Source organism: Medicago sativa, chromosome 1 (assembly GCF_051527215.1).
Source record: "Medicago sativa cultivar Bolivia chromosome 1, Bolivia_mono, whole genome shotgun sequence".
NCBI lineage: Eukaryota > Viridiplantae > Streptophyta > Magnoliopsida > Fabales > Fabaceae > Medicago > Medicago sativa.
In genome coordinates this window covers 31019436-31091196 of record NC_140749.1, presented here as the reverse complement: position 1 = coordinate 31091196, position 71761 = coordinate 31019436, and the positions used below count along the sequence as shown (strand labels likewise).

General features: G+C 33.9%; 6 protein-coding genes and 3 long non-coding RNA genes across 12 annotated transcripts; 4 read left to right on the top strand and 5 right to left on the bottom strand.

Moving 5' to 3' along the window:
- Positions 1–23387: 23387 nt before the first annotated feature.
- On the bottom strand, positions 23388–24470 carry LOC146954247 (uncharacterized). Its single transcript, XM_085744058.1, has 2 exons — positions 24198–24470; positions 23388–24149 (listed from the first exon to the last, which is right to left on the bottom strand). The coding sequence occupies exons 1-2, from the start codon at positions 24468–24470 to the stop codon at positions 23388–23390; spliced, it is 1035 nt and encodes a 344-aa protein (XP_085600184.1).
- Positions 24471–28048: 3578 nt separating this feature from the next.
- Positions 28049–30003, top strand: LOC146954246 (ammonium transporter 1 member 1-like). Its single transcript, XM_085715472.1, has 2 exons — positions 28049–28935; positions 29066–30003. The coding sequence occupies exons 1-2, from the start codon at positions 28104–28106 to the stop codon at positions 29743–29745; spliced, it is 1512 nt and encodes a 503-aa protein (XP_085571598.1). The 5' UTR covers positions 28049–28103; the 3' UTR covers positions 29746–30003.
- Positions 30004–32258: 2255 nt separating this feature from the next.
- LOC146954245 (uncharacterized) lies at positions 32259–35160 on the top strand. Its single transcript, XR_015031863.1, has 2 exons — positions 32259–33013; positions 34942–35160. It is a non-coding gene; the product is annotated as an uncharacterized LOC146954245 (long non-coding RNA).
- A 2360-nt stretch (positions 35161–37520) lies between these two features.
- LOC146954244 (uncharacterized) lies at positions 37521–39195 on the top strand. The gene has a single exon (XM_085741415.1). The coding sequence runs from the start codon at positions 37534–37536 to the stop codon at positions 39193–39195; it is 1662 nt and encodes a 553-aa protein (XP_085597541.1). The 5' UTR covers positions 37521–37533.
- Positions 39196–41401: 2206 nt separating this feature from the next.
- On the bottom strand, positions 41402–47312 carry LOC146954243 (uncharacterized). Of its 4 annotated transcripts, none has more exons than XR_015012517.1 (7): positions 46818–47312; positions 46182–46232; positions 45673–45773; positions 44621–44701; positions 43735–43841; positions 42285–42340; positions 41402–41718 (listed from the first exon to the last, which is right to left on the bottom strand). It is a non-coding gene; the product is annotated as an uncharacterized LOC146954243 (long non-coding RNA). The 4 variants fall into 4 exon arrangements; XR_015012530.1 differs by having other exon boundaries at positions 44621–44680; XR_015012536.1 differs by lacking the exons at positions 45673–45773; positions 46182–46232 and having other exon boundaries at positions 44621–44680.
- Positions 47313–48726: 1414 nt separating this feature from the next.
- On the bottom strand, positions 48727–51834 carry LOC146954242 (uncharacterized). Its single transcript, XR_015012539.1, has 5 exons — positions 51334–51834; positions 50612–50729; positions 50180–50298; positions 49640–49738; positions 48727–49026 (listed from the first exon to the last, which is right to left on the bottom strand). It is a non-coding gene; the product is annotated as an uncharacterized LOC146954242 (long non-coding RNA).
- Positions 51835–53075: 1241 nt separating this feature from the next.
- On the top strand, positions 53076–57655 carry LOC146954241 (uncharacterized). The gene is made up of 5 exons (XM_085715440.1): positions 53076–53604; positions 53691–53826; positions 56036–56311; positions 56397–56504; positions 57010–57655. The coding sequence occupies exons 1-5, from the start codon at positions 53372–53374 to the stop codon at positions 57274–57276; spliced, it is 1020 nt and encodes a 339-aa protein (XP_085571566.1). The 5' UTR covers positions 53076–53371; the 3' UTR covers positions 57277–57655.
- A 2410-nt stretch (positions 57656–60065) lies between these two features.
- LOC146954240 (uncharacterized) lies at positions 60066–64756 on the bottom strand. Its single transcript, XM_085715412.1, has 2 exons — positions 64364–64756; positions 60066–60886 (listed from the first exon to the last, which is right to left on the bottom strand). The coding sequence occupies exons 1-2, from the start codon at positions 64724–64726 to the stop codon at positions 60371–60373; spliced, it is 879 nt and encodes a 292-aa protein (XP_085571538.1). The 5' UTR covers positions 64727–64756; the 3' UTR covers positions 60066–60370.
- A 1364-nt stretch (positions 64757–66120) lies between these two features.
- LOC146954239 (RNA-binding (RRM/RBD/RNP motifs) family protein) lies at positions 66121–68766 on the bottom strand. The gene is made up of 4 exons (XM_085715403.1): positions 68307–68766; positions 67095–67196; positions 66738–67010; positions 66121–66458 (listed from the first exon to the last, which is right to left on the bottom strand). Exons 1-4 carry the CDS (start codon positions 68736–68738, stop codon positions 66405–66407), a joined length of 861 nt encoding a protein of 286 aa, XP_085571529.1. The 5' UTR covers positions 68739–68766; the 3' UTR covers positions 66121–66404.
- Between the last annotated feature and the right edge of the window lie 2995 nt (positions 68767–71761).

The window sequence follows — 71761 nt, the reverse complement described above, 5'->3', positions numbered from 1 at the left end:
TTTTATAATTAATTAATAAATCCTATTTATTAATTTAATCATGAATAAGTCTCACTTATTAATTTATAAATAATTCTTATTTATTTATTTATCTTTTATAATCTATTTATCCTATGTGTGTTACCCTCTAGGTTCTCGACACATTGATAATAATATTAAATCATACATTAATATCATAAACAATTATAAGCATCCAGCAATATGTTTATCTGTACAATTACCCATTTTCCCTTACATACGAGTTTGTGTGCGCGCGCGCATGTGTGTGTGTCTATATATATATATATATATATATATATATATATATATATATATATATATATATATATATATATATATATATATATATTGAACACAAGACATAGATTGTGTCACCCTTGTGTAGTCTAATATTTGCATTTCTTATTTCTGAAATATACCCAGTAACGAATAAGTCAAATATCTCATATTGACTTAGTTCGGCATGACCATGCATTTTACAATCATATTTCACCAAGAAGCCTAAAGATATTTATCCTGTTATGCAGGAGGGGCAAACCTCGTGCAGGTCACTCATGTCCCTCACCATGATTTGTCAAATGCATATTAACCAACTTTATAGATATCATGTTATAGACAACGTTTGAATGGCCTTAAAGTACTTGAGCCGCATCTATGGATCACAGTGGTTTTAGGTCTAAGAGTAAAATAAACCATTATCACTATGACAAAAACTTTTGACACCTTCATAACATACTATATAGTATTCTCATGGTAGGGTGCTCATCCTCGAGGTCTCAGGTTCGATTCTCCTCGGAACCAATTTAGGTGGGGTAATTTAGATTCTTCAAAAAAAAAAAGTATTCTCATGGTAGGTCAATCAAGTATAAATATTACACCTAATATTTATACCTATGTATAAACTTGATAAGTTATATCTATGATATGTGAGATCTGGTCATCATACTACATACCTAATAGTCTATATGTTTTGTTACTATCTCAAATTGTATTAAAGTTTGACTACGCATGTGATTTCACAATTAAGTCTCACTTAATGTTTCATTACTCAAATAATTAAGTCTCACTTTATTAATCTTATAGAAAATATAATAATGAATGTCTTATATTTTTAATTAAATAGTTAAAGTCAAGGTACACAACATAGGCATAGCATAAAATTATTTCCCTCTAGACGTTACACCAATAAAAAGAACCTATAGATCTAATGCCAGTCGTTGGGACCAAAGATAACAATAAAATATATAAATTCTTTAAATTAATTTCTTTCTTTTGGAATTTGAACAATCAAATTACCAAACACAATCAATATCAATAACAATAAATATACTCATACTCATGTAGCTCCTTAGTTTTACATGTTTTCTATATCATCTTTGTCACAATTATTAGTACACGAGTCTTTTTTATTGTACATACTACACGTGTGTTTTTTTTAGTCAAGTAGTTTAGTGACTACAAATTCACATTTGTAAGATGAATAAGTGGGATGTTTAAGTTTCGAACTCCGACCACTGTATATATCCAACGTTTTCTCCATTCCTAATCGATGTGGGACATAATCACTCACACATGAAACGTAACAATCTTCCCCTCAAGTGTGAGTCACCCACATCACTAGCTTGATCCACGCTAGGATTCCACTCCCACTCCCCCCATCAAGCTTAAACATGGCTCTGATACCACTTGTTGGGGAGTTCGGGGAGCGCCGGGACCGGCAATGGGTTAAACGTCTAGGAACACTAAGAGACTTAGACACCACATCTCCACCCAAAACCTTAAGGCATCAGGTATATGGGTTCCCTCTCTTATATATCCAATGTTTCCTCCATTTCTAGTCGATGAGGGACAAAATCACTCACACTTGAAATCCAACAGTTAGTCCAAATATTGTAGGAGCATTACAAAGGCTTTGGAAAAACGATATAGAAGGTGAGTATTTTTTTGTTGGAGTTTGTTGATGGAGAAACTAGCGACGTATCAAGATCTTGTTAGTAAAAGCGTCATTATACGTACCCATGGTGTTTCATGTGCTTTATGTTCTTTGAGTTAAAAGGATATCAACCATTTGTTTTTCAATTGTGGTGTGGTACAACTAGTTTGGAGGTGCATTCTCTTATGGTTGTGTTTTGATATTTATGATTTTTTTAACAAAACAAAATAGAATATATTACCAACAAAGAAGCATTCTTTGTTGATTGACCCACCATGAGAATACTACATCTAGATCTTTTGATCTAGATATGGTTGGCTGTCTAATTTCAACAAACGTTTGAGATAATTCTCGTTCGTCTTGGTTATTTGAAGATTCAGTTTCTTGAGATGGTGGAGGTGTGTCGCCGCTTGTGGTGGTGTCCAAAGTTGTTCCAGATTGGTTGAATCCAATTCGGGTTTGGCTCTCTCTGATCTGACCCAGATTTTCTTCATGTTAAAACAGTCGTCAGTGCCATCTCTTTGTCACCGACGTCTGTGTTTGAATACCCTCTCGCGGGTCTGGTTTATCAAAAATTGTTATTGTCGCGATGGTGCGGTGACTTCTTTGCGTGGTTGTTGTTGTCTGTGTTTGGTAACAGGTTCTCAAGGCTAGAAAGGGTCATTTACTTGTTTTATGGATGCGAGTTGTGGGTTTGGGAAATTGTTACCGTGCTGGCAGTCAATTTCAAATATCATTCCTCAAAGAGATGAGTTCAAGCTTGTCTCTCAGTTATTTTCAAAATGTTTGGGGACGTTTACGTATCTATTTCTTTTGAATTCGGTTTTGTGCCTTGCGTTGGGTTCGCTGGGCAATTCTGTTGGAACAAAATGTGTTTAACAATGAACCTTAAAGAGTTTTGATGATAACAAGGTATTAAAAATTGTAAATTGGACTAGCTAATATTTGTTCAAGTGTACAGGATAATAATTAAAAGGTTACATCATTTATTGGTTCTGAATGACCAAATAAAGAGCAAAAGGAATCAACAAGATTGAAGCTTAGTGCTCCTGAAGGCAACTCGCTCCTGAAGAGAAAAAGCGCTCCTGAAGAAAAGCCGCTCCTGAAGATTAATATAGTGCTTCTGAAGAATAGTGCTCCTGAAGACAAGAGGTCCAGAAGCCACATTATCAGAAGCTGCGTTATCAGAAGCCACGTTATCAGAAGCTGCATCATCAGAAGCTGCCTCATCAGAAGTCATTTCACCAGAAGCTGAAGATCAACTGGATTTGCAAAAGATTCAAAGATTGAAGAATCAACACTGCAAAAGCTGTCTATTGGATTCGAAAACATAGCAGAAAATTAGTGGAACATTGCAACGGTCATTTCAAAGGTGTTTGAAGGCATGTGCTTGCAATTTGGACGAAAGCGTTGACATTGTACTATTGTACGAACTGTACAACCACCTTCTCCACTACTCTGTTTTATGTCCACACTACAAGACAAGAAAACAGCTCCAGAATACGGCTTCGCCTGCATAGATGTTCCTTTGGATAAGGAATGGATTTCAAATTGGTTCTTCATAGGACAACAACCAAATCAGGCAAAAGATCATTGGTGAAAGATCAAGCTTCAACAACGACTCTTTGATGTGCTGGCAATTTCACAACGTCTCTTTCACACCTCTATATAAAGGAGTGAAGAGTTAGAGTTTTGGTAATGCTGAACGAAAGACTCACAACATTATTACAAGTGCCAAACCTCTGCTGAAATTGTTCTGCATTCACTTAGAATTTCTGTGTCTCAAAGTCATATCTTAGAAATTCTTAAGTCATTGAGTCTGTATCTGATTTGTATTGTGAGCACCTCTGATTGTATATCAAGTGTTTAACCTTAAACAATTTTCTGTGTAATTTTGTTTAGTTAGAAGTCTCTTGCAGTTGTGCTTGAGCTGGAAGTCTCTTGATTGTGTTCTTGAGCAAAGGAAGTCTCTTGCTTGTGTGCTTGAGCAAAGGAAGTCTCTTGCTTGTGTGCTTGAGCAATTGTAATCAGATATTACTCTTAGTGAAATCTCCTTGGAAGTGCAAGGGGGACTGGACTACTTTCGGATTGTGGAAGGAACCAGTATAATTGCTTTGTGTCGTTCGTTTTCTCTCTCTCTCTCTCTCTCTCTGTTTTATCCCGCTGCATTTAGATTCTGATTACCACTTCAGAAGCTGTCTCACTTAGCTTCTGATCAAGTGTGTTCAGTTTCAGGAGAAACGAAGAATTTTTCAAAACACAATTCAACCCCCCTTCTTGTGTTTTTCTCACCTTCAATTGGTATCTAGAGCCTTGGTCTGTTGTGTAACACTTAACCGTGCAACAGTCAAAGATCTGAGAAAAACATGTCTACTCCTCCTCCTACTGGTTCTGGTGATACTAGCTATAAAAATGTCTCACATGATTATAGTGATAGTAAGAAATCCAGTGTTGGAAAGATTCCAAAATTCAATGGAGATGCTGAAGAATTTTCGTGGTGGAAAACCAACTTCTATAGTTATATCATGAGCCTAGATGAAGAATTATGGGATATTCTAGAAGATGGTGTTGGTGACCTTGTCCTTGATGAAGAAGGAGCTGCTGTGGATAGAAAGAAACATACTCCTGAGTTGAGGAAACTCTACAAGAAGCATCACATTATCAGATGACCTCTTGTCACTGCCATACCTAAAGCTGAGTACATGAAGATGAGTGACAAATCCACTGCTAAAGCTATGTTTGCTTCTCTCTGTTCAAACTATGAAGGCATCAAGAAGGTCAAAGAAGCAAAGGCTCTCCTGCTTGTACATCAGTATGAGTTATTCAAGATGAAGGATGATGAAACTATTGAGGAGATGTACTCAAGGTTTCAAACCTTAGTCTCAGGGCTTCAGATTCTAAAGAAGGGCTATGTTGCTTCTGACCATGTGAGCAAGATACTCAGAAGCTTGCCTGCAAGATGGAGACCAAAGGTGACTGCCATAGAGGAAGCTAAAGATTTAAACACTTTAAGTGTCGAAGATCTTGTTAGTTCTCTCAAAGTTCATGAGTTAAGTCTTAATGAACATGAGTCTACTAAGAAGAGTAAATCAATAGCTCTTCCATCCAAAGGCAAGTCATCAAAAGCTCTCAAAGTGGTTGAATCTGAAGAGGAAGAACAATCAAGTTCAGATTCTGAACCAGATGCTGCTGAAATGGCCATGCTCTCCAACAGACTTCAGTATCTGGCCAAGAAGAACAGAAAGTTTCTAGCAAGAAGGAGTAACTCCAGAAAACTCAAGGAAAGAAGATCAGAATGGATGCTTCAACTGTAAGAAGCCTGAACACTTTATTGCTGAATGTCCTAATCTTCAGAAGGAGAAGTCAAAGGACAAGTCAAAGAAGTCAACGTTCAAACCAAGCAAATTCAAGAAATAGATCAAGCAGAGTTTAATGGCAACCTGGGATGATTTAGAAAAGTGAATCTGGATCTGATAAAGAAGTAGCTGATGAAGATGCAAAGGTAGCGGTTGGGTTAGTTGCCACAACAACTTCAGAAGCTGGATCAGAATCAGATTCTGAAGATGAAAATGAGGTATATTCTAAAATTCCCAGAGATGAACTTGTTGAGTCACTTAAAGAACTTCTTACACATTTTGAAGTAAGAACCAATGAGTTGAAGGATTTAAAAGAAAAATATACTGATTTGGTAAAACAACAAAAATCAACTCTATTGGATTTGAAAGCTTCTGAACAAGGACTTAGGGGCTATGACTTCATGTGTAAAACGTATGAAGATCAGCTCAGGTTCTTATGTTAGAAGCTACAAGAAAAGTGTAATGAAAAACCTTTAAGTAACCATGAAATTGCTCTTGAAGATTTTATTATATCTGGCATTGACAAAAGCAGAGTGGCTTCTATGATTTATAGCATTTACAAGAACAATGGCAGAGGAATTGGTTTTCCAGAAGTGAAACTTGAGAAAACCAATCTTAAATCTTGTTGTGAATGCATCAAGGAAGGTCTGAAAACATTCTTTGTACCTGAAGGTGTTGAGTTGGAAACTGTTGTTCAATCAGAACCTGAAGCTTCTAGTTCTAAGGCCAAGATTACTTCAAAGCCAAAGAACTCTAAGCCAAAGGCTATGATCAAATTTGAATCCAAGACTTCAAAGATCAGGATCCTGAAAAGATCAGAACCTGTTCCTCAGAGTCTGGTGAAACCAAAATCTGAGGTTCTGAAGTCTAAGTTTCAGAGGAAAACAGTTACTGCTTCTGAAGTACCAAAACCTAAGGTGATGGTTAATCAGAAGCAACCCAACTCACAGCACAAGGTACAGGAAGTGAAGAGTAAAACCTCAAGTACTAACCTTCCAGGACCCATAGGACAATGGGTACCTAAATCTAAAAACGTCAATAATGCAGGTATGTCTAAGAGCAGTGCCAAAGCAAAGATCATGGTACCTAGACATCGGTTGCTCAAGACACATGACAGGAGAGAAGTCCATTTTCCTCAGCCTAACAATGAAAGAGGGAGGAAATGTGAAATTTGGAGGCAACCAGTCAGGCAAGATCATAGGTACAGGAACTATTGGTAATTCCTCTACCTCAATTAATAATGTATGGTTGGTAGATGGTCTTAAACATAACCTTTTGAGCATTAGTCAATTTTGTGATAATGGTTATGATGTGCTTTTTGAGAAAACCAACTGTACTGTAATCAACAAGGAAGACAAATCCATTGTGTTCAAGGGAAAGAGAGTTGATAATGTCTACAAAATCAATTTTTCTGAACTGACTGATCAGAAGGTGATTTGCCTTCTATCAGTGAATGATAAGAAATGGATGTGGCACAGAAGGTTGGGACATGCTAACTGGAGATTAATCTCTAAACTTAGTAAGTTACAACTTGTCAAAGGGCTACCAGACATTGACTATCATTCAGATGCACTCTGTGGTGCATGTCAGAGAGGGAAAATTGTGAAATCATCTTTTAAAACCAAAGACATTGTTTCAACCTCCAGACCCTTGGAACTACTTCATATTGATCTATTTGGACCAGTTAGTACTGCATCCTTATATGGAAGTAGATATGGATTAGTCATTGTTGATGATTATAGCAGATGGACTTGGGTGAAATTCATAAAGAGTAAAGATGTTGCTTGCGATGTATTCAGTAGTTTCTGTACTCAAATTCAATCTGAAAAAGAATCTAAGATTTTGAAAGTCAGAAGTGATCATGGTGGAGAATTTGAAAATGAGCCATTTGAAGCTTTTTGTGAAAAACATGGAATTGTCCATGAATTCTCTTCTCCTAGAACTCCACAACAAAACGGGGTTGTAGAGAGAAAGAATAGAACTTTACAAGAAATGGCCAGAACCATGATCCATGAAAACAATTTACCAAAACATTTTTGGGCAGAAGCAGTGACTACAACGTGTTATGTCCAGAACATGATCTATATCAGACCTATTTTGGAGAAAACAACATATGAACTCTTTAAAGGAAGGAAACCCAATATCTCTTACTTTCATCAATTTGGATGTACATGTTACATTCTGAATAACAAGCTCTACCTAAAGAAATTTGATGCCAAGGCCCAAAGAGGAATCTTCTTAGGTTACTCTGAAAGGTCAAAGGCATACAGAGTGTATAATTCAGAAACACTTTGTGTTGAAGAATCTATGCGCGTTAAATTTGATGTCAAAGAGCTTGAAGATAAAACTTCAAAGCAAAGTGAAAGTTTTGCATAGATACAGGTTCCTGAAGTTACTCCAGAACCTGATCAGATAGCTGAATCTGAAGAAAGTCCAGAAGCTGAACCCACATCAGAAGCGCATGATGAAGCTGCTTCTGATGAAGCACAAGATGGCTCACATCAAGAAGATCCTCCCATAAACACTTTCAAGCACAAGTCTTCACATCCTGAGGAGCTAATCATTGGAAACAAAGATAGTCCAAGAAGAACAAGATCATACTTCAGACAATAAGAGTCAATGATTGGACTGATATCAATGATTGAACCTACAACAGTTGATGAAGCACTTTCAGATGATGGATGGATCTTAGCTATGCAAGAAGAGTTGAATCAATTTCAAAGAAATGATGTGTGGGATCTGGTACCCAAACCTCAGCACAAGAACATTATTGGAACAAAATGGGTATTCAGAAACAAGCTGAATGAGCAAGGAGAAGTAACAAGAAACAAAGCCAGACTTGTTGCACAAGGGTATAGTCAACAAGAAGGCATTGATTACACTGAAACATTTGCTCCAGTTGCAAGATTGGAAGCAATCAGGTTACTTCTTTCCTATGCAGTTAATCATGACATAATATTATATCAAATGGATGTCAAGAGTGCATTTCTTAATGGTGTCATAGAAGAAGAAGTGTATGTCAAGCAACCTCCTGGATTTGAGGATATCAAATATCCTGACCATGTTTTTAAACTGAAGAAATCACTATATGGCTTGAAACAAGCTCCCAGAGCTTGGTATGATAGGCTAAGTAATTTCTTAATCAAAAATGATTTTAAAAGAGGACAGGTTGATACAACACTCTTCAGAAGGACCCTTGGGAAAGATATTCTTGTTGTGCAAATATATATTGATGATATAATATTTGGTTCTACTAATGCATCTCTTTGCAAGGAATTTTCTAAGTTAATGCAGGATGAATTTGAAATGAGCATGATGGGAGAGCTGAAGTTCTTCCTGGGCATTCAAATTAATCAATGCAAAGATGGAGTCTATGTTCATCAATCAAAGTATACAAAGCAGCTTCTGAAGAAGTTCAAGCTTGAAGATTGTAAAGTGATGAACACTTCAATGCATCCTACGTGCACCTTAAGCAAAGAAGATGAAGGAGCTAAAGTAGATCAGAAGCTGTATAGAGGTATGATTGGTTCTTTGTTATACCTCACTGCATCTAGGCCAGATATTTTATTCAGTGTATGCTTGTGTGCAAGATTCCAATCAGATCCTAGAGAATCTCATATGACTGCTGTCAAGAGAATCTTCAGGTATTTGAAAGGAACAACTAATCTTGGACTCCTTTATAGGAAATCCTTAGATTATAAGCTAATTGGATTTTGTGATGCTGATTATGCTGGTGATAGGATTGAAAGAAAGTCAACCAGTGGCAATTGTCAATTTCTGGGTGATAATCTTATATCCTGGGCTAGCAAAAGACAAACAACTATTGCTATGTCTACAGCATAAGCAGAATACATTTCAGCTGCAAGTTGTTGTACACAACTACTTTGGATGAAACATCAGTTGGAAGACTATCAGATAACTGCTAACAGTATTCCCATTTATTGTGATAATACTGCTGCTATTTGTTTGTCTAAAAATCCAATTTTGCATTCAAGAGCTAAGCACATTGAAATCAAACACCATTTTATCAGAGACTATGTTCAAAAAGGAATTTTAGATATACAATTCATTGATACTGAAAATCAATGGGCTGATATATTTACTAAGCCTTTAACTGTTGAAAGATTTGATTTTATAAAGAAAAATTTGAACATGCACTTTGTGTCTGATTAAATGTTTGCTTGCTTCTGAATAGGATTTTAGGTTCTGAAGTTAGTTCAGAAGCAGTAGTCCATCAGAAGCTCTTTATTGAGGTTCTGAGGAAAACTCGCTTCTGATGATGACGTCAGCATCTGAAGTACAGAAGCTGGATTTTATGCTTCTGAATAGTAGAGTTAGTGGAAATGTTGGGAGTTACTTTTTGTGGTAACTTCTGGCCCACTAACTTGGTAGTTACTCTGAGAACTTCTGACGTGGCCTGTATGTATTGGTGTATAACTAAAAAGGGCAATGATGATTTAATAGCTTTGAAAGTACTTTTCACGCGCCCCCAATTTTTTCATTAATGTTATGTTTGTTTGTCTCTTTTGAATTGCAATCGTTTTACTTTTAACACTTTGTCAATTCACACACTACTCACTCACAACAAACACATTTGCTCTCAAACCTATTGCGAAGTAGATTCTCTCAACCCTAGAACCCTAAAATCATCATCTTCTTCAAATCTTCTTCAATCATCAAATGGCGTCATCAAGCTCACAACGAAAAGTTTCAGAATCTACTTCTAGCATGCAAGGCGCATCAGAATCTGGGTCCGTGTACAAAGAGAAGACTATGGATATTCCGTGGAAATCCTTAATAGTTCAAATAGAATCACCGGTGGATTTCGCTTCACTTAAGAAGTACGAAGTGGACATGGAAGGTTTGGTAGATACTCAGAAGCTATCTGAGTACTTCAAGATGTTGAATGGGCCAACTTATGTGAACTTGGTCAAGGACTTTTAGTTAAGGGCTGAGGTGTACAATGGAAAGCCTGCAAAGGTCGTAAGTAAACAAGCTGGGTCAAGGAAAGGAAAAATGACTGTGGATTTGAATCCTACCTCTTTTGATAGCTTAGAAATAAGGTCTGAAGTGATGGGCATTCCTATAACCATCACTAAGGATGTTATAGCTAAAGCTTGTAGAGTGGATGCAGAGGGAAGATTCCAAGAAATAGTCAAGAAGGGAGATGTCATGCTAAAGAGTTACTATAACACGCTTCTGGGTGGGAACAAAGATGCTAAGCCTTCTGAAATGGAGATTCACAACATGATGTTGGTGAAATTCAGTAATGATTGCTTCTTTCAAAGAGCAGGAGGGTCTGATCAACCCAACAACCAACAGAAGCTAGCAATTAACTTCATGACTATTTTTGATAAGATAAATTTCCCAAGATATGTCATGGATCATCTCTGCTGGGCCATAAATGAAGGCACTGTTAAAGGAAGGAAACAAGTGCCCTATGGAAGATTGCTATCTGAAATCTTTTATCAAGGAAGGGTGCTGGATTTCTTGAAAAAGACAAGGGGTGCTTCTGACAAGTGCTTCAAAGTTTCTACTGTTGAAAGGACTATCAGTAGCAGGAGCTTATTTTCTATGAACTTTATCAAGAAAACCCCTGAAGATGAGAAGTGGATATAGATGACTACTGCAGAAACTAAGATTATCAGGGACTTCCCTTCAATCTTTAAGGAAAGCAATCCTGAAATCTTAGCTAAATCAGTAGCTGAATATGTCATGGAAACAGATGCAAGCCCACAGGAGGAAGCTGCTCCTGTTAAGACCAAAGGGAAGAAAGTCAAGGGAGTTACTGCAGAAGCCACTGATGATAAGCCCAAGCAACAGAAGGATGCTAAGAGAAAAAGGGGTAAAGCTGAAAAGGAGACGGTGCAAGAAGCTCTTGAGAGGTTAGAACAAGAAGAAATGGAGCCTAAAAAGAAAAAGAAGAAGGCTGCTGAATCTGAAATTCTTCCTATGTTTGAAGCTACACCTGATATGAAAAAAGGGCTAAAGAACAAAGTGATCAGTTCTTAGCTGACAGGAAGAAAAAGAAAACTCGGCCAAGCAAATCTAAAGATTACTTTGTGGAGAAGATATCAGATGTTAAGAAAATTGCTGATGAAGCTGAACGAATAGTCATGAAGAAAGCTGATACTTCAGAAGCTGATGCTTCAAAGTCTACTTCAGAAGCTGTTGATAACACATCAAAGTTATCTCAGGTATCAAATGTCTCACACACATCTTGTACCACATCCTCTATTCCTTCTGAAGACACTTCTCTTTTAGATCACCTAGAAAGTCATTATCTAGGTGAACTAACCCAATCTAGCTTTAACACAACCTCAGAGAAAGCCTCTGAGACAACCCCAGAAGCATCCGCTTCTGATAAAGTTGTTTCAGAAGACCCCCCACAACAACAACCAGAACCCGAAAAAGCCTTTTCACCCCCTCAAACAGAACCTACAACTTCATCACCCCCAACTGTTCCTGAACCATCTGTTCCTGAACAAGTCACTCCTCAAAAGACCGTTCCTGAACATATTGTTCCTGAACAACCAGTTACTAAACCCATTCCCGAACCTGCATCTGAAACTGCTGCTCCTGAACACATTGTTCCTGAGCCAAACCCTGCTTCCATAACTCCTTCACCAGTACAAGCCATCAAGATCACCCACCATACTGGTGTATGTGATATGGACACAGACTCTGAGGATGATCAAGATGATCATGCCTCTGATATGGTAGTTAACCCCACTCCTGACCAACCATCAACTAGCCAATCCTTAACTACAAATGACCAATCATCATCAAACCTACCCATTGTAAACTTAGCCCCTCCAAAACCCTCTAAACAACCTTCACCTCCCACCATTTTCCTGGATTCTCAAGTGCTACAAGATGTGTGGGAAGATATTGCTTCTGAAGTTCTCAGACTGATAGCAGGAAGAAATGACTTGGGTCATCAAGTTAACTATCATAAGCAATGGAGAAGGATTAAGGAAAGGGTCATCAACCTGATTTCAGCACTGCATGATTCCTGCATTGAGGCTCAAGAGCAAGCCAAGCAGAAGCTGGAAGATTGGTTGAATGGAATTGAAGAGAATACTGGAGATGTAGAAATTCTTGGTACTTGGGTGAAGAACCCACTCAGTATCAGAGGCAGAGGACCTGGTGAAATCCTGCCTAAGGATTTGCATCTGATTATTCCTTCTGAGATCCTGGAGAAGAATGATGCACCTGACCTGGCTCTAGCTCAGGAAAACAAGGTGCTCAAAGAAGAAAATGAAAGACTTGAAACAGAGCTACTAGAGCAGAAGCTGAAGATATCAAAATTGGAAGCTGATATGCAAGAAGCCAAGATCAGAGAAGACAACTACAGAAAAGACATGGACAAGAAGTATGCTGATGTTCAAGAGCTTCTGAAGAAGATTTTAGAGAAATAAGCCAAACCCATAGATGCACACTTTTAGCTTATTTTTGTCTCTTTAGGCTTTTAATATTCTGATCATCTCTGCTTCTGATTCAGTTCTTTTCGCTTCTAATATTATATGCTTCTGAATTCTTCTTGCTTCTGAATATCATTAACTGTTTATATCATGTGTGTTGTTATTTGCTTTGATAATAATGCATGCTATGCCCTGTTTATTTAATTTTTGAAGATGGTTAATATGCTTTAAAATAATTTGAATTATGCTCTGAACCTTTAATCTTACGTTTTTCTCATCTCTTCTTTTTGTTTATGTCTTTTTGCTAATGACAAAAGGGGGAGTATATGTGATAGTATTTAAAGGCTATGAGTCCCATTAATAATATTTGAAATTTTTGAAAATTTCTATCCTTTTGTTTTACCTTAAAACGGTGTATCAAAAAGGGGGAGTATCAAATTTCAAATAAAATTAATTGAACCATTCTTCTTATCTATAAGTCAATTCTTTCAAATTTTTTTAAGCTCTGATATTATTGTGCGAAAAATGAATTTAATTAACCTGGATAGAACTTAGGGGGAGCTTACAAACCTCACCTTAAAAACTATCAGACTCAGGGGGAGTTAGAGCTAACAAACCTCAGACTTTGAGCTTACAAACTTCAGAAACCCCAAAGTCAACTCGTTAATTAGATTAACAACAATTGACCAATTTTAAATACTATTGTTTGTCATCAGCAAAAAGGGGGAGATTGTTGGAACAAAATGTGTTTAACAATGAACCTTAAAGAGTTTTGATGATAACAAGGTATTAAAAATTGTAAATTGGACTAGCTAATATTTGTTCAAGTGTACATGACAATAATTAAAAGGTTACATCATTTATTGGTTCTGAATGAGCAAATAAAGAGCAAAAGGAATCAACAAGATTGAAGCTTAGTGCTCCTGAAGGCAACTCGCTCCTGAAGAGAAAAAGCGCTCCTGAAGAAAAGCCGCTCCTGAAGATTAATATAGTGCTTCTGAAGAATAGTGCTCCTGAAGGCAAGAGGTCCAGAAGCCACATTATCAGAAGTTGCGTTATCAGAAGCCACATTATTATCAGAAGCTGCATCATCAGAAGCTGCCTCATCAGAAGTCATTTCACCAGAAGCTGAAGATCAACTGGATTTGCAAAAGATTCAAAGATTGAAGAATCAACACTGCAAAAGCTGTCTATTGGATTCGAAAACATAACAGAAAATTAGTGGAACATTGCAACGGTCATTTCAAAGGTGTTTGAAGGCATGTGCTTGCAATTTGGACGAAAGCGTTGACATTGTACTATTGTACGAACTGTACAACCACCTTCTCCACTACTCTGTTTTGTGTCCACACTACAAGACAAGAAAACAGCTCCAGAATATGGCTTCGCCTGCATAGATGTTCCTTTGGATAAGGAATGGATTTCAAATTGGTTCTTCATAGGACAACAACCAAATCAGGCAAAAGATCATTGGTGAAAGATCAAGCTTCAACAACGACTCTTTGATGTGCTGGCAATTTCACAATGTCTCTTTCACACCTCTATATAAAGGAGTGAAGACTTAAAGTTTTGGTAATGTTGAACGAAAGACTCACAACATTATTACAAGTGTCAAACCTCTGTTGAAATTGTTCTGCATTCATTTAGAATTTCTATGTCTCAAAGTCATATCTTAGAAATTCTTAAGTCATTGAGTCTATATCTGATTTGTATTGTGAGCACCTTTGATTGTATATCAAGTGTTCAACCTTAAACAATTTTCTGTGTAATTTTGTTTAGTTAGAAGTCTCTTGCAGTTGTGCTTGAGCTGGAAGTCTCTTGATTGTGTTCTTGAGCAAAGGAAGTCTCTTGCTTGTGTGCTTGAGCAAAGGAAGTCTCTTGCTTGTGTGCTTGAGCAATTGTAATCAGATATTACTCTTAGTGAAATCTCCTTGGAAGTGCAAGGGGGACTGGACTACTTCCGGATTGTGGAAGGAACCAGTATAATTGCTTTGTGTCGTTCTTCTTCTCTCTCTGTTTTATTCCGCTGCATTTAGATTCTGATTACCACTTCAGAAGCTGTCTCACTTAGCTTCTGATCAAGTGTGTTCAGTTTTAGGAGAAACGAAGAATTTTTCAAAACACAATTCAACCCCCCTTCTTGTGTTTTTCTCACCTTCAATTTCGTGTTTCTCCGTCTTGATTCAATAATGATTATTCACGACTGTGACGATGAGTCCTGAGACTTTCTTCTCATCTTCAAATTCATAACACCGCTCATGATAAGGTTCATCGACAATACACTAGCAGAAGCAGAATTAGGAAATAATATGCTAAAAAATTAGCACGAGTCAAACAAGAAATCGAGAGGAAATAACCCTTGAGTTTCATCATCAAACTTATTACCCATAGCAGATAGTTGATTCATAACTTTTTGAAAAGTATTCAAATGATTTGCACACGAAGTTCCTTCTTGGAGCTTCAAACTTAACATCTTCTTTGTTAAGTACAACTTATGTTTACATGTCTTCTTTGCATACAGCTACTAAAGTTTATCCCATAATTATACTGAGCTGCTAAAGCTTATCTCATAATAATTTTGCATTGTTATCCTTATTAATATGGCTCAAAATATTTTTATCAACTGACTCACATGTTTGTGTTATAGATTCCGTTCAACATCATTTTTATCAGTTGGATTTGCTGCAAGGAACACAAGTTGGTGATAACTCTTCATATAAAGAAGATCCTCCATCATACTTTTTCAAATGCACAATTTTCCCCATTAAGGTCTACAAGTTCTGTTGACTTACATTGTTCACCACAAATTAATTTCTAAAAAAGTGAAGGTAAATTGCGACATAAAACACGCATTGAAATTTAAAATTTTGCTTTTGCCTTCCTTGGATCAATAGGAATTCGACATGAATCAATTATAGTATTATTACCTTTTAAAGTGCATAAACGATTTTAATCAAAAACAAATCGAAGCTGTGATGCCTCTACTTATCCACACGAATAGATCTTCTATGGTTATCGGTGCTAGCAAAGTGATACAAGCTTCAGAGAGATTAATGTTTGCAGTTTAGGGTTTGTAAAAGTGGTATTTGAATATGCACAAATGAGTTCTATTTATAGATTCACTTGTGTGCATCATATAACTTATGGTGTACTGCATTTTATAATTAATTAATAAATCCTATTTATTAATTTAATCATGAATAAGTCTCACTTATTAATTTATAAATAATTCTTATTTATTTATTTATCTTTTATAATCTATTTATCCTATGTGTGTTACCCTCTAGGTTCTCGACACATTGATAATAATATTAAATCATACATTAATATCATAAACAATTATAAGCATCCAGCAATATGTTTATCTGTACAATTACCCATTTTCCCTTACATACGAGTTTGTGCGCGCGCGCGCATGTGTGTGTGTCTATATATATATATATATATATTGAACACAAGACATAGATTGTGTCACCCTTGTGTAGTCTAAGATTTGCATTTCTTATTTCTGAAATATACCCAGTAACGAATAAGTCAAATATCTCATATTGACTTAGTTCGGCATGACCATGCATTTTACAATCATACTTCACCAAGAAGCCTAAAGATATTTATCCTGTTATGCAGGAGGGGCAAACCTCGTGCAGGTCACTCATGTCCCTCACCATGATTTGTCAAATGCATATTAACCAACTTTATAGATATCATGTTATAGACAACGTTTGAATGGCCATAAAGTACTTGAGCCGCATCTATGGATCACAGTGGTTTTAGGTCTAAGAGTGAAATAAACCATTATCACTATGACAAAAACTTTTGACACCTTCATAACATACTATGTAGTATTCTCATGGTAGGGTGCTCATCCTCGAGGTCTCAGGTTCGATTCTCCTCGGTACCAATTTAGGTGGGGTAATTTAGATTCTTCAAAAAAAAAAGTATTCTCATGGTAAGTCAATCAAGTATAAATATTACACCTAATATTTATACCTATGTATAAACTTGATAAGTTATATCTATGATATGTGAGATCTGGTCATCATACTACATACCTAATAGTCTATATGTTTTGTTACTATCTCAAATTGTATTAAAGTTTGACTACGCATGTAATTTCACAATTAAGTCTCACTTAATGTTTCATTACTCAAATAATTAAGTCTCACTTTATTAATCTTATAGAAAATATAATAATGAATGTCTTATATTTTTAATTAAATAGTTAAAGTCAAGGTACACAACATAGGCATAGCATAAAATTATTTCCCTCTAGAGGTTACACCAATAAAAAGAACCTATAGATCTAATGCCAGTCGTTGGGACCAAAGATAACAATAAAATATATAAATTCTTTAAATTAATTTCTTTCTTTTGGAATTTGAACAATCAAATTACCAAACACAATCAATATCAATAACAATAAATATACTCATACTCATGTAGCTCCTTAATTTTACATGTTTTCTATATCATCTTTGTCACAATTATTAGTTAATTTTACATGTTTTCTATATCATCTTTGTCACAATTATTAGTACACGAGTCTTTTTTATTGTACATACTACACGTGTGTTTTTTTAGTCAAGTAGTTTAGTGACTACAAATTCACATTTGTAAGATGAATAAGTGGGATATTTAAGTTTCGAACTCCGACCACTGTATATATCCAACATTTTCTCCATTCCTAATCGATGTGGGACATAATCACTCACACATGAAACGTAACAATCTTCCCCTCAAGTGTGAGTCACCCACATCACTAGCTTGATCCACGCTAGGATTCCACTCCCACTCCCCCCATCAAGCTTAAACATGGCTCTGATACCACTTGTTGGGGAGTTCGGGGAGCGCCGGGACCGGCAATGGGTTAAACGTCTAGGAACACTAAGAGACTTAGACACCACATCTCCACCCAAAACCTTAAGGCATCAGGTATATGGGTTCCCTCTCTTATATATCCAATGTTTCCTCCATTTCTAGTCGATGAGGGACAAAATCACTCACACTTGAAATCCAACAGTTAGTCCAAATATTGTAGGAGCATTACAAAGGCTTTGGAAAAACGATATAGAAGGTGAGTATATTTTTGTTGGAGTTTGTTGATGGAGAAACTAGCGACGTATCAAGATCTTGTTAGTAAAAGCGTCATTATACGTACCCATGGTGTTTCATGTGCTTTATGTTCTTTGAGTTAAAAGGATATCAACCATTTGTTTTTCAATTGTGGTGTGGTTCAACTAGTTTGGAGGTGCATTCTCTTATGGTTGTGTTTTGATATTTATGATTTTTTTAACAAAACAAAATAGAATATATTACCAACAAAGAAGCATTCTTTGTTGATTGACCCACCATGAGAATACTACATCTAGATCTTTTGATCTAGATATGGTTGGCTGTCTAATTTCAACAAACGTTTGAGATAATTCTCGTTCGTCTTGGTTATTTGAAGATTCAGTTTCTTGAGATGGTGGAGGTGTGTCGCCGCTTGTGGTGGTGTCCAAAGTTGTTCCAGATTGGTTGAATCCAATTCGGGTTTGGCTCTCTCTGATCTGACCCAGATTTTCTTCACGTTAAAACAGTCGTCAGTGCCATCTCTTTGTTACCGACGTCTGTGTTTGAATACCCTCTCGCGGGTCTGGTTTATCAAAAATTGTTATTGTCGCGATGGTGCGGTGACTTCTTTGCGTGGTTGTTGTTGTCTGTGTTTGGTAACAGGTTCTCAAGGCTAGAAAGGGTCATTTACTTGTTTTATGGATGCGAGTTGTGGGTTTGGGAAATTGTTACCGTGCTGGCAGTCAATTTCAAATATCATTCCTCAAAGAGATGAGTTCAAACTTGTCTCTCAGTTATTTTCAAAATGTTTGGGGACGTTTACGTATCTATTTCTTTTGAATTCGGTTTTGTGCCTTGCGTTGGGTTCGCTGGGCAATTGGATGTGTATCCGTCCCTAGGCATTTGGTTTCTTTAAACTGGACTATTGTCCGGTATGTTTCACTTTAATACTTTTGTTATCGTTTGTTGTGATACCCTTTGAGGATTATTTAAGTGGTTCGTCGGTCATGTCGATGTCTCCCTAACAAATTGTACTTCTTTTTATTTAATATATTTTTCTTTGCCTAAAAAGTAAAATAAAATTATGTCGTGTGCAAACAAATGAATTTTTATGTTAATTCATAAATTGTCATTAACAAAATTTGTATCTTCATAGACAATTTTTTTCATAAATTACATTAATTAGCTTATAAATGATAAATATAATTCGAATAATAGATCTACATAAACAATTTTGCATATACTAAAAAATAAACCGAGCTTAACAATACCCATAATAGTTTGAATCTCTTGTCAAAAAAATACCCAATTATAGTTTGAATCTTCTTGGATTGCGGCTATAGGACAGCATAGCACTTGTTTGCTTGCTTGCGATACAAGTACGTTGGGTAAACAGTCCAGAGACCACCAATTCCGTGAGTGTGCCAATTCCGTAAAAAAAAAAAAAAATATATATATATGATTAAGTGAGTGTGCCAATCAAAAGATTCAATGAATATTGAATACTGACAATTTTTCATCCTTTTTAAATTCATTTTTGTTATAAAATATAGATTAATGAAGAGAAAGAGAGAAAAGTGAGAGAAGTTGTATTATTTTCTCTTCTCTGTTTCTATTACAAAGTACCCTATTTATAGGGAAAATAGAAGAGCATGGTAAGTATAGTGGGTGGACATCCACTATAATATATTTATAACACTCCCCCTTGGATGTCCACCGAAGATATGTCTCATTAAAACCTTACTAAAATAAAAACCCAGTGGAAAAAAAAATTCTAGTGAAAGAAAAAAAGTACAATATCCTTTTAAGTGTGAACTGCCTCATTAAAAACCTTACCAGGAAAACCCAATGGGATAAAACCTAGGTGAAGGAAAAAAGAGTGCAGAATACATTTATTTCTCCCCCTCATGAAGACAAATATCTCTTAGACGACGAAGACCAACTTTTAGTACAAGTTTCTCAAAAACTTTACTTGGGAGTGACTTTGTAAAAACATCTGCAAGATTATCACACGAACGAATTTGTTGAATGTTGACCTCACCATTCTTTTGAAGATCATGAGTGAAAAAGAATTTTGGAGAAATATGTTTTGTTCGGTCTCCTTTAATGTATCCTTCTTTCAACTGAGCGATGCATGCTGTATTATCTTCGTAAATTATTGTTGCATCCATTCTTCCAGAGGATAAACCACAATTCTTTTGGATGTGCTTAATCATGGATCTTAACCAAACACATTCTCTACTTGCCTCATGTAATGCTAAAAGTTCCGCATGATTTGATGATGTTGCTGTTATTGTCTGTTTCACAGATCTCCATGAAATTGCTGTATCTCCACTTGTAAACAAATAACCTGTTTGTGATCTACCATGGTGAGGATCTGACAAATAACCTGCATCTGCATAACCAATTAATTCTAGTTTGGGTACTTTAGGATAAAACAAACCCATATCCATTGTACCTCGAAGATAACGAAATACTTGCTTGACCCCTTTCCAATGTCTTTGTGTTGGTGAAGAACTATATCTTGCTAATAGATTGACAGAAAATGATATATCGGGACGTGTATTATTAGCAAGATACATCAATGCACCTATTGCACTGAGATATGGTACTTCAGGACCAAGTATTTCTTCATCTTCTTCTTGAGGTCTGAAAGGATCTTTCTTTACATCCAGTGATCTAACAATCATTGGAGTAGATAATGGATGAGATTTTTCCATGTAAAATCGCTTTAACACTCTTGTTGTGTAAGCTTCTTGATGCACAAGAATCCCGCCATTTAGGTACTCAATTTGTAATCCAAGACAAAACTTTGTCTTTCCTAAGTCTTTCATCTCGAATTCTTTCTTTAAGCAATCTATGGCTTTTGGAAGCTCTTCAGGAGTTCCGATAATGTTTATGTCATCAACATAGACAGCAATTATAGCAAATTCTTTTCCAGATCTTTTCATAAAAATACATGGACAAATGGAATCATTTTTATATCCTTCCTTCAGCAAATATTCACTGAGGCGATTGTACCACATGCGTCCTGATTGTTTTAGCCCATAGAGAGACTTATATAATTTTATGGAGTAGTCATCCCTAGATCCTGAATTATTTGTTTCAGGCAAATTAAATCCTTCAGGGAGTTTCATGTAAATGTCACTGTCAAGTGAGCCATACAAGTAGGCTGTAATAACATCCAACATGTGCAAATTGAGCCCTTCATGAGCTATAAGGCTCATTAAGTATCTAAAAGTAGTTGCATCAACTACAGGTGAGTATGTCTCATCAAAATCAATTCCGGGTCTTTGGGAAAACCCTTGAGCAACAAGTCTTGCTTTGTATCTTGCAATTTCACCATTCTCATTGCGTTTTCGGACAAACACCCATTTATATCCAACTGGCTTCACATCTTTAGGTGTTCGGACAACAGGTCCAAAAACTTTTCTCTTATTAAGAGAATTTAATTCTGCTTCAATTGCATCTTTCCATTTTGGCCAATTTTTGCCTTGTCTACATTCCTTAATAGACCTTGGTTCTTGATCATCATTATCATTTATCACATTTAACGCTATATGATATGCAAAAGCATCATCAAGGTTGACTTCATCTCGGTTCCATTGTATTCCATTGGTGACATAATTTATTGAGATCTCTTGATTTTCAGGTATTTCAGATATCTGATTAGGTTCTTCTGGAACTGAAATATTGATTATGTCAGAAGACTCTTTTAGAGTTTCTATATCCTCTTTTGGGTCATCTTCCCTTTTTGCTCCTTTTCTTGCTCGAGGATTTTTATCTTTGGAACCGATTGGTCTACCACGCTTCAAGCGTGGTTCAGACTCATTTGCAATTTTAGATTGTCCAACAGGGACATCCATTTTTATTGGAGCATTAGCAGCTGGTATATGTGATTTAGTCACACTTTTTGGATCAGTGAATGCATTTGGTAATTGATTTGATAAACTTTGCAAATGAATTATCTTTTGAACTTCGAGTTCACATTGTTTAGTTCGAGAATCAAGATGAGATAATGAAGATTCATTCCAACTGATCTCCCTTTTTAGCTGCATTTTCTCTCCCCCTAATATTGGGAAATTTGATTCATCAAAATGACAATCAGCAAATCGAGCTGTAAATAAATCTCCTGTTGTTGGTTCGAGATACTTTATAATGGATGAAGATTCATATCCAACATATATTCCCATCCTTCGTTGAGGACCCATCTTAGTGCGTTATGGTGAAGGAATTGGAACATACACCGCACATCCAAAAATTCTTAGATGGGAAATATTAGGTTCTCGACCAAGAACCATTTCTAAAGGGGAGGAGTTATGATAACTTGTTGGCCTGATGCGAATCAATGATGCAGCATGCAAAATTGCATGTCCCCAAGTGGAAATGGGTAATTTGCATCTCATGAGAAGTGGTCTTGCAATTAACTGTATACGCTTGATAAATGATTCCGCAAGTCCATTTTGTGTATGAACATGTGCTACAGGATGTTCAATGTCAATTCCAATGGACATACAATATTCATTAAATGATTGAGATGAGAACTCAGCGGCATTATCAAGTCGTATTTTCTTGACAGGATAATCAGGGAAATGAGCTCTTATTCGAATTAGTTGAGCTAGCAATCTCGCAAACGCCTGGTTGCGAGTTGATAATAAACAAACATGTGACCATCTAGTTGATGCATCAATTAAAACCATAAAGTATCTAAATGGTCCACATGGTGGGTGTATTGGCCCACAAATATCACCATGTATTCGCTCTAAAAAATTTAGAGATTCACTTCCAACTTTTGTTGGTGATGGCCTGATTATCAATTTCCCTTGTGAACAAGAGGTACATGAGAATTTATTAGATTGAAGAATCTCCTGGTTCTTCAATTGATGACCACAAGAATTATCAATTATTTTTCGCATCATTATATACCCGGGATGTCCCAACCGGTCATGCCAAGCAACAAATTTATTATGATTTGTAATCTTCTGGTTTACAATCACATGTGCTTCAATTGCACTTATATAAGTGTAGTACAAACCAGAGGAAAAGGAAGGTAACTTTTCCACTACACTTATTTTATCCAAATGATGTCTCGTTATATAAAGATATTCAATATTTCCTTCATTTCTTGTTTCAATATGATATCCATTTAGACGAATATCCTTGAAACTTAATAAATTCCTATGAGACTTGGGAGAATATAATGCATTCTCAATGTTTAAATTTGTTCCTCCACACAATATTACATTAGCTCTTCCGGAGCCTTCAATTATTTTTGAACTTCCAGATATGGTACTAACACCGGTTTGTTGCTTTAGAAAAGAAGAGAAATATTTTTTATCCTTGAAAATTGTATGAGTTGTTCCACTATCAGCGAGACACATATCTCCATTATTGGGGTTAATGTTAATACTCATTCTATCTAAAAATGAACAAATAAGAGATAAGTATGAATATAAGAATTACTATAAAAACATTTATTATTATCAGATAAAACATAACATAAAACAAATAGATACAACATAAGACTGTAAAACTTTTATTATCATTAGATAAAAACATATCATACAACACTTTTATTATAAGAAAATAAAAGGTACTCTTAAACATTTTATAGGTGGGGTTCTATTCCTGGATATTTTCATCTCTAATGAGATGGTCAATCTTTTCATCAGGATCAACAAAGAAATCCGCAGCATCTAAGTGGGTACTTTCCATATTACCATAATCATCTTCATCATTTTCGCATGCAAAGTGCGTTTCAGCCCTTTTATCCTTATTTTGAAGTGATTGTTGGTAAAGATCAACAAGATGTTTTGGCGTACGACAGGTACGACTCCAATGACCTTTTCCTCCACAACGATAGCAAATACTCTCATTACTTTTGCTGCTTTGACCAATATCATTCTTTACAACATTTTTCATCTTCTGGTGAGAAAATGTGTTTTTGTTTTGGTGAGAGTATGTGTTCTTGTAATCTCCATTGTGATTACGATTAAAACCAAAACCACGTCCCCTTCCATAACCACGACCACGTCCACGTCCACGTCCACGACCATGACCACGGCCACGACCACGATTTTGTCCATAGTGATCATGTGTTGCTACATTCACTTCTGGGAATGGAGCACTACCAGTGGGACGAGCCGAGTGATTTTTCATCAAAAGCTCGTTATTTTGTTCTGCCACAAGCAGGCATGATATTAAGTCACAATACCTTTTAAAACCCTTTTCACGGTATTGTTGCTGCAGGATTACATTAGATGCATGAAAAGTGGAGAATGTTTTTTCTAACATCTGCGCATCAGTCACCTTTTCTCCACACAGTGTTAATAGAGAAGTAATCTTAAATACAGCCGAGTTATATTCGATTACAGACTTAAAGTCCTGTAAACGCAAATATAATCATTCATTACGAGCATTAGGAAGGATGACAGTTTTCTGATGGTCAAACCTTTCTTTTAAATTGTCCCAAAGATCTTTTGGATCTTCTATGGTAAGGTATTCATTTTTTAGATCCTTATGAAGGTGGTGACGAAGGAATATCATGGCCTTAGCCTTTTGTTGTTCAGTTGTTTTGTTTCCTTCTTTAATTGTATCTTCATGCCCTTCGGCATTTAAATGAATTTTGGCATCTAGAGCCCAAGCCAGATAATTATTTCCAGAAATATTAAGAGCCTCAAAATCAAGTTTTGCAAGGTTCGACATGATTCAATCTATAATACAGAAGAGCATAATCATCATTAAATATACACATATATATATATATATATATATATATATATATATATATTATGACGAAAAAAAATACCATTTTATTTAATAGCAATGATTACAAAACATGATAATATAATATTTTAATCTAATCCTCCACGAAAATAAAAAGTAATAATACAAGCAAAGACTAATAGTGGTAAAACGAAAATTATAGCTAATAGTACAAAATCTTCTCCTAATTCTTCAATATGAGTGAAAAAGAAGAAGAACACAATAACCACAAATAGAGTGATGCATAGAAAAAGGATTTTAGCCATTTTGTAAGTATGGGTAAATATTTTGAGATGTAAAAAATATGAATGAAGGTGAGGTATTTATAGAGTGAATTTTATAAAAATGACCGTTATTGTTACCGTTAAATTCACTGTTCATAGCCGTTAAATCACCGTTCATGACCATTGAAAACACTGTTCATGACCGTTGATTAATGAGAAAAATATTTTAAGCGTTAAATATCATCTAAGTTAGGACATGATTTTTCAAATGGTCTGCAATACCATTTTTTTTAGTCCAGTCAAATGCTAAAAAAAAACTTCACGCGGACAAAAGAAAAGAAGTAACACATGAGTTTTTCAATAAGGAAAATTGCAACATCACATGGTGCATGCTCCAGTCAAAAAGAAAATTGCAACAAACAATTGTCAAGTTTTCTATATAGTGCATTAAATGCATGGCTTAGTTTTTCCTTTGAAATAGTTCAGCTATGTATAGATTGTTGCAGAGAACACACATAGCTTGCGGTGGAGCAGTTTGAAAACATGACATAAAATATAGTTTTCACACATTAAGGACATGACTTTGGTATGAAAGGATCGCATAACTTTGGTTAGTATCACTACTCGAAATTGTCTTTCGTGATAATATAGTATATATGGGGTTTTAGACCTCCATTAAATATAAAAGTTAGTATCACTACTCGAAATTATCTTTCGTGATAATATAGTATATATGGGGTTTTAGACCACCACTTTAAATAATAATATCCATACTTATTATAGATCACTTGACGAGTTGCCAGTTTTCTATAATAAGAAGTAAAGTAATAATAACAATAATAGCCACTCTAGTTATAAATCACTTGACGAATTGCCAGTTTTCTATAACCGGGGCAGATAATAATAATATTAAGATGATAAAGATAAATGATATACATAGCAATATTAAGTAGTGATATTAAAGTGATGAGTATAGGTAACATACGTAGCAGTAGTGTAAACTCCCGGTTAGAAACAATCGTGCTGATAACGTGTTATAAAATATAGATTAATGAAGAGAAAGAGAGAAAAGTGAGAGAAGTTGTATTATTTTCTCTTCTCTGTTTCTATTACAAAGTACCCTATTTATAGGGAAAATAGAAGAGCATGGTAAGTATAGTGGGTGGACATCCACTATAATATATTTATAACAATTTTTATATATTGATGACGATAATTTGCAACAGATATTTCAAGGACAAAGATAATCATTTCACAATTATTTTAGGCATATTTTAATTTGCATATTTTATTCCTATTTGCATATTTATATTATATTATATTTTAACATTAAAAAAAGACACATTAAATAATAATATCTCAAGAACAATCAAAACTATATTTTGAAATTTTTAAATTAAATTTTTAATTCTAGAACTTTTTCCAGAAATTGTAAAAGAAAATTGTGAGAATATATTTAACCTATATTATCTTATGTTTATTTGTTAAAGTGAAAATGAAACATGAAATGTATCCATCCCTCAGAGTCTTATGTCCTTCAAAGTCTAATGGTCTTCATAGTCTGATGCAGATCTTCAGCTTCTGAATGACTTCCTTTCTTCTGATATTCTACCAAGTCTTTTAGCTTCTCTTGTTCTTCTGATGCTTTTATACATGTTCAGAACTTGTTAAATTTTAATCTATGGTCCTGCATACTTGAACATATATTAGGATATTCAATTGCTCTTTAATACTTTGTTATCATCAAAACTTCAGAGGAATTGTACAAAACCATTTTTGTTCCAAAAAAAGGATCGTCTTATATGGAAAAGGAAGATCATGGGGAGTATTATGTGGGTAGTGCATACCGTTTATGCATGCAAAAGCTACTTGACACCATCCACTTTTAAGTGCAAGGAGCCTGGGATGTGATCTGGAAAATTAATATGACCCCAAAAGTGAAAAACTTTATCTGGCGTGTGTGTAGAAATTGTTTTCCGACTCGACTAAGGCTTAAAGATAAAGGGGTTAACTGCCCCATCAAATTGTGTTGTGAAGTTCAAACGAAGAGGAAACTTGCAGTATATTCAAGTAGCTACAATGTATGGAGTATGTAGGATGCAAATGCTATCATTAGTAACCTAATAAATCAAGGACATGACAATGTAAATACTATTTTCAAAATTTTACTAGTACTAACAGGTGAAGAAGAATCCATGTTTTGTTGAATTTTGTGGAGCATTTGGAAACAAAGGAATGACAAAAATTGGAATGATGTTGTTGATGCCCAATCCTTTGTTTTCGATCACGCAAAGACAATGTTGTATGATTGGCTGACAGCTGGCAAAATCCGGCCAACATCAGGTCTTACAACTATGAACGTGGAAAATACACAATAGAAGAAACCGGAGGCATGAATATTCAAGTGCAATATTGAGCATCCTTTTCTAAACAGTATAATAAAGTTGAGATAGATATGTGTATAAGAGATGAGACATGTACTTTTATGGTAGCCAAAAGTGAATGGTTTAGTCCAATGTGTGATGTTTATCTTGGTGAAGCTCGTGGTCTATTATCATTTTTAGGATGAGTTCATGAGCTATTGTTGGGACCCGTCAATTTTGAGCTTGATTCTAAAAGAGTTGGTGATAGATTTTTATCCCCAGACATGTTGCTACATAATTTGGGACTATAATAAAAATTGTAAAACTCTTTTAGACAATATTATGAAAACTCAAAGTTTGAGTTTTGCAAAGACATGCAAACGATATTGCTCATAAATTAGCCTCATTGTCAGTTAGTTTCTAAATTGTATTGAATACTTTGTCAAAAAAAAAAATTGTATTGAATACATTTCGATTAATAAAATGCAATAAGTGAATTGTGGACGATCTTAACCCTATTTAAAGGGAGAAAAAAGAATTAAATGTGAAGATTTACCATAATAGAAAAAAATGTTAGAAAATCTTTATCTATTAATACATCATCAATTGTTTTTTAACATGGGGTTAATGTTTTCATTCAATCTAACGGTTGCTGGTAATACCATTTGTTTTCATTAAAGAGATAAAGTAAAATAATGCATAAAAAAACTCAAATTTCAAAAAACATATACAAGAATTTTTAAAACAAAAATCTAATGTGAAACCGATACAAAGATTTTTTTATTGCTATTTGACATTCAATAATAACAAGCTTGACAATCTTTGAAAAGTCTTCTCCTACTCAAAAATCAAAAGACTAGGACAAATCGTAACACTTGCCACACTTCTCTCTCTCTTTCTATAAATTCACACTTATTACTAGTCCATCATTAAACAAAACGCGCTTTTCTTTCTAAGCAGCTTCGTCACCCACCTACCCACCAAACATGTCGCTGCCGGAATGCTCTGTTTCGCAGCTCGCGCAGTTCATCGGCCCCAACGCCACCAACGCCGAAGCCGCTGCAAATTTCATCTGCACCCAGTTCACAGCAGTGTCAAACAGATTCGTCGACACACAATTCGCTGTTGACAACACCTATCTTCTATTCTCAGCTTACCTTGTTTTCTCTATGCAACTTGGTTTTGCCATGCTTTGTGCTGGTTCAGTTCGTGCTAAGAACACCATGAACATCATGCTTACCAACGTCCTCGACGCCGCTGCTGGTGGCGTTTTCTACTATCTCTTCGGTTTTGCCTTTGCTTTTGGAGCACCTTCAAATGGTTTCATTGGAAAACATTTCTTCGGTCTGAAGGATGTTCCGACTGAAGCTTTTGATTACAGCTATTTTCTCTATCAATGGGCTTTTGCTATAGCAGCCGCTGGTATCACCAGCGGCTCTATAGCGGAACGAACTCAGTTCGTAGCGTATCTTATTTATTCTTCTTTTCTCACAGGGTTTGTTTACCCTGTGGTTTCTCATTGGTTTTGGTCCGGTGATGGTTGGGCTAGCGCAACCAACACCGGGGACCTTTTGTTTGGCACCGGAGTCATTGATTTTGCTGGCTCCGGTGTTGTTCATATGGTTGGTGGTATTGCTGGTCTTTGGGGAGCACTTATTGAAGGTCCGCGAATTGGACGGTTCGATCATTCTGGTCGAGCCGTGGCACTTCGCGGACATAGTGCTTCTCTTGTTGTTCTTGGTACCTTCATGCTTTGGTTTGGTTGGTATGGTTTCAACCCTGGTTCCTTCACCAAGATTCTCAGTCCTTATAATTCAGGTAGTTAACTATCTTACTTTTTGTACTAACTACTTTCATTGTTTGGATGCACCTAAATGGAAAGCTGTTGAAAAATCATGTTTAGTTTTTCTTCTCCTTTTTAAATTTTATTCTTTTTATGCAATTCTAGGTACTTATTATGGGCAATGGAGTGCGGTGGGGAGGACGGCGGTGACGACGACATTAGCAGGTTGCACGGCAGCTCTAACGACGCTTTTCGGGAAAAGAATTCTCTCCGGTCACTGGAACGTGACCGATGTCTGCAACGGATTACTCGGCGGTTTTGCTGCGATAACCGCCGGGTGTTCCGTTGTAGAACCATGGGCAGCAATAGTATGCGGCTTCGTAGCAGCAGTAGTTTTAATCGCGTGCAACAAACTCGCGGAGAAGGTGCGTTACGATGATCCATTAGAAGCAGCACAATTACACGGAGGGTGTGGCGCGTGGGGAATAATATTCACCGCTTTGTTTGCAAAAGAAGAGTATGTGAACCAGGTTTACCCGGGTAAACTGGGTCGACCCTATGGGTTATTTATGGGTGGTGGAGGGAAATTATTAGGGGCACATGTGATACAAATTTTGGTTATTATTGGGTGGGTAAGTGCAACTATGGGTCCACTTTTCTTTGTTTTGAATAAATTGAAGTTATTGAGGATTTCAACTGAAGATGAACTTGCGGGTATGGATTTGACCCGACATGGTGGGTTTGCTTATGCTTATGAAGATGAAGGATCACATAGAAATGGGACTCAATTGAGGAAAATTGATCATAATTCTTCTTCCACTCCTACTCCAACTACAGATTTGTGATTGTAATAATTTAAATTTGTTTTGGATTTTTCTCACTAGTACTAGTTTTTTATATTTTTATTTTCTAGATCTAGAAAGGTATTTTTAATTGTACGGACATTGTAATTTATATTTGATTGGTTGTACATTACTTTGTGGTAAGGAAGGATCCAACCGTTGGAGATAATGTGGAAAGTTTGGGTGGGTGGTTGTTTGTTGACTAATATAATGTTGGATTTGGAAATGACAAGTGGTAGTAAAAAATTGCTTCTTGGAAAATGTCTTGGTTGTGATGAGATGAGATTTGCTTCACATGTTTATGATTGGTTATGAGTTTTTGGTTTTATGGATATGTTTGTCATTTTTTTATGATTATGATGATGTAAATTGTAAGGAAGTTTTTTTTTTGAAAGGTAAATTGTAAGGAAGTGTTCCTCATTCTCAATCTAATCTAAGTTTTGAAAAGACTTTTTATATATTTTGAGTAGTCCTTTTTTCTTGGTAGAAAAAAGAGTTGAATCTTTGTAAAATACTAATTTATAAGAGTTGAGTTTTTGAAAAAACTTGTTAACATTTCTCTAATTTATATTTATTGGAACATCAAAATAATATTTCAATTCATGCATCTCTTAAGATAATTATATGATAAGAGGTTAGTGCTAGTTCAAACGTGTAACGAGATATAATTTTTCTCGTAGCACAATCAAACACACATTAACACATGAAGGCCTATGTTAGACAAGATTCATCACTTTGTAGATATCAATTTCTTTCGTTAAGTCCAATTATGGTTTGTTAAACAAATATACTCCCATCAATTATATGTTAAATTCTATTGTGATAGCACTGATTTTGACTAATCATGATGAACAAAATCCAATTAGTAGAAACATTATATCATGTCAGTGTCATGGTTTAAATCTCATATTCTACATTTTTATCTACTAAACTATTTTTTGTCAAAAAAAAAAAAATCTACTAAATTATTTGTCAAAAAAATGATTTTGACTATATTGATTTTGTTTAAAATGAATTTCTTGTATTTTATGTTTTTTATGTTTTTTAATAGTAACAGTAAGTTTATCTTAAATTCAATTATTGGAGCAAAAAGCTTCAAATTACTTCGAATCTAAAATTATTCTAAAATCAAAAATATTTTTCAACTTTTTTGAAAACAAAAAGTTATTTGTACTTTTTTTTTTGAAGGAAAAAGTTATTTGTACTTGACAACTTTCAAATACTTCAAAGTTTTATTTTTCTAGAATCATTTTTGTTTTAGTTAGAAAGGGGAATCTAAACCTATACTAATTTTTTTTGCAGTATCTTAGGTTTTAAATGTTAGGATCTGTAGGCATATGAAAAAAATGAGTTACGTACAATCACTGCAAGTTGAAAAGGTGATTGGGATTTAACAAAGGGGTTAAGCTCTTGTTGGCTGTAATCATTAAAGACTTTTGTTTGGATATAAAATTTATTTTGTACTTTAGGGATAATAGAGAATTGTATGGTCATGATTGTTTCCAAATATATTGTCTTCTATTTTTTTCTATGAGAAAAGGCCAAAGAGTGTGCAATTTTCTCGGGTAATTTGCCAGACAATGCAAGTTGAAGATAGGGTACTAGTATATGGCAAGAAATTAATTTGGAAATTAAAGCAACCAATTGTTGAGGTTTCTTAAATTACCAAATTTCCACCACCAATTACTACGTAGGCATGATACTCGTTTAGGCCTCATTTGTTAACGGTGATTTTTCATCAAAATTAAAGTCGATAATAAATACCTATTAAAAGTCAAACGAATTTTTGAATGTAAATTTCCCAACAAATAGGTCCTTTCTAGAACGAATATGGAAAAATATTCAAAATTGGAGCTCTCGATCAAGAAGTGCTCATAAAATCAATGGCTGAATCTATTCCCCCTTATTGCATGTGCGCTTTCCCACTTCCAACCTCTTTTGGAGAGGAAATAGAGTGTAGCGTTAAATATGTTTGTAGTCCTTACATTTTGTGCCCTTTGAAGAATAATCTCTAGATTGTATAATGAATTTTTTTACGGAGGCTCAGAAAAAAATGGTGGTCATAGTATCAATTGATTGAAGTGGGATAAGATGACAGCTTATAAGGATTATGGAGGGATTAATTTCTACGATCTTGAAGGTTTTAATCTAGGTAAGCATAGATGAAAGCTTCTCACGAACTCTTCCTCTCTCTTTACTAGAGTTCTCAAAGCTAAATATTTTTTTAGAAACGGTTTTTTGGAGCACTATTCATCTCTTATCCCTTTGTTATAGATGAAAAATTGGTGACGGTAACAATATCAATGTCTGGAATTGACCTACATGATCAGAAGGTGAATGTTGATGCGATGTTTTACGATGGTTTCGAGTTGTTTGTGTTGACTGGAACGACGAGGGTGTATACTTGCAGACACTCCATCGCTCAAGTCAGTATTGAGTCAGAAAGTGGTGGGGTGGGGGAGTGGGGGGGGGGGGGGGGGTGTGGGTGTGTGTGTTAAGGTATGAAAGGGAATGTACCTTTGGAAACTGCTAGGAGTCTCCTATTTATAGTGTGGAGGTGCAGGTTTGGTTGTTAGGGCACACGTGGGGTTTGACAGTTACAGATTCATGGGAATCGTAACCGTCGAGTGAGATTTGCGAGGAACGTTTTAAGAGACGTTGCCAGTTGTTTGAATCGGTCTCCCGTTGTGCTACGAGCACCTCCCTTGCAAAGAGGGGGTGCCGCGAGTAATAACTCAAATGCGAGATGTAATGACCCGATTTTTTTAGGATATTATTTATTTAATTGTTTTATTATTTATTTAATTGTTTGATGTGTTTGAATTGTTGGGTCAATTGGATTTTATTAGAGATAGAGGAATTAAGGGTATTTTGGGTTTTTTTTGCGTAAAGAGCATTTTAGTAATTTGGAAGTGGATAAATATTTATTGAGGTTGGTAGTAACTTTGTGGAGTTAATAGAATAAAGGTAAATAGTAAAAGAGGATATTAAGTGAATTAGAATGAGTAATGTTATTGGTTAGTAAGAATAATGACTAAGTCCAATCGGAGTAAGTGAACTAAGCCCAATTGATGAGAGTAAATAAGACAAGTAGTAGTCACAAATTAGGGTTGTGAAATCATTTGTCAAGTTTATAAATTGGAGGCTAGAAAGAGAATAGAGAAATGAAGAGAAGCAAGAAGAATTCAAGGGGAGAACAGAAGGAAAAGCTTAAGAGAATCAAAGTAGAGGGGAAGATTGGAGCTAGGAGACTTAGCTTGTGGAGTTAGAGGTAAGGGGAAAAAATGTTATGTTCTTCATATTGTATTATGAACAATTATAGGGTTTTAGCTTAGCTGTGTTATTGATGTTTTCATGAGTTTGTTGTGAATTTAAGTTAATTTCTTGCTCAATTGATGATGGTCGTTTGAATATAAGAAAAATGTTAGAAACTTGTTGTTGCTGCATGAGAACCTAGGGTTGATGTTAATAAGTTGATATACTTGAGTTTTTAGCTTAATTTCATAGAATTCATGAAGTTGTTGATGAATGATGTTGAAATTATGTTTAATCTTCTTGCTATGTTATTGGGTAAGTGAAAGTAGTGAAATTATGTTGTTGAATTATGTTTAAGGCATGTTTGCTTGAGTTAAGTTGTTATTGTTGAGGTTTTGTTGAATTAAGTGAAAACTATGATTAATTGAATATAAGTTGTTTTGTGTTATTGTGAAAAGGGCCTAAATGGTGTGTTTGAGTCTTGGGAAATGATTTTAACCACTTTGGGTGTATGGGGGTTTCAACTAAGCACTTTTAGGGTGATTTTGAAGGTAATTTGAAGGCGAAAACACCATTTGATTAGTTTTCGTAGCGCTGGTGCTGCAACTGGAGCGCTAGGTGCCCAGTTCCAAAGAGCCAGCTCTTGGACTGGCTATGTCTGGCGCCAAGCGCCCTGCTCAGAGCAAGGAATTCATTGCTTTGTGTTCTGGGTGCTTGGGGACGACGTGGCTAGCTCCTATGTGTTACTTTGATGATGTTAAATTGTTGTTTTGATGAATTATTGAATGATATCCAATGCTTGCTTGAGAATTAATTGATTATGTTGATTTTCAGACGGAATTGAATGAAACTTGAAGCATGAAAATGGACTAGAACAAAGTAGGGTTTTTACCAAGTGAAATGATGTTGTTTATGCTTGCACTACTGTGATTATAAACATGGAGATAACATGTAAGGATGTATGTGAATATGTAACTTGGTTTTGATGAAATATTTGAAAATAGACGAACTTTGGAAAATAGACGGACTTTGTGAAATAATGAATTATGCCATGTTGAAATATAATTGGTTATATGATAATGATTAGGTGATGAATATTGGTTGAATCGATTAATGATATGTGAAGGAAGTGTTGATTAATTAGGTGTAATTGGTGAATCGTCTAAGACGCAAATTGACTAAATGAAGCAATGTTGTTTGATTGATGTGAATGGTGATGTTGGTGTAATAATCATGATGAATATGATGTTATGATTACTTTGACGAGGATGAATTGTTTGATGTAGATGTATTGATTTGATGATGTAATTAGGTGTTGGTGTGATGATATATTATATAATGTTGTGAATTATATAATGATGAGTTTTTAGTGATGTCTTGTATGAACGTATGCATTTGGTGAGTCATATGTTCATCCATTCATGAGATGTAGGATATTTAAGTATCCAAAGTGGTGATAAGATGTTTTAGCATCTGAAGCGATGATATGATATTTTAGTATCCGAAGTGATGATGGGATCAACCGGTAACATAACTCCGATATTCAAAACTTGGTACCACATGCATATAGAGTCGTGTCTAGAACATAACATATACATGAGTCTATGTGAGAGTCATGATTGATTATGTGAATTATGTGAAGATGTGTGCATGCCTATGTATATCATGTGATATTTGGTGATGGTGAATGAAGTGTGAATGATATATGCTTGATTTGGTGATGAAGCGATATTATGATTACTTGTTTTATCTAGCGTTGATGATTGGAGAATTAACATGTTTGACGATTGAATAAGTATGTATGAATTGATAGTATTTGAGGAAATGAGTATGTATATCTATATGTGATGTTTTAATTCCTAAATTATATGCTTAAGTTCATTTAATCTTTATGTTGAATGTAATATTACCCTCCAATGATTGTTTGATCGCTACATCACTAAGTGGTGGTGTAGACGTGCAGGTTGAGGACGCTTGATCGGCATGAGTACTCGAGTATGGCTTGATGCCTATCCTCCTTCTTCGTTTATGCCTTTTGGAGTCTTAGTGGCTGAGCTCTGATTAGGGTGTCTGGAGTCTGTTTATATTTTATCGTATTCTGGATTTATGTTTTGAGGAACTCATGAGTTCTCATAGATGATGTATTTTAAAATGTTGAGACGATGGTTTTATGTTGTTTTACTTTATGAATTTGTTGCGACTGTTATATAATAATTTATTTTATCTTTTCAATAACACAAACAATAGAACATTCTTGCTCCCAATTATATACTGTGATAGATTATTATTATTATTATTATTATTATTATTATTATTATTATTATTATTATTATTATTATTATTATTATTATTATTATAACAAAACACCACTTTCTCCCTCACATCGTTCATCGTTCATTATTATTATAACAAACAGATACATAACAAAACTCGAAGTTTTTCCTCATTCATCCATCAATCAACAATCACTCATACCAAAATCCTTTCATCCTTCATCAATCTAACTCCCAAACAGGTCCCCCAATCTTCACTTCATCAATCTAATTCCCAAAACCTTCACTCATCAGTTCACTTCGATCAGCTTATCACTAATCTTACTTTGCTGCCGCAAACAGGTTCCTAAATCCTTCAGTTCGCTCGGCCTGTTGCTCACTTAGCTCATCTCACTTGGCTGCTGCAAACAGGTTCCAGACTCTTTTTCTCCTTCTCCTGTTTTTATGTATGCACAATTTGAATGCCTATCTGTTAAGGTTTTGATTTTTCTTTTTGGGATTTTGTCAATTTGTTTGTGATTTGGGTTGTTTTTATAGATTTATATGTTTTAGTTAGTGAAGATTTTTTGGCTGTCTTTTACAGTTGAATCCCCTTCTTTGTGTTGTTTGCTTCAAATTAGTGTATGGAATTTGGATGGTTAATTATTTTCTTTAATTAGTAATTAGGTAGAACAGATTCTGGATAGATAATTTTGTTTTTCTTTTTGTTTGTTTGCTTCAAACTAGTGTATGGAATTTGGATGCTTAATTTTATTTTTTTAATTATTAATTAGGGAGAACAGATTTTGGATAGATAATTTTGTTTTTGTTTTGAATTTAATTAGAATACTGACAGTGTAAAAAAAAATTCACCTTCAACCAATTAAAATCATTATTAAGACACATTAGCCTAATTGCTATAGAAAGGAAAAATCAAATAAAATCTAGACTAATAAATGCCAAATCCATGTTTCTTCATTTATATTTTTGATTAAATCTTTTTTCAACTTTTAGAACACTACTGCCCTCCTCAAATCTCAAAGCAAGAAAACGTTTTATTAATTCCTAAAATTGACATATTCATTATCGCATCTGAAATTGAAAAAGTTAAATTATATTTCCAACTCAGAATTGTATGTGCATAAAGTTTAAATCTAAATTCCAGACTTTCATTGTTTAAATCAGCATTATAATTACATCACATAGAGGATTTTGTAGAATAAAAGAGGTTAAAATGAAAATCGGGTGCCATGGAGCAAAATTGTTTGAACAGAGCCTCTATCACAACTTGACCATTATCAATTATTTTTGAACTTTCACCATACAACTATACCAGCTAAACGCAAGGTTTGTTTCTCGTTGATTTTGTTTACTGGGACATAGGGGTTTTAGGCTAATAAGAAAAGTGGGATATGACATTTATTAGTTTAGATTTTATTTGATTTTTCCTTTTTCAACACTTAAGCTTATGTATCTTAAAGAGTAATTTTTAATTGGTTGACAGTGTAAAATTTCTTTACACTGTCGGTGTATTCTAATTAAACTCTTTTGTTTTTATTTTTAATGAGTAATTAGGGAGAACCGTTGGTCTTGGGCTCGAGGTATTCCACATGTACTCTTTGGTGTTTTTTTTTCTTCATAGTATTCTTACGATGCTTTAGGTTATGTTCTTTGACATGGAACTCTGTTCATGATTACTTTTACAGAGACCAATTTATTTGGCCTTTCCATGATTAGTCTTTATAAGAAGGAGACATAAGCAAAATTTTAGTTTGCCATAAGTTCTTAACACTTAATATTAAATTATCAAGCGATATACTGTCCATGACTAATATTATAGTACTGTGTAAATAATGCATCAGCAATGGAAGTGTTTGATAATAGAAAGTGGATGGATAACCATACTGATCCTAATCAGGAAGTTACTGAAGAATTTAATATCGGAGTTCTTGAATTTATTGAGTCTGCTTTGGAACATGATAAAGATAACATTGGAGGTGGGAGTATTAGATGCCCTTGTAAGAAATGCAAGTGTACGAAATTTCAAATTCCAGACATGGTAAAGTTACATCTCTGTAAGATCAGATTTATGAGTAATTATTATCATTGGACGAGCCATGGTGAACCGAGTCCCCCAATTCCGCCGGTGGTTGCAAGTCACTCATATTATGGAAGTAGAGGCCAGAGAGAATTATTTGGAAATTATGAGCAATTAGTAATGGATGCTGCAGGACCAAAAATTGGTAATTACCTCGAGCAAGAAGGTCAAGACGAGGGAGACACAATGCTAGAAGATCCTAATGAAGAAGCAGAAAGATTCTTTGAAATGTTGAAGGCCGCGCAAACTCCATTGTGGGATGGTTGTAGTAAATATTCCACGTTGTCAGCTTCTTTAACATTATTAAGTCTAAAAGCAGAATATTGTTTTTCCGAGGGTTGCTTTAATGCATTGGCGCAATTTATCGGAAATGCATTGCCAGATAGAAACACTATGCCTAAAAACTTTTACCGAACGAAGAAATCAATTGATGAGCTAGGTTTGGGATGTTCGAAGATTGAATGTTGCCCAAATGGATGGATGCTGTGTTATAAGGAGGATGAAGTGCTCCAAAGTTGTAAAATATGCGGAGAGGAACGATATACAAATGTCAGAAGACGGGGAAAGGATGAATTAGTTCCACGAAAACATATGTGGTACTTCCCTCTTGTTCCGAGACTACAACGTTTGTATTCCTCGATACAAAAAGCTCACGAAATGAGATGGCATCGTGAGAAACCAAGGGAGAACGGATCTTTGTATCATCCATCAGATGCAGAAGCTTGGAAACACTTTGATGAAGCATGGCCTTGTTTCGCTGAAGAACCTCGAAATGTTAGATTAGGTTTGTGTGCGGATGGCTTTGCTCCATTTGATAAAACGGGAAGGCGTTATTCTTCATGGCCTGTCATTATTACTCCTTACAATTTGCCACCATGGATGTGTATGAGAAGGGAGTTTATGTTTTTGACCATTTTAATTCCTGGTCCTTTCGACCCAACGAGGAGAATTGACGTGTATTCGCGCCCCCTGATAGATGAATTGAAAATGTTGTGGGAGGATGGAGTCGTGACTTATGATGTGTCGTTGAAGCAAAATTTTTTGATGAAGGCGGCTGTAATGTGGACGATCAATGATTTTCCGGCATATGGGATGTTAAGTGGATGGATGACAATGGGAAAACGAGCTTGCCCAATTTGCATGGAGCGCTCTAAGGCATTTACCCTTGATACTAGTAAAAAGACCTCATGGTTTGATTGTCATAAACCGTTTTTACCACAGGATCATCCGTTTAGAAGGAATAAGACTGCATTTACAAAAGATAGATTTAAGACGTCATTTCCTCCGCGAAGGCTGAGCGGTGAAGAAATGTGGGAAAAAGTTAGACATTTACCAAGCGTTCAGGAATCTGTAGAACATTATCGTTCAGACTATAGGGTTAAGCATAATTGGACAAAGCGTAGTATATTTTGGGAACTACCATATTGGAAAACGCATCTTCTTCCACATAATCTTGATGTGATGCACATAGAGAGAAATGTGTTTCTTAATATTTTGTTCACAATAATGGACACCAAAGGTAAGATAAAAGATACTTACAAATCTATGAAGGACTTAGAAGCACATTGTAAGCGTAAGGGACTAGAGCTGCAGCTTGGTAAGAATGGTAACATTGTAAAACCAAAGGCACCATATACGTTAACCAAACAACAAAGAATAGCAATATGTGAATGGGTTAAAAATCTTAGGCTTCGGGATGGTTATGCTTCTAATTTGAGTAGATGCGTTGACTTGAAGGAAGCAAAGTTATCTGGTATGAAGAGTCATGATTGCCATGTATTCTTGCAACGTCTTCTACCATTAGCATTCAAAGCCTTGCCTAAACCTATATTGAACACACTTACTTAATTCAGCAACTTCTTTAGAGAAATTACTTCATCGTTATTGATGGAAGATAAATTGTGCGTCTAAGAGCAAAACATCCCAATCATTATGTGCAAATTAGAACAAATATTTCCTCCAAGCTTCTTTGACTCAATGGAACATCTTCCTATTCATTTAGCTTATGAAGCAAGAGTCGGCGGTCTCGTACAGTATAGATCGATGTATCCATTCAAAAGGTCAGAATATACAATCTCCTCGTTACTTTTCTTATTTATTTTCATTTCCCTAAGCTTAACCTTGTTTTTGTCAATAGGTTCATATGGTCTTTAAAACAAAAGGTAACAAATCAGGCCTATGTTGAAGGTTCAATGTGTAAAGAATACCTACTTGAGGAGAGGACAACATTTGCTTCGTATTATCATCCCCGGATATTCTATCAAGGAGAACAAGAGTGCTACGGAATGATGATGGATGAGAATCTTCTATGAATCCTCCACTGTCAATCTTTAACTATCGAGGTCGTCCTTATGGAAAATGTACCACTTCTTTCAGAAACGATAAGGAAATGAAAGCGGCACATTTGTATATTCTTTTAAATTGTCCCGAGCTGACGCTTTATATTACGTAAGTATATCCAAAACATAGCATGACTACTTTATCATATGTAAATTGAAGTCTGATCCGTTTATTATGTATGTAGCATGTACTCCAATATGTTACGGGAACTCGATCCTGAGCTTAACGAAGTAGATTTGGACAAACAAGTATCCACGACATTTCCAGCATGGTTTAAAAGATATGTATGTGAATCTCTATTCGTTAAAAGTATATTAACCTTTTTTCTTAGGTTGAAATTAACAAAACTTTTTCGCGCTTAGGTGCTTGATTTCAAAAATGCGATAGATGATGCGCTTTTAAGGAGTTTGGCATGGGGCCCAAGTTGATCGGTCACCAAGTGGCCTAATTATGTTATCAATGGATACAAGTTTGTGACAAAATCTCAAAATGAAGGGATGAGTACAACAAATTGCAATGTATTCGTTCGAGGAGGGCAATATAAATCTTTGGAAAATAATTACTATGGGGTTTTGACTGACATTGTTGAGTTACAGTACACAGGTCACCCATCAAAAAAGGTGGTTTTATTTCAATGTGATTGGTTTGATCCTAGTTCTCAAGGGACAAGAATAGATAACTATGGAAACGTTGAAATAAAAAAATCTAGGAGATATAACAATTATGATCCTTTTATATTAGCCCAACAAGCAGAGCAAGTGTATTTTACATCCTTTCCTGAAGGGAAACAAGGTTGGCTCGGTGTCATCAAAACCAAAGCACGCAGCACAATTCAATCTTTGGTAAAAAAAAATGTACCTGAAACAACTCATGTATACCAGGATGATGCTGAACAACAAATGCCTGTGTTTGTTTCAAATGATGATTTTCAACAATGCATTGTTGACACTAATGGTGTAGAAGAAGTAGTACCAATCTCTATCTTGGACCAACTTGATTTAGAGATAGAAGAACAATATGACGAGTTTGAGGAGGAGGAGGATTATGAAGAAGAAGAAGAAGAAGAAGTAGAAGTAGAAAAAGAAATAAAAGAAGAAGATGATGAATATACATATTCAAACTAGTCTTTTTTCTATTGTTAAGTTAAATTTTTTTAACAAATCCTTATGTGTGATTCTTATGCATATTAATGGAAAATGCTAATTGTGCTTATGTTTTAATTTTGTGTGCCTTTTAACTTGTTTGTGCTCATGTCTAATTTTGTGTTCCTTTTAACTTTTTTATGTACAGTAGTTAATTACCTAGTTGTATATGTGTATAGATAGATGGAAGACAACGATATTACAAGGGGCAGTGGAAGAGGTGTTGGTATAAGCATCAACAAAGTTAGGGGAAATGGGGGAGGTAAGCATAAAACTACTTTGTCACATTCTTCCAGATTTCAAGCACCTAGGCCTGCAGACACCCAACCACCTCAATATACAAGGCAACCTACAAATCAAAACACTTGTCTATCCACTTGTTGGTTTGGAACTGTTCACCTTCAATTGCATTATCTCAGATTTTTCATTTATTTTTGTGGTGGAAATAATTTTAATAGGGGATGGCCCAATGAAAACTATAGCCTGGCTATAATAATAGAGCTTAATTTAATAATCAACTGATTAGATGGTTTTAGTCTTTCAAGGTCATTCAGAATGGGGAAATGGTCCGCTAGCAGAATTTATTTTATTTTATATAGAGCCTGCTGCTGTATCTATAGCCTATGTTGTATTATAAATATGATATATTTAGTTCTACAAAATAAACAATTCAGATTTCTTTTGTACAATTGTTCCTGAAAAAAAAAATTATACACTATAAAGACTTATTTTGTTTTTATTGATTTGTCATATCTTCACTCGTCTCCCATAATCTTCATTGTGTTGGATTCAACATGTTTCCTTTTTTCCTTTCCATTTCTTTCCACTTGATTTTTATTGCTTTGTTGTATCTTACTCTTTTCCCATGATCCCATTGTGCTACCTTTTCCTGCACATTATTGTGAAGAAAGGGGAGATTATTAGAGAAAGAAGATGATTAAAAGTAACAACAAATGTGAACCAACTACACTATTCAACCACTTCATTCTATTATTTTTACATATGCCAAGGTATTCATCGAATTTCTGCTATAGATCATTTTATGGTATTCTTTAAATCATACATAAAGCTGGATTTTTTTTCTCTCTAAATCACTAAATTACACAAAACTTAAACTGAAATTCAAACTCCAGAAATTAAAATTTACAGTTGGATTTCTTTTCTATAAATCATACATAAGTTATATTTAAACTCAAACTAGAGAAAGTATCATGCAAAGCTGAATTTTTTCACTGGATCATACAACAGTTACACTCAAACTCAAGAAATTATCATGTTAATCTGGTTTTTTCCCATTAAAATCTTACAAAAGTTGAACTCAAACTAAAGATATTATCATACAAAGTTGGAATTTTTTCTTCAAATAATGACTAAATCACAACATCATAATTAATCAGCAAAGAGCTTAATCACAACATCATAAAGATATTAACAATAAGAAATACTACGACTTACCCAAGTTCAAAGAGCTTTTGATGAGCCTCAGTATAATCAGCAAAGAAATCTTCATCCTGCAACAAATGAGAATCATTAGATAAGCATATATCATGAAATCTCAAATGAGAATCCAACAACACATAACCAAAATCAGCAGGCACAAACTCAAAACCCTAGAAACTTTAAATCTTGAAATTTTCAGAATCACAACACCACCAAATCCGAATTCACCAACATTCTCAAAACCTCAAAAAAACAAAACACAGTAACACATCCAAACCGGCCAAATCATAAAACTGTGCCAACTCAACGCCAAAAACCGAATCAAAGCACCAAGTATTAAACCGGAACAGACAAAAAACAAAGTTAGTAGTCTCCTCGCAAATTTTTAATATTTGTCATACCAATTTAACCTTTTTATTAGAGTTAACCGGATGTCTAACATATTTAACCAACCAATATTACGGTATTGCAATTATAACCTATTAGTTTTGGCTTAATTGTAGTTTTGGTCACCCAATTTCAAAATCTTACTGTTTTGGTCCCTACATATTTTTGAACTAAAATTGATGATTTGATATGTTTTAAATGACATAGTATATGAGCTAATGATAAAAAAAATATCAATATTGATTTAATTGTAAGAAAATTTTCTTAAAAACATACTTTAAAACATGTCATATCACCATATTTTTTAGACAAAATAAGTTTGAGGAGTGACCAAAACTGCAATTAATAGTGTATCCTTGGTATCAGAAGATAGTTTTGATAGCAAGGACCATGAGATAACCAGATAATTTGATAGAAGTAATTTATAATTTGATGCACATATGAAAGTAGATATTACTGACCAGAACTTAGAATGAAAAGACTAAAGAATTAAAAATGAAAAATGAGCTGACAGACACTATAGGGTATGGAAATATTTCACGAATGAGGAGGACCAACAAAAACGCATATCATTATGAAGTATGAAACGGTATCAAATAGTGTGCAAGTAAAAAATGTAGACGTAAAATACAAGCTTTCATCTATGTTAATCGGTGCAATTATTTAACTTTGCAAGGGACTGAATGATCTATGCTAAAACCCTTCATACTCTTTGCTAGCTTAGTTATGGTTATTTTTGTTTATCCATTTCTCTTCCACAATCAACTCATGGGACTCTTGAAGAAATCACAACAGTAACATGAAGGTACAACAAAAGAATATAATTATTAGAATATCTCAAAAAAGTTCAAAATTTATTTTGAAAGGAAAGATGATTAAAGTGTGAAAGAATAATTAATTTTTTTACTTTTTATGCAATCTGTCCAAGGTGTAGATTAAGTTTAACAAAGAGTTCTACGGAATTGGAATTTGGAAGCATCTTTACTGCATTGTCTGATGCTTTGAAAACAATTTACAATAACATTCAATAAAATTGAACAAAAGGTTAACATATGATATGTTGGGTGGGTATGATTACCTTGATTATGTAGGAGTTGATCTCCAAACAGGAAGAGATGCTCCATTTACGGAAATAATAGGTGCCATCTTCTCTCCTTGTCATTCTTCTCTCCTTGACACGACCTCCTATATTGTTACATCAATTTTCAGCAATGTATCATTCAGAGAACACTTCTAAAAAGGATTTTCAAGTGCTAAAAATGTGAGCATTTTGCTTTGGAACTTAATCTACAAGTAAAAATATTATGTATCAAATGTTTTACGTGTTTTTCATTATGTTTTTTTTTTTTGAAAAAAGTAAAAGTATTATGTTCTTCGTTGTGTTGTTCAAATGTTTTACGTGTTTTTTCATTGTGTTTTTTTTTTTAAAAGTAAAAGTATTATGTTCTTCGTTGTGTTGTTCAAATGTGTTTCTTTTTCTCTTTTTTTTTTTTGATAAAATGTGTTTCTTTATTACTACTAATAAACAACTTCGACAATTTATCACAATTTTCTAATGATCAAGTGATCACAGATATAGTCGCTATTGTAAGGACATGCTAACCAATTTTGAACATGATTTCATCAATTAAAAGGTAGCTAATCCTATGATGAATTCCATATGGGACATGATTACTTGAATGTCCTAATTAGAAATATTATCTATAATTAGAACAATTTATTTTAGTGTTCTTCACAAGGTACAAAAGTTATCCAAATTACATTATTCTTACTACTATGCTAATTAGCATTTTGTTCCATCATATCTATTAGAACTGCTTAGAGGCTACAAATACTAAAAAATAAACAGTAGATTGATTGGAGAAGCAAAAATCGTTTGGTGTGTTAACAAAATATCTTATCAATTATATGAAAATAGTAGAAGCAACCTATAACTTCTATAATTAAAATGGTTTGCCACTAACCTTCATTGATAAACTTCTCCATTAGCTCTTTCTCATCAATGGTTAGTTGCGTCATTGTTGCTAAAGGGGTATTTGACATGTATGTAACACACGAAAAGAAACCAATTAGAAAATTGATCTTTCAAACAATGGAGATACATTTTTGTTCTGTTATATCAAAAGTATTTTATATTGCTTTATATGGTAACATATAAATCAAATCTGTTACTAACATAAAACCACTAATTCTAATATACACCTCTTTGCATTTTTCCAAATTCATGGGGTCAATAAAATTTCAAGCAAAAACAATTCTCTCTTATAAGTACATTTATGTGTTCAACACAGTACAGACAACTTTATAGATAAAAGCTAAATTTTGAGTTCAGTGATTCATGCTTATATTTCAGTTCAGTGATTCATGCTTATATTCTTTAATGACAAATCATGTGGTCAAAGCACTTCAAATACACCAATTTCAAATGGGTTCTGCTAAAGATTCAAGATTTATGTAGCATGAGGTAAAATTAATCACGCAATATTCACATAAATTTGTTCTACCAGAGTCAGTGAAATGGTAATGATGATTCAAACAAAGCTTTGCCTTCACACTATAATCGGAGTACTGAAGGTAAAGATAACGAGACATCAATCAAAAAAGACATGTAGATTGAACTAGAGAAATATAGTACATATTCAAATATTAAAAATTAAAAAATAAGCCAAACTATCCTTAGTTTTGATGATAAGGAAAGACAGAAATTAAGTGCTTAAACACTTCAACAGTATAAAAAGGTATTGGTGATTTTTTTTTATTGAGCAGTGCTTATATGTTATATTCAAGTTGGTGATTTACATACTGAGCACCTTAAAGCAACCCCGCCAGCAAAACATTTTATTCAAGATTAAATTGTCTTTTTAATTACAAAATTCAATCTATCTAACCACATTTAAAAAGAAAACAAATCACATGATTCCAAGCCATAGAACATATGCACACTTTCTCACACAAATGAATGCCATAAAAAAAAAACATAAATTAATATCTATAATTTGTATATTTTGGAGAGTGCCTCTTAAAAAAGCCATTACAGATGACCAAAAGTCAAAAAGCCTGCTTTTATTGAAAAAGTCAAAAAGCTTCTTCTTTTAACAAAGGATGATGCATGCTAACCTGCAAATAAGAGATATTCATATTTATTAATGTGCAAATTAACTATAACCAGGACTAAATCTTCTAACAAATATAATTAATTTAATTTACAAAATGGCACCAGTTGAAAAAGGAATAGAGAAAGTAATTGTTTGGAATGCAATAAACACTGGTATAAAGTTTAGCTCATTCATCAACAATAGCATTGATCAAATGCATTTTATATCATATTTCAAAACAACTAACTAAATTTTACTCTATCATGGACATTTGAAATAAAATCATTTAAATGAATTGAGGAAAATTACTGTTTCTAGATCCTATAACTCAGATTGGTAGCAATTTCATATATTAAAAGGCTTAAGATATTCAAATTTACGATTAATTAAAATAAAAAAAAAAATCGCACACATAAATAAAATGGCTTACAATTATAGTTGATAGTATTGCCTGTTAATGGAGTAGTGCAGCAAGATCTACCTGAAATAGGAATATTGAGAATGAGGACAACAAAAGGATGGCACAACAAAGCACCAAACTGCAGAAATATAAGAACCACTATTTTCTCTGTTTTGATTGTGTACATACAGTCATCATGAATACAGTCATCATGAATAAGAACAAAACATACATGTAGGCATGACCTCCAAAAGAAATGCAAAAATTCGATTCATTCACTACTACAGTAATTTAAAATCATGTAGCTAAATTAAATTCATTACAAATTGTCATAGCCTCATTGTGTGTTCTAAGCAAGTCTTCCCTAAACTCAATTAAAATTAAATTAACTATGACGATCAAACAAGCAGAATTACACATTGTGTGTTCTAAACAAGTCTTCCCTAAACTCAATTCAAATTAAATTAACCATGACGCATAAACAATTACAGCAATTTCATTCATATCTCGGTAGCAAAAACCTTTAATCGATCATTCATGTTGTTACATCATATTATGTAACCTTGAATTAAATTCAAATTGGACTGGATATGAAAATGATCTTACAGTGGCCAGAGTATACATTTTAATACAAGACGTACAACAGGGTCAACATTTAGGCATTACCTTATATCGCGTAAACGACAGAAAGAATGAAGAAGCGGGAAAATGAATCATCAAGTGTCGTACGAAGATGACGATGATATACCAAAAACTTTTACTCAGCACAGTTCCATTTATTGTTTTCTATCAAAAACAAACCGTAGAAGAAGTTGAAGAAACGACACGGCAGCAGCAGCAACCATGTCTGAGCCAAAGGAGCAGATTCAAAACATCTGGATCTCTGGTCTCCTTGATCCTTCCAAGGTGAGGGTAACTGAGAGATACAGGTTATACATATGTGATCTCGAACAGATGGAGGAAGTTTCAAGGAGAACACCCATTTTTTCGATCTCCTATTTTTGTGATTCTATTTGAATGAAAAGATAGAGAAGGTTGAGAGGATAAAGATGGTAGGTTTCTTTTGCCCAAACGTGGCCGATCGCGGCGGTGATTGTGGGGAAAAGAGTTGCCGGCGGCGGTAGAGGGAGAGGAGAAGGGATAAGCTTCAGTTAGTGTAATGAGGGAAAGAGGAGAGAGGCCGCGGGTTTGATTAGAGAGATTGGGCTTAGCCCAATTTTGATTAGTGTATGCAGAGTGTATGCTGAAAATAGTGGTGTAAATAGTCATATGTTTCAAATAAAACAATTTCTAATCTTTTTTTTTTAATGGATAAACAATTTCTTATCTAGAATTTATATCATATAATTTTTAAAATATCTGCACCCTCAAATATATCGCCATGAATTCATTTTAAAAAATTGTAACATGATTACATATAAACACCGGTGTAGAGCATTTCGTTGTATTTAACGTGCTTGATATAAGGGCATTAATCGTTAATAAATAATATTACTCATGTGATGTTATAATGAAGTTTCAATTAGATTATATTTAACAGACTTTTAATTTACTGTGCTTACCATTGGAGAAATAGTATATCCAAGACCAGGAGCAATAATTGGAGAAAATTATAGGGGGTGTTATTTTATTTTTTTTGAAATATTTAGATAAATAATTTTTTTTGGTTAAATGTATTTTTTATTCCTATAAATATGTCAACTTGAGCGTTTTAGTTCCTCTAAAAAAATTTAACTTTTAGTTCTTCAAAAAAAAAATCATCTTCACTTTTGGTCTCTCTTTTAAAGTAAATTCATATGTAGAATTCATATTTTTGAACAAAATTTTACAGAAAAATTTATAATATTATAAGGATCTCTCCCAAAAAAATTAGAATTTTTTACCAAAACATTAATTAAATGTGAATTTTTTTAATTTTTACGGTAATAAATTCATATTTTATTTATGTTTTGTTAAAAAAATTAACTTTTTTTGAGTGATTTTCACAATATTATATACATTTATGTACAATTTTATTAAAAAATACAAAAATTTACTTTAAAATAGAGACCAAAAGTAGTAATTGAAAATTTTAGAGGGACTACAACGAAAAGTTAGTATATTTATGGGGATCAAAAACATATTTAACCTTAATTTTTTTCTAAACAAACAAATGAAATAGTTTAAAAGGCATATGTAGCACAATACACGGAACTATTATGTACTGAATTATACAAGTTAAACTTTAACTCAAACCCAAATATCAAAACACTTGCCTTTCCCATTATTGGTTCGGAACTGTTCACTGTTAAAGGGATTTTCTTAAAGTTTTGATTTATTTTGGATGGGAATATAATTTTAATAGGGGGTGGCCCAATGAAATTACTAGGAATGTTAGCTAATTATAGGTTAATTTTAATAAAGGTCCAATCGCAGGTTTGCTTTTTGACAATGTGTGATGTATCTTGGACTAGATGGTTGTGATATAATGGATTTGGTCTATACTTCATATAGCCTTTTTGATATTAGAACTTCTTTATAATTATTTTTTACTATGAAACATCATTAAATTATAATTTAGTTGAGGCTATAATAGTAGATGTTAAACTATCTATGCTATAAAATTACAATGAGCTGCTATATGAATAGCTGTTATTTGGCATTTATTGCATAACCACATAATTTTATAGCAATATATCTTCTTTTATTTGGCATTGAATGAAGATATATTACTAAAGAAAACATCTATTTAAACCCTGTATTGCGCACTTATTTGAAACATTCATCAAATCTCTCATATTCTCTTTCAGGCAAGTTATTTCATAGTTTTCTTGAATAAATTGTGAAGAAGCTGCTCCAAATGACATGACAATGCTCAGTTTAGCCATCATTCCTCCTACAAAGATAACCGTATATCACAACCAGAGACAATTAACAGGAAAGAGGAAAGTAAATATTAGCTGTATTGCATATAGTTAACAGATAAACCAAACCATAAGTATTCTACTGAAGATAAGCAGATAAGCAACTCCACAACATATAAAACACATCACATGTAAGTATTTATCTTCATCCTACGTTGTTTGATACACAATACATATTGTACAATGTTTTATTTGTTCACCTTATAGAGCGTACACAAGGGACCCTAATGACTCCTAATATCATTTTTAGAATTGAAATAATATACATTAATTCAAATATAAATAATAATAATTTATAACAAACTATTATTTAAAATAAAATAAAGAAGTGGCATTACATCTTTTTGAAGAGGCAAGTGTAAGCTTTTTTTAAAAACAGAATATTATTTTATTGGAAGTTCTTTCTTTATTCACCATTTATATGCTCACAAGTCACATCTGCAACAAGCTTTTTTAAACTTCCAAGTTAGATAGCATATATATCGAAATAAGGTTTTATTAGGAAAATGTACAACCGATTCTGGGAACATAATCATTCAAACCCCTAACAGAAAAAGAGGTATTAGACAGAAAAGGAAAACTTACATGCTTTTGTTTCATTATGTTCACTCTTAACTGCTTGCATAACTATTTGAAAGACCTAAATTGAGGAAGCTACCGTTTGAAACAAAACAACAATCAAATCTGCCACCAAAAAACGACAAATATTTTAGACAATATTTTGTGGAGGGACCAAAACTGTCAAATTTAAAATAGGGTTAACATCTCTGCAAAATGATGAAAAAAGGGAGACCAAAACTGCAATTAAGAGTGTATATCCTTGGTATCAGGAGATAGTTTGATAGCAAGGACCATGAGAAAACCAAATAATTTGACAGAGAAGAAATTTGTAATTTAATGCACATATGAAACTAGATATTAATGATCAGAACTTATAATGAAAATACCAAAGAATTAAAAATAAAAAATGAACCGATAGAATCTATAGGGTATGGAAATATTTCATGAATGAGGAGGACAACTAACAGAAATGCATATCATTATAAAGTATGAAACGGTATCAAACAGTGTGCAAGTAAAAATGTAGAAGTAAAATTCAAGCATGAATCATATGCAATTATTTACCTTTGCAAGAGACTGAATCGTCTAAGCTAAAACCCCTCATACTTTTTGCTAGCTTAGTTATGATTGTTTTTCCTTCATGTTGTTTATGCATTTCTCTTCCAAAATCAACTCGTGTGACTCTTGAAGAAACCACAACAGTAAAATGAAGGTACAACAAAAGAATACAATTATTAGAATATTTCAAAAAAGTTCAAAAATTATTTTGAAAGGAAAGATGATTATAGTGTGAAAGAAAAATTGAATCTTTTGCTTTTTATGCAATTTGTCCAAGGTGTAAATATAGTTTAATAAAGAGTTATACGGAATTGGAATTTGGAAGCATCTTTATTGCATTATCTAATGCTTTGAAAACAATTTACAATAGCATTTAATAGAATTGGACAAAGATTGGACAAAAGGTCGACAAATGATATCTTGGGTGGATATGATTACCTTGATTATGTAGGAGTTGATCTGCAAAGTGCAAACAGGAAGAGCTGCTCCATTTTCAGAAATAATAGGTGCCATCTTCTCTCCTTTATGTCATCCTTCATCATCTTCAAATGACCTCCTGTATTGTTGTAAATTTTCAGCAATGTATCATTCAGAAGACACTTTTAAAGAGTATTTTCAAGTGCTAAAAATGTGAGTATTTTGCTTTGGAATTTAGACTACTGTTAAAGGACATGTTAACCAATTTGGAGCATTTACAGTTTAGAATTGATGCTCAACGAAATAAGTAAAAAAGGCTTGAGTAAGAGGCAAATATTGATAAAAGGGTTTGGGAGGTGTTAATGGTTTAAATATAAGCATCCAATTAACATTCATACATCACCTACAGACCAGAATTTTCTGCAAACTAATGCAATCACTATATAGTTCAGCATAAAACACAATCATGGCAAAAAAAAATTGCAGAACAAATATCAAACTATTAGTACTTGTTAACTAACTACAAAAAGAATGAAACTTTTATTTATTTATTAGTACTTAGTAGTACTAAATTGACAAAAAAAACCAAGGAATTTTGTTATCAATAGTATAAAAAAAAGGTTTTTTTTATCAATAGTATCAGATCTGAGAAGGACAAAAAAGGATTCATAAAGAAATTTTTACATCTCTTGAAAATAAAATAAAACAAATTCACATCCAATTTCATATGTAAACAACTTGACCTTGATGAAGACAACAACCCAGGTTTGAGACCATGACATCAGTGTTTGTGTAAAAAAACCTGACCCAGATTGGACCAAAACATACAAGATTGGGATGAAAACACGTAAGCTCTTTTCCGGCGCGGTGGTTGCAAGCTCCGGCGCGGTGGTAACCAGCGAAGGTAGTCCGGTCCTGATTTTTTTAATGAGTTTTGTAGAGAAGATGTAGGGGACTCTTTTTATGGTGATGGTTTTTCAAAAGCTTGTATGTGGTTGTCTAGATCTAGCCGAAAAGATGGGCGTAGGGAAATTTAAAATCATCTTTGACATGAAAATAAATTTGATAGTAAAATTACTGATGAAAAGGAGAGGATGAAGATGGTGGAACAATGATACGCAGCCGCCGGAGACACGCTAAAGGAGGGAGGAGGCGGCTAGGGTTTGTTAGAGAATGAGAGAGTTTTCCAGAATTTCTTTGATGAAGAGAGAGAAAAATAACTATGAAATGAATTTACCGTGTGTGGGACAAAGTTAAATGAAAAAATAATAATAAAAAGAAAATTATAAAAAAAAAAAGACTCCTATACGAGATTGAAAGGGGTATATGCTTTTTTGATTGCAAGATTGACAAAGTAGTGTAACATAGTAACAATACTTTTTCCATTCAGGATTAACCGAGTCATTTTCACTAATAAAATATCATAATGAACTCAAATGTATTAGATAAGTTGGCATTGACTAAAGTAACTTTAATATACTGGACAAGTTATTTATAAAAATTGTTTCTACTAAAATGTTTCTACTATTTAGAATATCACCTCCCTCTTCAATTCTACAATGATATTGAACCTTCATCGATTAATATACACGGGATATGTGAACATTGACTAAAATTTTAGAAATATCCAAAATGAAAGTTGAGAAATTGACATTGATTAAATGAACAATCGTGCACGAGATAAGTTATCCATAATAAAATGCACAAGTAAAGAAGACATTGATTAAATTACAATATCATTTGACAATTTTTCAGTAATAAATTTTCAGAATTAACTAAAATAAACACGATAAGTTACCACTGACTAAACTAACTTTGATACACATGACAAGTTGTCATTTATAAAAAATTGTTCATGACAAAGAGTTTATACTATTTAAAACATCACCTCACTTCAATTCTTCAAAGGTATTGAATCTTCATCAACTAGAATGTACGAGATATGAAAGCATTGTTTAAAATTTTCTAAATAACTAAAATGCATGGGTAAAGTGTGCATTGACAAAAATTTCAAAAGTAAATCAACTGCACGGTAACTTTGGTATATGGGACAAGTTGTTATTTATAAAAAAAAATGTTCCTGCAAAAACGATTATACTATTTAGAATATCACAAAACTTTAATTCTACAACTATGTTGGACTCTCATCGACTAAAATGAACACGATAAGTGGTCATTGTCTAAAAATTCGTAAATATATAAAATGCTTGAGAAAAGTGGACATCAACTAAAATTTCAGAATTCATTTTCCCTTGATGCTTAATTTAATGTGTTTGTGTGCTTTGGTGGTTTTTGTATTTTTGCTGTTGTTGCTGAGTGATAACATTTATTCTTAACCGAAGATATCAGTTAGCCTACAGCTGTGTGGAATTGGTCTGTTCACGTTGTTTTCGACCTTAAATAAAAATTAATCAGTCAAGGCTCCAAACTAAGGTGTTGTGTGCAGGATATTCCAGCCGTGCGTTGCACGGGTTCGTACACTAGTACCCAACAATCCCAATCTACAAGGAAACCTACACATGATCCCATATCTCAAACACATACAAATTTCCCACCTTTCCTCTCTACTCCAAGTCCACAAATGTCTACTGTCCATGCTCCCACTTCTCAAATACCTACAAATACCCAACAACCCCACTCTACAAGGAAACCTACACATCATCTTACATTAAAATACCTTCAAATATCCAACCTCCCAAACCTACAAGGCAACCGACACATCATCTTATATCTCAAACACGTACAAATTTCCCACCTTTCCTCTCTACTCCAAGTCCACAAATGTCTACAATTCATGCTCCCACTTCTCAAATACCTACAAATATCCAATCTCCCCACTCTACTCCAAGTCCACATCTTTCTAATACACATAGCCTGCCACATTTACCATCTGATGTTGTATCTGGTGGTGATCCACTTGCATCATCATCATCATGTGATGATTCGTATCCGATAGCTGGGAGTACAGATCCTACTGATAGGCGTATATGGATCCGTCCGGGACCACAGTTAACGTAAGATTTTTTATAATATTTTCCGTTTAATTCTATAATAACTTGTATCCTTGTATTTTACTACTTGTTTAATTTTGTTTTTATAGGTTTGAGCCTGATGTTCAGCCCCCACGTGCCATTACAAAGATTATGAAACGTCTGTTTCAAGGGACTTGGGCAACTTATACAGAGTTAAGGAAAAATGACAAGGATCTTGCGGACTTGTGGTATAACGAGTTTCAGGTACTGTCCTTCTCTTCCTCCAACTTATGTTTAACGTCCTCGTTGTTAGATTTGTCGCTCAGTCCATTTTTTATTTGGAATTGTCGGTTGAAGTTATCTCTAGTCCATTTTTTATTTGGAATTGTTGGTATATGTTATATTCCACCGCACTGCCTACCATCATTTTTGGCTCCCTCCCAACTTTGGAGGGTATGGAATGGAATTTGTTACTAGTCTCTTACGAAAATTATAAAATGAAAAGTTACACCAATTAACATATATACAGCCCTTAGGTGGTGATGTTTTAGGATTGGCACTAACTATAGCTTCTCAAGTGGAGCATCACCCTTTTCTTAATCTCTTTTTGCATGAAATCAAGGAAATTATATGCACTTAACTACCATCCTTAATAGGTGTGAAAAAAAGTACTTCTGCTTATACTTGAGTATGAAGTGAGTACATGATTCCCTTGTTATAGAATTCTAATGCATCAATCCTGCGACAAACTCCCCATAGAATCGTACCTACTAACTTCTTGAGTCAAACTTCTTTTAAACTTTGAAATAGTAGGCATATCTTATTGAATCCTATTGTGTTTGAAGGTTCGCAGACATCTAGTTGTAATTTATGATTTTTTTTTATTTACTTTTTTAGATTTTTTATACCAGTACAGATGAGAATACTGCAAATTTACATACACAATAACATTTTAATATGTCTAAAATAATTGATGCGTACTGTTCAAATGCTATATTATAGCCATGTCATGTGCTATAATTTTTTTGAATTCAGTTTATCAATGTGTCCATGTGTCTTTTTGCACCCATGTCCCATGTTGTATACATGCGTTCAAGGTGTATGGCCACTGGCACCACACTCCACTATTAACTATTACTACCTCCGTTCCTTTTTAATTGTCACTTTTTCACATTTTACACAAACCAAGACAATCAATAATTGTTTCTACTTTTGATGCAATAAGTTATACTTTTATTATAATGACCTTATTAATTTAACATCTCATTTCATATATTTCTCTCTCCTCAATAAATAACAAAGGATAATATTGGTAAAACAACATTTAATGATGCATTGAACTTTGAAAGTGACAGTTAAATATGAACAAATTTTTTCTCCAAAAGAGACTTAAAAAGGAACAGAGGGAGTATGTTTTATACAAATCTTTGGTGTTTTCTTTCTGATTGGGTTATCAAGAACTTACAATGCCTTTTTCTGATCTTTGAAGTAGCGAGTACCATTTTAAATTTGTAAAATCTACTTCTTTTGAGATTACTAGATGATCATGATGGTATTAACGTGAAAGTTCTTGATTTCACAATTTCTTTGGCTCCCATTTTTTCATCAATATAGGAGTTATTGTTAATCTAGTCCAAAATTTGTTAAGCTCTTACGTGTCATCTACTTGTGTCTCTGTATGATAGGTATTAAAATTGTATTTGCTTCTTGGCTTTATTTGTTTGTTTGTGCTGGTCTATTGGAGAATAATGCATTTACCTTTCAATGTTTTATCCTTGATGGTAATCTGATTATGATTGTAATGCAATTGTTGAATCTATAAACAGTAGACATTTTTCATTCTAATGTATACGTTGAAGAACTCTTTTGGTCTGATGTTCTTGTATAGAATTTTATATGTATACGTTTGAAAATGTATAACATCTTCAAACGAGCACCATCCTATGATTTTTTTTGGCAGTGAAGTAGAAAATACATAGTTGATGTAGTGTCCTGCAGTAGCCATAGTAAATATGCAAGTTATAATTTAGGCTACCAATGGAAATATAATTCCAAGAACATGGAAACACAACTTCTGATAGGTATGTATAGCAGCCGTTTCGATTTTTTGGAAGGCATGTGAACAATGTGGAGGCCTAAAGAACACGACAATTGCTCATTTCGTTTTTGAAATTGATCTTTTTTTTAACTGTCGTCGGTACTTTTTTAATTGTTCAACTGACTTTAATAGTGTCCGGGGGTGGTTAACTGTTGCTGGGTCAACGGCGGTTGGAGAAAAAATAATTTCAAAAGTGAAGAGCAATTTTTAAAGAACATCTCTGATAGAGCAGAGCTAATAAAACATAATAAATCAATAGAAACAAGAGAATAGTGGTGAATATTAATAACTCGCAAAAGAGTTACAAGTTCCAGAGCAAAGCTCCTAGTTTGATGTCAAGTTTATCCTATATTATTTACATTGCTTGTATTGCAGAGGATATATAAGTGGCTTCCTGAGCTTGAGCAAGACATAGAGAAGACTTATCATCATAAGGCATCTGATGGGTACCAAAATACAATGTATCGGGTACGAAAAGGAATAGACAAAGGCGAATGGATGCCTGTTCAATTGCGTGAAAAATTGGAACAAAATTGGGAAGATAGTAATTGGAAGGACAAGGCAGACGTTAATAAGCAAAATAGAAGATCCTCTAATGGTTCATTGCACACTTGTGGGTCAATTCCAACAATCGAGTATTCTAAAAGATTAGTAAGTAAACAAATTTTATTTGCAGTAAAACATAGTGATTTAAATTAACCATAATACTAATCTATTTATTTATTTTGTACTATAGAAAACTGACTCAAACATGACTCCAAGCTGCTGGGAGGTGTATATAAAGACACACAAAATGAAAGGCGATCCATCAAAGTGGGTATCCTCCAAATCTCAAATGGTTGCGGTAAGTTACAATTCGATGAGATTTTCATTTCCAGCCTTTTGTCAAATAAACATAAAACAATTGAAAATTTTCTAGAATTAGTTATATCCTTTGGTGGACTTGTAATGCTGGTGGAAAGTCAAGGTAATTGGAAAAACTTTAAAATTAGTATTTATAACTGTCCTCATGTGTATTGATGCATGCTGCTACACTATAACTATGCCATCATGTGCTATAATTGTTTTTGGTTATCTAATCATGTTTATTGTTGTATGTTACCTGCTTTCGTGCCATAGTTTTTAACGTTATGCATGCTTATTATTGTTCATCAGGTTCTGACATCTGAACATGATGATCTTATGTTTCTTCACTTGGAAAGAAGTAATGATAACTTAGTTATTAACTAAAAGCTGGTTTTAATTTGTTTAAGTTGTTATTGGTTGGTTTATATATGAATGTAATTGTAGTAATTAATTTAATTTCATATTTTTGTATGTAAGAATTAAGACGAACTCTAATTTTGTAGGATGAATATGAAAGACGGATTTTTGAAAGGAACTCACAACAAACAGAGGGGGATGATGTGTCTAATGACCATCAGTCAGATAACTTCATCTTCTTGGACGTAGTTGGAGGAGTCGACAAGAAAGGACGCATATATGGTTTGGGGACAGAGGCAGGAAAATACAAGCATTCTTCATCCAAATCATCTGACGGCATCTCACCATCTGAATATGAGCATATGAGGACTACAATATCTAAAATGACAGTTGAAAACATGGAACTCAAGTAGCGGTTGAAGACTAATGAGGAATTAATTCGTGCATCACAGGAGGAGTCACGTTTAACTCGAGAGCAGTCACAACAATCACAAGAGGATTCGCGATTGCTCCGAGAGCAGTTCCAGAAATTCATGGAGTCTTTTCAACAAGGTCATTCACATCTACCTCCTTATCGACCTCATCGTTCGAGTTAGGATCAACATCTGTGTCCACTTACTTGATTATTTATCATATTATTGAGAATTTTATTATAACTTTTAATTTAAAGTAAATGTTCTAATACTATTTAGTAAATATTTCGATATATTTTCATGCAAAATATAAGTAGTGTGATTTTTGTGAACGCAACCAAAAAGGTTTTTTTATCAAATATTAATGTGATTTTTATCATATCTTATCATATTAATGTATTTTATATTGTAATTTTTCATTACCTTTTTGTATATTCCAAAAGTGTTTTGAGAAGAAATTGAGAAATTTCCTAATCTAATTTTTGGGGGAAAAACAAAAAAAGCTTCCTATTTGCGACGGAATTTTAACGAGTCACAAAAGTTGTCTTGCAGAGTAGCGTCCGCTGGAGCTGCGACGCTAGTGAAATTCCCAGAAATTTTACGACGGAAGTATTCTCTCAGAAATTTGCAACGGTTTTATCCCTCAGAATTTTGTGACGGATAACTAAAACGTCGGTATTTTGTGACGGAAAACTGGGTGACACACATCCATATTATGAGAGGTTTAGCGACGGATTTTTGGGGTTTGCAACCGGTTGTCATCCGCAGAATGATTGACGCAATTGATTTTCCCTCGCTAATGATTTCCGACCCCCATTATTACGACGGATTTCTGCCGCGTCGCAAAATCCGTCAGAAAAACGTTTGCTACGTATTTTTGCCTATTTTGCGACGGCAAACTGCCGTCGCTAAATCCGAGTTTTCTAGTAGTGATATTGCGCTAAGCAAAGCATCACCATCAAATTTGTTTGCAGTCTTTTACCATTTAAGTTGCATTTATGTGACCAGACTATTATTTTTATGCATTGATGTGTTAGTCGTTGTCATGTGGTATATCGATTTAGAAGTGATACATACTATATTAATTTTATAATAAAAATAATAATAACACATGTTTTATAACATCTTTTAATTAAACTACACTTTTTTTAAAAGAAAAATTGGGGGAATGGAGTTTGATTAATTAAAGGGAAATGGATACTTATTACCATTTTACAAACCATCATCGAAGATATTTGATCTTTGTATCTTAAGATTATAATATTATGCTCTTACCACCAAACTATCTCGATCTCTCCCCATCTCTCTTCTACCTTAATGCATATTTTATTTAATCTAATAGTAATTTTAAGGTATTTTTCATAAAAGAAAGACAAGTGAAAGAGTTTTTATTTGTCAAACACATATAACAAAATACAATTTAATCGCCTCCTTTTGTAAATATGTTTTTTGCGCTTAAAAGTTCATATTTAATTCATATGTAGTCATAAAAGCCTAATTTTGGAATACTAAAAGTATGACCGAAAGGGTAAAAATAAAACTTTTGGAAGACTAAAATGCAAAGGAAAATTTTAGGGAGACTGAAACAAAAAGTTAAAATATTTATAGAGACTGAAAAAAATTAATCCAATAAAATAAGTACTCCCACCGTCACCCAATTTAAGTTGTTTTTATTAAAAAGAAATTGTTTTGTATATGTCGTTTTATAATATGAAAAAAATGTTAATTCTATTTTTCATATTGTAATGCTAACTTAACTATCTATTCTTTTAGGAACAATCTTTTACTCTTTAATTTTTCCTGTTTTTCTAAAAAGAAAAAAAAGTTCATGTCATCAATAAAACTTTTTTTTTAAGGATGTTATGAATAAAGCTTAGTTTTGTAAAAATTCATGAATAACGAAAGGAATATTCATGAGTCATGATCATGACCCTCTCATGAGTCCGTCAATGTTGGCGGCCATGTTGCTTTCGCTTTCATTGTCCATAAATAAACTAGTGGAATCCAATGAGTTGACTTGACACATAAAAACCAGCTAGGGACATAAAATTAAAGGCAAATGTTAACTTTCCCTCTAGGGCACATGTTAAGGAGCTCTTTATAAAAATATATGTTTCAAAAGTCGTGTAATCAACTTTTAAAAAGTTAAAATATCATGTTTTTTAATACACCCTCCGGTCACTAATATAAACAAAAATCTACATTTTAGGTTTATTCATTTAATGATGTATGTGGTCTATAATAAAGACCATGCGCATCATTAAATGAATGAATCTAAAATGTAGATTTTTGCTTATATTAGTGACCGGAGGGTGTACAAAGTTGTTTTTTTTAGGTTCCTTAACATGTGGGCAAATGCACCACATACCACATACAACCAAAGAGGCATATAACTTGTGGGCAATCTTGCAAAGCATGCAACATTTCTTCACCAATGTTACTATAGTACTCACACATTGAGCTTCCCAGACCCATTATGTTTTATTATAATTTGTCAACAACTTGTCATAACCTGCTCAACGATATAACGGTAATCTTCTTTGTATTATATATCAAAGTATATAAGAGACTTTCAACAAATTGCCAACTCAGTTTATTAGCAACTAATTCAGATACCAACAATTCACTGATATTGAATTATACTTTAACTAACTATATATATGCCTATTGCACTTGGGTACATTCCCAGCTATGCACAATTGTAGTCATTTTTAGTTGAAACAAAGTTGTCACAAACACTTGAAATTTGCAATTAGACTTGTATATGCACCTAACATTATATTCACAAGTTATGATCACAAAAAGCTGTCTAAAACCATTATCTGATACATAAATTTAAAGTTCATCATCTTGTTCAATCACATGTTGGGCACCTTAATACAAGGAAGATGTAAAAAAATTGAAATTTGCTTATAGGGAGTATGGATCCTACAACAATGACAGGTACACATCTCTAATTTATTCCTACAACATCATGTGATTATATGCTATACATTGTATCTATTGTGGATTTCACATTACAAATCTATTCAAATTCTATAAAAAAAATCATAATCCAACACATCAAAGCTCAAGTTCACTATGGAGGAAACTTTTACAGCATCTTTGTCCATGTGCCCAAAAATGGAAAAATAGCAATAAGCAATCGAACCAAGAGGGGAGTATCGCTTTTTCTTTCTCTCCTACTCAACCTACCACCTTCCATATTCATCCTTTGTGACCCTTTCCTTGCTTGTGATCTCCTTTTTGTTGGCCTAGCTCGCTCCAAGTCATCCCATCCACCAAAACTTGGTGCATCTCGGCTGCCACTATCAACCGAACCGTTGTTCTCAACTACCCACGACTGCATCCCCGTCTTCCTCGTATTAGTTTTCTGGGTTTCTTCTGGCTCTTCCTCAACCTGTGTGTCATTTACATTTCGGCGTTTCCTCTTCATCCTATACTTGCGCTTTGGTTTGCTCTCGGTCCGTCCCCATAATTTCTCAATTGCCAGTGCAAGTGCTGACTGACTGAGAGGGATTGCTAATGCCATGAGGAAAGCTTTTGGGCCGGTAGAAAGCAACCATGATGCAAGGATGATGGGAAGCGTCCAACCATAGGATTTAAAAACCTGCACTGCGAAAATGAATTCAACACCTCATGCCAACAAAAATGTTCAATGCACATGTAGCAACTTAGTACAAAAATAAAATGTTTTGTAGAGTATTCTGCCTCAATGCAGCACAGCAATGATGACATAAAGCATGATAAGTTATATAAGTGACATGAACCTAAGAAGTACTGACACATTGGACACGAGCCACAACACTGACACTAACACCGACACATACACCAACAATAATTTTAGAAAATGAAATAATTGAATGTAATCACTTGTATCGCTGTTGCGCGAATGTCGGTGCTAGAAAAATATGAACTACCAAAGGAGGAAGTTATTTGGAAATATTGAGTCTTCAATTCTTCTGATTAAACACACACACACACACAAAGACAAGCTTTACAACAAGCATTGTTAAGGACACTGAAACTAAAAGCAGCAGCAAATAAGCAGTTCCTCATACTTTAATAAGAGAGTATAAATAAAGGAAAATGAGGCTGAAAAAAAAGAAACAGGTATATGCATATTTTGAGATAATGCCAATTGCCAAAACCATCTTTGAGAGATTTAGAAACTCTTATAAAACAGTGTTCTCTCTCTCTCTCTCTCTCTCTCTCTCTCTCTCTCTACATACTCTATGAAGGATTCAAGATTCAATGGAAACAATGATTATTAGTATGATTTGGCTCACGAAATGAACTGTGATATGCCTGTAAAATAACAGTAACAGAGCAAATTACAGTCCCCTGGTCACAGCATTTTGAGTTCCATTTTCCAAGATTGTAATGAAAAATGGTTGGATCCATTAAAAAATCATAACTGATTTACGTCTGAAGAAACATTTGTTATTTGTACCCATACTTGTTTGTTAAAAGGTATCGGAGGGGATTTTGGAAGGCCTCACCAAATTCTCCAAACCATTTTTCTCTTTTCATAATACTCTCAAAACAAAACAAAAAAAAAAACAACAATCACAAGCATTCTTCTCTCTCCCCACCCCCTTTAAAAATTTTCTCCCAAACAAGGTGAGAAAATACCCTCCCTTTCCATTTCCCTCTCCTCTCCCCAAAGCTCTTCCCATTCTTTCCCTCCTAATTCCCAAACAAACCTTAACTTCAAGGTTTCATTTCTGTACTATGAATGCACTAGAAACCAAGTGATCAGGATATATTAACTTCCAGAACAGAATAAGTTGGCCAGAATTTACCATATATACTAAATCTCAAAGCACTTATATGGCCACCTTGAAATTTGAGAACGGTCACCAAACTGAACTCTTTAAGCAAAACGCTAAATCTGAGACAAACATCAACTAAAGAACTAGCTAAAAGAGCCATAAATCTAAGATGATGCTCACTAGGATGCATGGCTTTTGCCTGATCTTTCAAGATATAAATTTAACAAAGAACCGAGTGAAAATCAGTTGTCTTCCAATTTTTTGCGCACCATTTTTCTCATAATTAGATGGATAAAAATATACTTATCATAAAAAACTTTTGTCTATTAATCTGTAGAAGTCTTTTTGAAAATATTACATGAATAGATGTGGGAAATAGTTTCTTCCTGTAGCACACCAAGCATTCCCCATTCTATTGGTTTCAGGTTTGGAAGTTTACAGAAACCAAACAATATCATCACTATATTCACTAATATAAAGAAAGCTTTGATTTATGAACCTTTGAATATTAACACTTAATTTTCATCATGCAATACCTCACTTATTATTCACTTGCATTAGGAGAAAAAATAATGTTAGGGATAATGGCTAATTAGTGTAGTTAAAGTAGTTAAGAGTTGTTATAGAACCTAGTTAATTAGTTGGTTGAGGTTGTAATAGGGCTATTTGTAAAAATAGGAAATTACAGTGTAGTTGAGTAGTAACTTTATTGTGAAGGGGAACCCTTGGAGGAGAGATTTCTCTCCTATTCTTTTCTATCTCTTAAGTGTTCTTTCTTTCGAATCAAATTCTTAGGTTCCTAACAAATGATACCTTATATAAATATTTAACAAATGCTATGGTTCAATAAGATATTTAGGTTAAGACATTACTTGCAGTCTGATAAAACTAGACGTATTTATATGTCTGCCATTCCACCCCAGCCAGCCATTCCAATGCAAATTTTATATGGTGTTCCATGTTAGTGTTTCTTTCAGTTCCAACTTCCAAGTATGATGTATTTCAACAGTTGGCTTACTAGAAAATATTGGTGAAAGATAAAGTCCAAAGTGAAAGAAACTAGTATTCAAAAGGGTTCAATTCAGTTCATGAATATTAACAGAAGATATGCATTTGTACTTGTTTACAAACCAATGAATGGGGAACTCAAAAAACCTCACCTTGGGCAGCATTATCAGTAGCAGAAAATAGCAGTTAGTTAGCATTGCTATAGCCGGTATTAGACAACACTTTGTACTAAATCCTACTAAATCACTTGTAGCGGAACACTAATAGTTTATTAAAATTCCATAATGCTATAACGTTGTAGCGCTGCTATTTGGTAACACTACCCTGTGGTGTTAGCGCTGCTATTTGATAACACTACCCTGTGGGTGTTTGGGCTTATTTATATCATAAGCAATTGAGTAAGTTGTTTTAAACTAATTTTCACAAACTCTTCCAAATAGCTTATTGTTATAAGTTGTTTTCAACCTATGCAGTTTATCCTGATTTTCTTTTTCAATTATAGATATAATCAAAGAGAAAATGGAGGGATGCAACACAGACACAAACTCTTACACAATAAAAACTAATAAAATAAACACTTAATTAAGTTGTATATCCAAACACTAACAAGCATCTCTAACACTTTTCCTCCCACTTTAGCACACTATCATTTCAGAGGAAACTAGAAAGAAACACGAAATTTCTTTAATACAGTATATTCAAACATAAAAAAAGGCCATGTTTTGATTGACTTATTTGCCGTTTGTTAAATGGCAGCATATAGCAGAATGGCATGGCGGATTTTTGGACAACCACCATAAGCAATTCGTGAAGGATTGTCCACCATGGCAGCGTTGTAGGCTGCAAAGGCGTGTTTATATAACGGATTTTCAGCCTCCCGTCATAAAAAACACAGCTTATTTAAGCTTATCCACTTGTGAGACTACTTGGGAGAACTCACAGAGTAGTTTATAACATGTCCATAACCTATTTTCAGCTTAGTTTGATAAGCTCTCTATAATAGCTAATGAAAACTATTCAGAGCTTATTTGAAAATAGTTTGACTTCATTTTATCTTTAGTTAGAAATAGTGTATAGCTTAATTAAGTTGTTTATCAAGACACGTGAAGTACTAATCATTTACTAATCTTTCAATAAATTTCCATCTAAATAAAATCACTCTAAACAAAAAACACTAATACAAAAAAAAAAAAAAATCCAATTTTTCTAAAAAACTTTTTCACATCTTCCACATAAAAATAAATGGCATCATTAAAATTTAAATAAATATATATTAAAAAAAAAAAAAACTAAAAATGGTTTACCTTGAGAATCCACAAACTATCTAAAGCATCTTCCAAAATTCCACTATTTCCATCTTCCTCAGTTTCTTCTGTATACTCATCAGACCACCACCTTCTCTTCTTCCCATATTCATCATCATATTCCTCATCTTCATCTTCTTCTAGAGGCTTGGTTCTGGCATTGTTGAAGTTGAAGTTTGGAGGTCGAAAAGTGTCATCATTGGAATTCCAACGTGGGAAGTTGTTAGAGGAGAAAGATACGCGAGAATGAGAGAAGGGTTTGGTGGAAAAGGGTCGCCATGGATGAGGAGAATAGAGAGGTCGAGGAAGGTAACCAAGGAATGTGGTGCCTTGGCAGTAGTGGTGTTGATGATGAGCTTCCATCTATCAATCACATACACTCTCATCTTCATTATCTCTATTCTATCCAATTAATTAATTTTATAAATTATAAAATGTAATAAAAAAATTCTAAAATGGAAATTTTATAGATTCTCCCTTTTGTTATTTTTTTTTTATTTTTAAAAAAAAACATTCTCTAACACACATTTTTATAGGAGTATTAATTTTCTGATGGAAACTTAAAATTTCAATTACCTATAAAATTACATATATATTCTTTATTCAAATAAATAAATTTCGTTTTTCTTAAGGGTAACAATGTCATTTAATAATTCTCTATCTTTCTGTTATTATTACTTTTTTCTTTCTCTTTTCCCACCTTACTCTCTCTCTCTCTTCATCCCCCTCTCACTCTTTTTTGGAGCAAGTAGATTAAAGATTGAAAATGTATCGCTTAAGATGAATAAGTTGGAAGGATTCCTTAAAAATTGAATAGTTGAAGTTCGAACTTCATTCTTTACATTTTAACAACTAAAATAAATTCACTGGCGACATTCCTCCCACTCTTTAATTATTAGAGAAGTTTTCTTTCTTTTGAATTATAAAAACTATGAAAAAAATTCTCTTTATCTTTCTCTTACTTCATTTTAACTATTTTCTTCTTTATATTTTTCACTCGTTCGCTGATACATACAAAAAAAAAAAAATTAGACAAATATTTCTCTAGTTTTTTAATATAGTGTCGTGTGTCAACTTTTTAACTAAACATATTTTAACTATTTTCTTCCTTTTTATTCCTCAAAAAAAACTATTTTCTTCCTTTTGTTTTTCACTAGTTCAATGATACATACAAAAAAAATTAGACAAATATTTCTCTAGTGATTTTTTAATATATAGCGCCGTGTGTCAACTTTTAAACATAAATTTAAAATTGTATAAAATATAGTGTCTTGTGTCAACTTGTTAACTAAACATAATTTTTTGCTAAACAATAGATTGATTAAATTTTTTTTTTAATTTTTTTTTTACATTTATAACTTATTTTAATAAAAACTTGTTAACATTTTTTAGGAAAAGGAAGATTTAATAATCAAGAACAAAGCCCAAATGGAATAGGGATTGTGTCACAGAACCAAGGGATTTCTTTAGGAAGTTGCTCTATAGGTCCTTTATACAATAGATTAGATGAAGGGTAAAACAAAGCAAAATTAATATTCGTAAAATGCTTAAATCCTTAGCAAGGTCATTTTATGTGAACTCTGCATATGAGATATTCCTATCATTTTCGATATTTGTCATTTCACTATGATATGAAACTTTACACCTTTAGGTGCTTAATACTTCATAGCAAATGTTGCATAGAGTAGAATATGCGATTCAATATATGATTATACAAGAATGAAAGAAGCACCTAATACTTCATAGCAAATGTTGCATAGAGTAGAATATGCGATTCAATATATGATTATACAAGAATGAAAGAAGCAATATAGCATAGCCAATGTTAGCACTAGCTAAAACTTTAACACAACAAAATATCATTTGGGTCAGCGTATCTTATGAAAATGGGATGAAATAATTTATACACCACAAGAAATGCAAAGGAACTTCTCATCAAGGTGAAGCAAGTGCATCATGGTAGGTACATGGCCATCCCCTCCTCATTGCTTTGGCACCATTGTTGAATATTTATGAGCTTTTTTTCGAGTTTCTATCGACCTTATGAACGTTTTCCTTGAGCCAAGCTTACTCGCAATGTTCGGCCTTCTAGTTCCTGAAGTGCACAAATTACAAAGAAACAATAAGAAAAATCACAACTCCTTGTTTACACACACAAACGTATAACCGAAGTTTTAAATCACAATTACAATCTACAGCTATCCTAGACATTTGCATATAATTGCAGTCAAATATTGCTAATTCAGCGTCAATTGTTGTCACATTATGCTTACAAAGTCATGAAAAAAAAATTATGTTCACCCAAATTCCAGTCATGGGCCGTTTTTTAAAACTCGTTGTGCATAAAAGATTGAATAGATGAGAAGTAACATACCACATTATCCATGATTGTAAGGGCGGCATCCATTTCTGCTTTATTGGCATAGGAAACAAAGCCATAGCCACGAGACTTTCCGGTTTCGCCATCATATAACACCCTAGCTCCAACAACAGTTCCATGTTCTTGAAAGGCTTGTGTAAGACTCTCAGAAGTTACTGTCCAAGCCAAGTTCCCAACAAAAAGCTTGTACTCAGTTTCAGGATACAATGGTTCTTTTGGTTTAGGTTTGTCAGCGAAATTCACCCGTAAGGTTCGCCCCATGAACTCCTGAGAAGTTGTTCATTTACAAATGTTAGCATGCAAAAATATTGAAGCATTACATAGAAATTGATCATAGATAGTGATTCTTACTTTCCCGTCAAGATTTTGAATTACTGCATTACAATCTTCAACACAACTCATTGTCACAAATGCAAAGCCTCTACTTTTTCCAGTGTCTCTGTCATAAAGAACCTAAAGACATATACAAATCATTAACATTACTGTCACTCAAGGAATGAAACATAAACATGGATAAACCATGTCATACAATACAAGTTTGAGGGATGTATACTGAAAAATAATGACAGAAAATTTGGTTTTTTTATCTTTTCTTCATTCTTTTTAATATATATTAATTTGCCAAAGTCTATCCATAACTAAGTTTTATAGTTTAATATGTGTAACAATTTAATTTCTCATTTGCTCGCACATTTCGTTTATGTAAACATTCGATGTAATCTTCAGTCCAAAAATCTCTCCGTAAATTATAAATTTAGTTGGATTATTGCATTTCTCACTTATGATAAGTTACTTTAATGAATTGTAAATTCAGGAATCTGAAGCCCCTTTCGAGTTTAAGTCACAATAATGAGTTATTTGGGACAAAAACTGATAAAGATGCAACTGATAATGATGATGGTGAAAATTAACAGGTCTTAATGTTAAGATATGCTTCAAAAATTATTTCAGACTCTGATCGACCGAAATCAAACTAGAGACGAGACAAACTCTATTTCACTTACTTACCTTGAAGAATATTAAAATAAATTAAAAGCAGCTTATAAGCATATCATAAACCATTGAGTGTTTTCAAACACTTACATGTGAGTTTATACTATGGATAAGTCGAAATAAGTTTTACATAAACTCGTCTAAACGCCCTAGTTGCAAAGATTTTCAGAAAAATTTCATTTCAATTAGCACAAATGAAAGCAGCAGCTAGAAGTGCCTAAATCATCATATAGATATAGATAGCAACTGCAGCTACATGACTTTTTCTGTTATTTGATCCAAAACCGATAGAATTACTTTAATCAATGAAATTTACAAATTCACTCCTATCCTAGCTACAACACACAATCTTCTAGTTATCTATGAAGCACTAACACACAAAAATGACACACTAAGACTAACACGTAGACACCGATAATAATTTTTGAAAATAAAATTGGTTAAATATCCACTTGCGACACCAACACATGTCGAACCCTAGACGCGCATTCAATCTGAAGTGTTGGTGCTGCATAGCTAGTTGACCTAGTTCTTAACGATGAGTATTGAAAATAGTTAGATATGAAGTACCTCAATTAATTCTGCGCTACCATACTCCTCAATTAACCCTGCAAGTAGTGCACTATCAACACTATAAGGCAAATTACCAAAATAAAGCTTAGTCCTAGTGTCTACTTCTGCTACAGTTTCTCCTCCAATATTCTCCTTCTCTTCTACTACTACTTCTTCTTCTTTTCCTTCCTCCTCCTGCACCACAACCTTCTCTTCATCATCAACAGCCACAACAGCCTCTTCCTGTGCAACAGCAACAGAAATTCTAGGAAACCATAACTTGTGTGAAACTGTTGTACCAATAGACAAAGGTTCCACTGAGGATTGTGTGATCAAAGATACAGACATGCGGTTTGAAGATGTATCTAATGAGGAGTTTTTGGAACGTAGACATTTGACAGTGTTGATAGAAGATGAAAACAATGAGGCCATGCCTGCTGCAGTAGCCATGTTGTTGTGATGGTAGTGGTGTAAAACTAAAGTGCATAAGTTGGAGAGTTTAGTTTAATAAGTAAGATGTGATGAGAGGGAGATTTTGTGAAGTGGTTATTGCTGAGGTGGCTAGATTGTGTCCACTGTCCTATGATATAGGTAGAATAGATACTATCAAGATAAGATGAGTTACGTTTCCAATTTGTTCAAAAACAATGTGTTATGTGCTATATGTAATGTAACATGTCACATAACATGTAATGCACTAATGTCACTAGTGTGAATAACATTTTTAGTGAGTCATTGTCACTTATGATTCCAATTACTACTTTTTTTTTTTAGTTTACCCCCTTGTATGCATGTCGATTCAAGAATCTATCATATGTGTACTCGGGTTGGACTTGTGTGACATTATGTCACGGTGACATTAAATCTGGGCCACACAACACACATTGTCACACAACATCTGGGCCACACAACACATACAACACATCTGGACCACACAACACAACACCTTTGTGTGGCCCAGATTTAATGTCACCGTGACATAATGTCACACAAGTCTTGTCCGTGTGTACTCCATTTGCGGTAATTCTATTTTGGTTCGCCACAGCTCCATTGATAGTATACTATTTATTTTGTTTTTTTTTTTTTTTTGTATACTTTGTTATCAACCTTTTACAAACACGAGAATGAATCTCATTGAAAATAAAAGATTGTTTGGGTCGTATATTAGCAATCCCCTCACAAACATACACGAGTTGTAAAAAAAAAAAAATATACAAGCCTATGGAAAAACAAACACTTTTATTTTTACCATACAGTTAAATTAAGAACTATTTTAAGCCCCACTTTTTTTTTTTTTTTTGAGAGAATTCTAAGCCTCACTTGTTACTTGAAAACTGGACTCCTAAGAATTTATCAGTTTGAAAGGAAAAACAGTCTGTATTTTTTTCCGCACCCAGAAAGATAAGTTTGAACAAAACGGTGTTATTAACTCATCTAAAAGGTTAAATCCGGACAAGAACCAACAACAACAACCAATCAACCAAGTCTTATCACACTAGGTGCAGTCGGTTGCATGAATCAAACAACGCTATAGTGTTTTATCAAAAACTATGTTTTTCTCCAATTCATTAATCCAGACAAGAACCGGTTTTGAAAAATCAAAAAGATCTCTTACATTAAAGATAGTAGTTACCTTTATATAAACAATGATTTTAGTAGAAAATATTAAGCTTCTAAAACAGAACTCTAATCACGCACTCTGTTCCAAAAGAACACCTTAAATTTTTGGACAAATTCATGTTTATTTGTTTATGAAGAAAGTCTGAGTTTCAAGACGTCTATAATGAAAATAACAATGAAACGAATGTGTGATATGATAATATAATATATTAAAAAAAACAGCATATGTATAGGGGCACAGGATCTTGTAAGAGGCTTAAATTCAGCTCATTTGTCCCAAAATCAATTGCTCCAAAGGATGAAAAGAACCAAAAATAAGAGGTCTTGTATAGAATTTTAGAATGAATGAAGGTATTTCACACGTTTTATACACAATAAAAGGCATTAAACAGCAATAAAACCAACCTTTTTCTTCTTCCTATCTTATTATGTCTATTAGAAAAACGATCGCATGAACCTGCAACCAATTTATTTCAGCGAAGTAACATAAGCTAAACAACAACATCTTAGTGCCTAGCAAAACTTGTTAAAATCTACCAGAGGAGAAAGGGTATAATGATATACCCACTTCCCTTGAATCCCTAAGACACCTGAACAATTCTGAAGCAGTTAAGCACAGGAGAGATGGTGAATATTCTGTACATTACAGTCCACAGTGCAATCATGTATGAATTCATCATCTAGAACCGTATGTGTGAAGACATAATAGAGAAAATCGCACACCATTCACTCAATTAAGGAACAAATCCTACTTGACAATCATAGTAATCTCATTTTAGAATGAGCTTATTCTGAAAAAGGTACTACTACTGTCATTTTTTAATTTGTGACTACTTGGATTTTGACAGACATTACTTGATAAGGACTGCGAAAAACAGACTTTACAATCAACAAGTAGATGTATGAGCCTTTAATCTTAGGTAACCAAGTGAATAAGTTCAAATAATGCATCTGAGTAAATCAGTTTAGTTAACTCAGACGACAGTATCTTAATTTGATAACATCGATGTATTGTTGGTTAACAACTTATTCCACCCAAAAAAGTTAGAAACCCACTGCAATTTCCTGGTACGAGAGACACAATTTTGTACAACAGACATAGACAACAACAAAGAAAACAAGTACAGATAGATGGAACTACAATACAACATCTGTCCATCTAGAAACTACATTGGCTGCACTAAGAATGACATCAACATAGGTCATAGGACTACAGGGTTTAAATCCAAACCTTAATATGGTGAGGAAAAAGACTGAACAATAAGCAAGGAAGTACAAACAAATAGCTAAAATACCGCAGACACAAAGAATGAAAGTATCCCAGAACAAGAGGTGCAATTGGACACTGCAGACTGATATATTGGGCTTCCTAATTTAATACAACTACAACTATGGAGCATGGATCTAATTAAAGCACTTCAGGACCTTTCTGGTATGCCCTTTGATTAAAAAAATTAACAATGCATAGAGTCGGCATTGCAAACCTCTAGTCTTTTCGGTTAACACAAGCCTAACACTACAATGGGAAATCAAATCCAGAAGGCAAAAACAATTCATTCAGCCAAAAAATTCAAAAGAATATATACCAAAACCCCTTTGTATTCAACAAATATCTAATTAAGTCTTTTAGTAGTTTGCTAAGTATTTTGCCTAAAATACTAGCAGGGTTCACTAACCAAATCATTAGTATGAAAAACAATAATCCAAAAAACAGAGAAACCATTCATTCAACCAAATAATATCAAAACAACAAACACATTACAGCAGCTGACACAGGGTTCTAAACATATGTCATAACAATTATAGTCGAGTCACAATCCTTAATATCGCAGAGAATTAAAGTCAAATGCGAC

Excerpts from the sequence above, each read along its gene's own strand:
- LOC146954247 (XM_085744058.1), bottom strand. The coding sequence starts at position 24,470 with ATGTCGAACCTTGCAAAACTTGATTTTGAGGCTCTTAATATTTCTGGA. Across the intron at positions 24,150-24,197 it reads GGTTTGACCATCAGAAAACT|GACTTTAAGTCTGTAATCGA; the intron begins GTCATCCTTCCT and ends TTGCGTTTACAG.
- LOC146954246 (XM_085715472.1), top strand. The coding sequence starts at position 28,104 with ATGTCGCTGCCGGAATGCTCTGTTTCGCAGCTCGCGCAGTTCATCGGC. Across the intron at positions 28,936-29,065 it reads TCTCAGTCCTTATAATTCAG|GTACTTATTATGGGCAATGG; the intron begins GTAGTTAACTAT and ends ATGCAATTCTAG.
- LOC146954244 (XM_085741415.1), top strand. The coding sequence starts at position 37,534 with ATGCTAGAAGATCCTAATGAAGAAGCAGAAAGATTCTTTGAAATGTTG.
- LOC146954241 (XM_085715440.1), top strand. The coding sequence starts at position 53,372 with ATGTCTACAATTCATGCTCCCACTTCTCAAATACCTACAAATATCCAA. Across the intron at positions 53,605-53,690 it reads CGTCCGGGACCACAGTTAAC|GTTTGAGCCTGATGTTCAGC; the intron begins GTAAGATTTTTT and ends TTGTTTTTATAG. Across the intron at positions 56,312-56,396 it reads TCGAGTATTCTAAAAGATTA|AAAACTGACTCAAACATGAC; the intron begins GTAAGTAAACAA and ends TTTGTACTATAG.
- LOC146954240 (XM_085715412.1), bottom strand. The coding sequence starts at position 64,726 with ATGGAAGCTCATCATCAACACCACTACTGCCAAGGCACCACATTCCTT. Across the intron at positions 60,887-64,363 it reads ATAGTTTGTGGATTCTCAAG|GTTTTTAAATCCTATGGTTG; the intron begins GTAAACCATTTT and ends TTCGCAGTGCAG.
- LOC146954239 (XM_085715403.1), bottom strand. The coding sequence starts at position 68,738 with ATGGCTACTGCAGCAGGCATGGCCTCATTGTTTTCATCTTCTATCAAC. Across the intron at positions 67,011-67,094 it reads TTCAAAATCTTGACGGGAAA|GAGTTCATGGGGCGAACCTT; the intron begins GTAAGAATCACT and ends ACAACTTCTCAG. Across the intron at positions 66,459-66,737 it reads TTACAATCATGGATAATGTG|GAACTAGAAGGCCGAACATT; the intron begins GTATGTTACTTC and ends TGTGCACTTCAG.